Raw genomic sequence first — 72,089 nt, forward strand, 5'->3', positions numbered from 1 at the left:
CCTAGCAGAAGCATGTAAATGCAAGTAGAAAAATAGGGACCACCTTTGGTGGGAATGTAACAGTGTTCCATGTGCCTTTGACATTTAATCATGCCGGCCACATGACCACGGAGACGTCTTCAGACAGCGCTTGCTCTTCGGCTTTGAAACAGAGACTAGCACATATGTGCGACAGGAACCTTTACCTATATGTGGAAATGCTATTAGAAATAGGCTATAACGTAAGAAATATTTACAACATAAATATATAAAGTGTAATGTAAAATATAACAAAGCATATTAAAGTAATTCACCTGCTTTATGGCCTTTCAGGTGTGATATTTTATATTGCTTTTATTCTATTTTACAGTTTAAATCATTTTTCTTTTTCTAAAAAATACATTTGATTACACATTGTTCAGAGCTCTTTTTATTGGGTGGTCTAGCAGCAAATTCAATCAAGCACGCCAAGAAAGTCACTCCGAAATCTGAAATTCACACAGTGTGCTGGGTAAATAACAATAAATCCCTCAAATGACCAATGGCAACAACTGATAATTTATCACCTTTTATTTATGCAAGATGGATTGATTTCAATTTAATGCAAGCATTTCAAAGCAGGGAAAGGCCAACTATTTACTAGTTAGAACAGAACATCAAGATAAAAGCACAATGTTCTTTTCAAATCCTTTTCCTTACACTCTCTATGAATATTGCCAGCAAATAAGAAGCTGGTATTACACAAGCATCTAAAAGGAGTTGTGAAATACAAATGGTGCTTGGACTCCTGGGAAATGTTAACAGATTTCTTCCTAAATTATATTACAAATATTTTCTGGTTGTCTATCTTTACAAATCTAAACACACATGACTAACCCAGAGATTAGTGTTATCAGGTATGAGACATTGAGACATCAGCCAGAAAATTTATTGTTCTTATTTCCTAATGGCCATTCAGATTTTTTTTTAAAAAAAACTCAAATCTGATAGCTCCATGACTAGAGTTGAAAATGTTGAAAACACTGATAATGTTAAAGTCCAAGTCTTAAAATATTGTATGTCGGCTAACATATTTCTATTCAAATTCACTTTAAGTATTTCCTATAAGGGACACTTGCCAAAAAGCAGGTATCACAATAGTGGTGTATCAAATACAGTATTCCAAGCATTAAATAGCCATTTGTTCGACATTATGCTTTCTGCATTGATAGCAAATAACCAACTTTCTTCTTTTTATGAGTTGTTATGAGTTCCTCTGAGTTGGGGATGTCAAACTCAAGGCCCAGGGGCCAGATCTAGCCCATGGGGTGCTCAGATCTGGCCCATGGGGCTGCCCTGGAAATAGCAAAGGACTAGCCCATGAAGCTCCAGGGCTTCATTTTTGCCGGCAGAGGGCTGCAGGAGGATCCCCCAAGGCCACCTCAGGTGTCCCCTGACCCTAGTGACATCAAGCTGGCCATGCCCACCCTGGTCACGCCCATCCCACCATGCCCATCTGCCCACCCTCTGTGGTCAAACACAACCCTGATGTGGCCCTCAATGAAATCGAGATTGACACCCCTCATCTAAGTAATAATAAAGTTCAGAAAAGCCAAATATCTATAAGTAATATTGGAGAAGAGAAACTCTCCGGCATTATTCTGATGAGCACAGCAGAAATTTGGTCATAATTTTGGTCATAAGTTAGGGGAAGCTTGAGCATCCATTTTATGTTGAATTGTGCTGAAGGTCAATTTTACTCACTATTTTATTTCCAGTAATGGCTGAGTAGTTGGAAGAAATTTCTTAAGTGAAACAGAAACTCCTCAGATTCACTGGCTCATAAGGAAATTAAGATCATCTGAATTCAGAGGCAGGAAAGCAAATCTGCCCTACATCACATCCACCTTAGCTATGCTTGTAAAAAAAACCTCAGAGGGCACACATCAATGTGCATTCTAGGTTTTTCACAAGGATCTCCAGTAACATTCTCAGGGGTATGTTCCAAAAGGTGGGTTTATCATACCCAAGAATATTTGTTTTCCATATGAGATTCCAGGATTGTTTTCTTCATTCTCACTGTATTCAATCAGGAGAGTCCAAACAAAATTGTTCAAAATGGAGAGGGAAGATAATTCTTATTTGGTATAGCTTAATGCCACTTTCAAAATAAGGGATGAAATATTACTTCTCACACTTAGTCTGTTCCCAATTTAGAATTAAATAAAAGGCATGAAATAACAGTCCATCTCTTTCTGAATCAACTGGGTTCCTGTCTCTGAAGGAAGACAAGACAGTGCAGAGAACAAGGATAAGATTTGTTCAATTGTCATTCTCAACTGCTGGTCAAAATAAGCAACTATTTACAGCTGGGGTGTCAAACCCATGTCGTCACAGTGGCATCATGTGTCTATCGGGACTTTCCCCCCCCCCTTCTCTAAACTGGGTGTCTGCGTGGCCAGCATGTGATGCATTCGGACCACGGGCCAAGAGTTTGACAGCCCTGATCTAGAGATTCCTTAACTGAATTTTGCATGCCAGCTGGGGAATTCTGGGAGTTGAAGTCCACTTACCTTAAAATTGTCAAGGATGAGAAATAGTGGTTTTGACTACTAAGCCCTGCTGATTTATAGAAATAGGTCTCCAATAAAACATGCTATTACCTTCTTGCTTTAACAACAAAGCAAAACTCCCTTGCCAATGTATGTGGATTTCTTAATTTTCATTTCCATAAAAATAGATTCCTCCTATTAAAATTCCCACCATTTAATTATGAAATAATTTCCTGCTTGTAGTACTAATTATATTATATAGCCTGACCAAGCTTTAAAAAGGAACATTTATTTCTAATCCTTGACTAGTACTCGGAGAATAATTTACTTCTCAGGATATAAAACCTGATAATCAGTGGTCTAGCTGAAGTTTATTTTTTCCAGTCCTGCTATTATTTAATGCCATGGTGTAAATTGAGGGAACTGTGAACTGCAAACAATAAAATAAACATGGAGTTGTTAAAAAGCCTGTTTTTCCATATTAAGATCCATAGCCCTTAGCTATTCCATCTGTTGCTCTGTAATTTATGAGTTGTAAATTCTCATTAGTCTGTCCCTTGTATTTCAGATGAAGAGTTCCAAAACCTCCATGAATCTAACTAGGTTTTGTGGCTTGCTCTTTATTGCAGTATATGAGAATCTGTTCTTTTAAAGAATAAATCAAATTTCCCTCTGACAAGTATTGAATCATGTAAAATTATTTTGAGATGCTAATTCAACAAAATCATGCTGCAACAAAGTCAACTAAGATTTTGTACCCTAATTATTGTTAGCAACTGTACACATGTAATTTAAATATGAACCTCTATTATATAATAATGAAACTGCAGCAGTTGATTAAGTCCTAAACATCTAATGATCTTTCTCTATTGCTTTGTGGTTCCCATGGATTTGTTTGATATTGTTAACATATATTTTACACACTATGGAATTTGTGCGAAGTTGCTTTGAAACTATTTTTATTTCTCCAAATTATCGACTTCCAGATTTTTGAATCTTTCATTATATGTAGCACCTAAACATAAGAAGTTTGTATTGTTGTAGGCTTACAATATATGACTTTATATTGGAAGTACCCTAGAGCTATTTTCATGTAGAATGATTCATTTTATTTTGACACGTGAAATGCCTTGATTTAAATTACTCATATATTTAATTAGTTGATTGTTGGTTTGCAAAAGGGATCTGGAACACCTTTGATTTCTCAGCTTCCTGAGGATCATCAGAGAAGGCATTGAGGTCACTGGGAGGTCCAAATGAAGTGAAGCCATGTTTTTATCCTCCTGAAATGCTCTGTTGAGCTTTTTTTTTTGAAGTTTTGAGGAACAAACAAATCATTGTTGATGAAAATGTAGGAATAAATCTTCTCTTTGACACTTGTGAATGAAGATTTATAGGAACGTTGAATCTGAAAGGCAGGTCTATGTTAAGTTAAAAGTGCACTTTGGATCACAATTATACTGAATTAAAAATTTAAAAATCTATACTTTCAAGAATCTCTACTGTTCAACTTCTACTCTTTCTTTGCAAGGTCTTAATGCAAAAGCCAATTTAATATACACATTTATGCTGGTGGTTGGTTAGACTTCTTCACCCCAGCACAAACAGCTATATTGTTTACTGCTTTAAATATCTGATCATGTGTCAGTGATGACTCAGAGCAAAATGTTTAAACTGTGGAAATAGGGACTTTTGCAATGAGCTGTGATTGACATCCCCAGCCATCAAATTCTTTGTTCAGAATCCAGGAAGGATTACCTGGTGTCCTACTTTCCATCTGTATTCTGCTACTATTTTGCATAAAAAGGCTTAAGGCTTATATAACTAAAGGCTCCTCTTTGGTACTGTCCCTGCTCATGTTCCCACAGTTCTGTTTCTAGTGACTCAAGAAAATTTCCTGCCCTTTTGATAAAGATGTATAATGAATGTAAATTGTTCCTGTTGTTTATTTGCTGATGTTTAATAAATAAAAACTACATTTTTGTTAGCCATACTGAGTGCAGGCGTGTTTGCTCTGATCTTGATATAGGGATTGACTAGGAGCATGTAAATACAAATTAAAGTGAAAACCATCCACAGTAATTTCCCAATAGAGATTTCATCCAAAGGACAAAATATGTGTTGCAATATCATGATACAAGCTCTACTTCTGTATATGATGTTTCAGCACAAGATGGGGGGGGAGAGTTTGCAACATTCTGTGGCAGCTTCATCATTTGCTGCCCCTTCTTCTGGCATTCCCACCCCAATAGCAGCTTTGTTTACCTCCTCTTCCAGCTTCCTATGTTGATGCTGTTGTTTGATAACTATAGATATAAAAGAAACTTCAAAAAATGGGTCAGTTCTCCTAATGGAAGACAACCTGAAATCCAAAGTATCAAATGGGCGTCATACCCTTTTAGGGATTTGAACTGCAAAGTCTCCAACCATTGGAACCACCATCACCCTAGAAATATATAATGTAATATAGTTTGTAAAGTTTAGTTAGGCTTAGCTAAAAGGGCCGTGGTCGTGCAGTGGTTAGAACACAGTTTTGCAGGCTAATTTTGCCATCTGCCAGCAGTTCGATTCTCACTGTTTCAAAGTTGACTCAGCCTTCCATCCTTCCAAGGTTGGTGAAATGAGGACCCAGATTGTCAGGGGCCATATGCTGACTCTGTAAACTGTTTATGGCTGTAAAGCACTACGAAGTGGTATGTAAGTCCAAGTGCTATTAGCTGGAAAAAGAACAGACACTATGACTAACTAGTACGGTCTAGAAACATAATGCAACTGGCCATGAAGTAGATCTATAGGCAACCTTCAAATTATGAACATAAAAACCCTACGAAAGAATAGGATCATCTAAAATAGATTATATGATCCATGAGAAAAAATGGCCGTTCATATGAAATATATAACTACTATATCACTATATCACTTGTTCAGTCTCCAAACAATTCTCAAACTTTTTTTTAATCAGATGATGACCCTTACAAACTGAGATTTCAGTCAGACAACAGAAAGTAATACAAGGTCTTAATTCATTTGCAACCTGAGGAACTGCGGCTTGAAAGAACAAAGTCCATAGTCTCTCATAGGCCTAAGCAGGCATACTTTTTATATAATATAATATAATGTAATGTAATGTAATGTAATGTAATGTAATGTAATGTAATGTAATGTAATGTAATATAATATAATATAATATAATATAATATGACCAATTGTAAGTACTACATTAAAAAAAGTCCAAGGGTTAATTTGGGTTAGTAATGATTGAATAAATCTCATACATTTGGCTTTCCTTATCACAGTGAAATCCTTACCACTTGGATTCTAGAAGTATGACATGCCCCACTCAGAAGATAAAACTGAAGACCTCCCTTCTTTAATACCTATCAGTTGGTAAAACGTTATATAATCATTCCTAAGACTCTAGGTCCACTGAGCTACAGTCAGGGACAGAATCTTGAAAGAAAAATTGGGGGCAACAATGTTGTCCTGCCTAAATTATTCCCTGAGAGCATAAAATCTTCCAGAAAGTCACAAAGAACCACTGAAGAGCATCCAGGTATCTGTATATTTTTCTTGCCTTAGGTGAAATCAATGTTCACGAGTCCACCATCAGAAACGTACCAGGTAAAGGTGGAATTTATGAAGGAACAGCAAGATGGAAGCCATGGCTCAGTAAAAGCAATATTGGTGCTTATCTCAAAGTTATCTCAATGTACCCATATGACGATCTGGGTTTTTGGAAAGGTGAGTCAAAAATCTGAATGGGGTGGGATATACATGTCTTTATGTCTAGCAAAAAGTAGACACAGCATTGCACAAAGAACCTCATGACAGTTGTCAGTTTTGAGTGGCAGTGTTTCAGAGGTGGGTTCCTACCGGTTCGCACCAGTTCGGTAGAACCGGTTCATCAAATCTACCGAACCGGTTAGAAGAGGTTCCACCAGTGGACCCGGAAAGCAGGCCACACCTACAGAAGAGGTTCCAAAAAAATTTGAAACCCACCACTGCAGTGTTTGTGGGGGTTTTGCTGCTTGTAGACCTGGATCTAGAATTCACACTTCCATCAAGGAAGTGTGAATTCTGTTTTGCATCAGAAAATTCTACAGGAAAATATCCTTCTATTTGTCAGATGAAGCTAAAGCTTATGCAGGAATGTGTCATGCATAAAAATAATAATTGATAAATAATAAAACATGGAAACAAATCTGTAACAAAATGGATAAAGAAAAACAAATCCAATGTTCTGAAATATCCATCTCAAAAGCCAGGCTTAAACTCCTTAGAAATGCGGCGTGGTTTGAAATGGTAGAAAACTCTTAAATATTTCTTAGTTGAAGTAGCGTGCAAGGTACGGTGAGCAAAATTCCTATGCAGTGATTTGAGAGGTGGATTACCAGTTGGAGGAAACATTTAGTTGTTATTCCAGCCAAAGGTGATGCAACCCATTACTGATGTAAAACAGGTGATTACTTTTTGTCACTGCTGTGTTGCATATTAGGTAACTTGGTTTATGAGCAAATGAAACAAGCATCAAACTTTGGTAATTTTTCTTTTCTCAGGGCTCATCCTGCTTTGAGGTTCAAAATTTGCTTTCTCCCAACAGTTGATTTCTATTGTGGGAGCTTCATCACTTTTAAGAGACTTTTAAGAAGAGATTGGACTATCATTTGTCAGAAATGGTATAGGATCTCCTGCTTGGGTGTGGGGTTGGATTAGATGACCTACAAGGTCCCTTCCAACTCTGTTAATCTGTAAATATGCATTATTCCTCAATAATAAGACTGACAAGTGGAATTGTCAGTGGAAAAATCTTATAATTTTAATGTGGGACAAATAATAGGCAACTCTTGTTGGCTGCATTTTTTCTTCCACCATCATTACAATTTCTAACTAATTAGTAGGAAAAACAACTATAAATCAACTCTTAACATTGTAATAGATTGGGATTGGTTGACAGGAGCCTGTGAATCAGAAACTTGACACTATTTATTTAGCAGAGGCTATAGCCATGTTGACACTAACAATAATACTGAAATTAAAACAAGTGTTCAAGTTGCCAAAGGGACAGTCTATCATTTAGCGGGCTGTCACTTGGTGTAGCCCTAAACACCTGTCTGACATTTTTTGGGGAGAGCAATAAAGACATATTCTCTGGAAATATTATTTATAGATGAGGGACACAAAGCAATGGGGTGATATAAGAGGAAACATTGGGGGAAATGTTAGTTGACACGATCCCACTTCACTTCCAAAGATAAGTGCCATATTTTGACAGATTGCTATAAGGATCAACAGAAAAATCACAATGAAGAGTTCAATGTCTACTGATGTTCTGACTGCATACAGTGGCACAACAGATGAGATCCTTGTGAATTTGCTGACAATCTTCATAGCAATCTTGCACTGTTCCTCCTTCCTTCTGGTTTTGAAAGAGATTTCTCAAAAGAGAAGTCTAGTCACCTCTCCCAAAAGTACTGAACACAAGTTTTGAAAGAACTCTAACTTTGCTTTATAGACACAAACAAAGTCAGAGTTAGAAACACAGAAACAGACAGCACATGTGAATACTTACTTTGGTGTATATATGGTACTTTAAACTATTTCATTAAATATATACAGAATAACAGAGTTGGAAGGGACCTTGGAGGTCTTCTAGTTCATCCCCCTGCTTAGGCAGGAAACCCTATACTATTTCAGACAAATGGTTACCAAATCTCTTCTTTCAAACTTCCAGTATTAGAGCATTCACAACTTCTGGAGGCAAGTGGTTCCACTGATTAATTGTCAGGAACTGTCAGGAAATTTCCCCTTAGTTCTAAGTTGCTTCTCTCCTTGAGCAGTTTCCACCAATTGCTTCTTGTCCTCAGGTGCTTTGGAGAATCGCTTGACTCCTCCTTTTTGTGGCAGCCCAGAGATATTGGAACACTGCTAAATTAGAAGTCCATTCATTTTTTTCATGTACAGGAATGCAATTGCAGCCATTCTGAATTGTCATTTGTAATTGTATAGGAACAATGCTTAGTAGAAGCTCTGTATACAGCTGGACCCAGCTGATTTCACACTGGACATAATTTGAAACATGGCAGCTTAAGGGAATCCTGGGCATTTCATTTTATGTATGCATTGATCCAGCTCTAAACATTTATCTTAGTATTCATAACAATGCTAGATATGAAATGTATAACCTCACTGTCTTCTATTTCAAGTCCCTGAGTATTTAATCAAGGGGTTTATTGCTGCATTGCTTGAGAATCAATAACAAAGACACAGGTAGCAGTATGTTTGCAACAAAAGACTACAATAATACTGCAATGGGATCTTGTGTACATCAATTGCATTTCAAACCAAACTGTTTCCTCTTTCCTGAAAGAAGAACTCATTGCCCTGCATTTTCAGACTTGCATTGGATAATTACAAGTTATGCAATTTGTGCAGCCCAATGTTGCAATTCCAGGTTAAAATTTGCATTTCAGATACACCACGGATGATTCATTATGATTGCGTCAAACAAAATCTGACAGCAGGGACAAGATGAACAGCAGGGGAGGGTGGAAAGAGTAGAGTCACTGAGAAACGGAACATGCAGGGGCTAGAACAGAACTCCTCTAGATGCTGCTCAGCCAAAGAGCTGTGCTGGAGGATTCACTGGTCTCATATCTGTCCGTTTACGCTGTGTAGTACTAACCACCATTCAGTGAAAAGTTGAGAAGGAGTTGCTGTCAGTTAAAGGCAGAGATCTCTCCCTCTTCTGAACTCAAAAGTGATAACCATTTTCATAGATGTTTGGAACTGGCCCATTTCCAATCTGAATGACCCCATCCCAATCACAAAATGCCCTTTTTTCTTTTAAGCTTTAGTTAGACTCATTTTGTCCAGTTTGATACAACTTGTACTGAAATTATTTTCCCATTCCTTTATTCAAAAATTTAGGTACTGTTTTAAATGTTACATTAGTTTAAAATGAAAGGTTTTACATCAATAATTATATAAAGGGAAATGCCAATACAAGTAACTTATTTTAGTACCCCAAATGTAAAAGGTGCTGACTTATAATGGCTCAAGCGAACTGGCTGATCAGTTTGTTTTCTAATATACATATACATATTTTAGTTGTAAAGTGAAATGTGGTATGCTTCTTGTGAAAGTGGCATGTTAATAGCTTTATAATAATAAGGAATAAGCATGCAGCTGCCACTTAACTGAAGTATGTAATTAAAAAGATTATTATAATCTTTTTCAGTTTTCCAGGAAAATAGTAGTGTCAAGTTCTGGATTGCTGTGTGACCAAGACTTTGAATGCACAGCTGAATAGAAAAGAGAAAACTGTACCTGCTGGACTTCTGTTCACTCTCTGTCTCATTCTGTCCCATTCTGTCTCTATCTGTCTGTCTGTCTGTCTGTCCGTCCGTCCGTCCGTCCGTCCGTCCTTCCTTCCTTCCTTCCTTCCTTCCTTCCTTCCATCCTTCCTTCCTTCCTTCCTTCCTTCCTTCCTTCCTTCCATCCTTCCATCCTTCCTTCCTTCCTTCCTTCCTTCCTTCTTTCTTTCTTTCTTTCTTTCTTTCTTTCTTTCTTTCTTTCTTTCTTTCTTATATATTACCACTACCTTGTAAAACACAACTCTGGGCAGTCAACACCATCCTTTTATTTGTTCTAAGCCCCTTCAGCATTAGACTCCATAGCAGTATATACCAACTTTGGTAACCTTAAGATGTGTGGGCTTCAATTCCCAGAATTCTGTAGTTGAAGTCTACACAATGTGTAGGGAAAGAATTGTGGGCCCTGTGATAAAAGAAAGAACTTCTCATCTTCATTCACGATTAAAACTCAGATGCATAATCATAGATCCAACTCAATCTATGTCTACCATAGTGAGGATTGATTGAATGTACAAACAGACATGAACAGATCTTTTTTGAAACTTTCCCATTCAGGGTAGAAAACTCAAACTCAAGTGGGTCTTGTAACACAAAAGAGTGTGAAAGGAACAGCCTTCCCACTTATGTCCAGCCTCATCACTACTATCAAATTAAGTCCTAGCAAACATCTGAACACAGATTATTGAACACATTTTTGTATGAGTGTTAAGCCAACAAATTGTTTATTGTTAATCATTAGGACTATGATGCCTATCATCTTGTTAATCTTCTCTATATGTTTTTTTTAACGTGAAATTTAAATTGTAAAATAGCAGAGCACCAAATCTTGCATCCCTGTAATTTTGGCATACTTTGTTTAATACAGAGTTTGGCACACTGTAACATTAGGACAACATGCTGTTTCCAGAGGCCATTGTGTTCTGTGATTTTTGGAGACAGACTCATCCCACTTCTGCTGTGGATACCGTAATTAGTTATGTGCCTTCTGATTCTTTTGAAACAGGAATCGAAACCTATAAATTAAGTCTTAATAAAGCTTTTTTTATCAAATGAATCCTACCAAAACTTCCTGCTCCAAGAAAAAATATCTAACCTCCATCTACTGATATGGATAAAAGCTATCATCATCATCGTCATCATTATCATCAACCTACATTTAAATTCCAGATCCACTTTGATCAGCAGACACTTAATTCCTTGATCAATGGGTGTAAAGTGGCACTTGGAGCTTAATGTTCTTTCTTTGATGGGTGGTTGACCCAGTTGCCTGTTCTTTGGTTGATGGATGGAACCAGGCTGTTCTTTTTGATCTTCCCTTCTTATAGGAAAACAGGAGGGGTATCTACTCACTGGCCAAATGTTGCTTTCCTGGAACTCTGCAATCCTCTGGGGAGCTCAACTTACACTTGCTCTTTAGAAAAGCATGTTGGCAGTCTTTTGCTTGATTCAAAAAGGTTTAATCTTTCAAATACTCTATTTGATTTACAGGTAATCACATCATGGACAAAATATAGGGCAAAGGAAAATAAATTGTATCTTGTTGTCTTATATTTCTTTTATAATCAAGTCCAAACTGCGGCTCTAATTAACTGCATTAGCAAAGTAGAGCCTACCATTTCCCAGGAGACTCTGTTCTACTGTTGAACAAATCTGTTAGGAAACCATTCTTGATCCCCATATGAAAGTTACTTCCATCTTTTTCCTTCCTTCTGAAAGAATTCCAAATAATGCTAACCTGTCTTCTACATGTAATCGCTTCAGATATTTGAATGTATTTCCCTACAATCTTCTCTTCCTCAGACGAAACCTACCCAGCATCTCTAACAGTTCCAGCTTCTTCACTATTTTGATTGTTGTCCTGTGCATGTCTTCCAGTTGTCAGAGTCTTCTTAAATAAAGACCTTGTTGTTGTTGTTTTTATTGTTAGCATTTTTTAACAGTGAAACATAGTGAAAGATAGAAAAACCCTCCAATATGATCAAAATAAAATAATCAAAATAAAATAATAAAAAGGACTAGTTAACAAAATAAAAAGATAATAGTGTGATATAATATTTATAGGTGTCAAAATAAATTTAATAATTTAAATGTATCATTATATATAGATCGTATGGAAACATACTGTATGTTGTGTTCTATTAATAAAATACTCTTTTCATTGTTAAAACACAAAGACTTTTTGAAGATAATTAACATATTCTGAACCATTTTTTCTTTCCAGATCAGTTTCTTTCTGTTTAGATAAAATTAATCTTCTTTGCCACGTCTTGTGCTCTATAGAGCCAAGGCTATTCATGAGGTAACAAATTCCATGTTTTAGAATATAGTTCAACATCATGTTAAGGTTTTTAAATATAACAGTTCTTTCCATAGCTGTACTTACCTATAATAAGCCTAAAATAATATTTTGCTAAAAATATTGATTTATTTTTAAATCCTTGTCCTTCCTAATATTATACACCTAGGACTAGACACAATATTCTAGGTGCAGTCTGACCAATACAGAAGGAACAATGACTTTTCTTGATGCTGATATTATATTTCTTTGATGCAGTCAAAATTGCATTTACTTTTTAATTTTAAAACTGCATCATTCTGTTGGCTTACATTCAGATTGTGATCCACCAAGATTCTCAGTTCTTTTTTTTAATTCTGAATTCATTTGTTTGATCTTTCCCTTTAACTTGCTGGTTTGAGGTCAATGTTCCAGATTGTCAAGATCATCTAAAAATCACTCCTATCCTTTAATGTGTTTTTTATGAGGCCAACACCATCTTTGTGTCATCTCTAAATGTGGCAAAATTTTCTAAGTCTTTTTTAAATTTATTTCTAAATAACTTGAACACTAAATTAGGCCCCTGAAATAATGCATTCAACATTTGCCTCCAGCCTGATACAGAGCCACTAAAGTTCATCATAATATGTAATGTTCATCCAGCTAAATGTCTATCTAACGAAAGAGTTCCAATTTCTGTCGTTGCAGTATCGTAAACATTGAGATGTGTTAGTTACCTCCTCTCAGATTTCCCATAGCTTTTACCTCTTCAACCAGCTCTATCCTGTTATTTACAATCAAATCTAAGTGATACAATACTCTTGGTTGCTCTTCAATCTTCTAGAAAATTAAACCAGTTGGCAAGATTGCTAAGGAATTTTGGTTTGCTACCCATCTCTCACTGGCTTAAGTGGGAGATTCAAGTACAGTAAATGAACATTATGGTCCTGGGCTTTTTTAAAACAATATGAATATTCTTTCACCTCACTGACAAGATAGGGAAGTTATAATAATTCATTGCTACCTTCTAATTTTTATCATTAAAGTGTTGCTTGGCATACTTTAGTTGGAACTTTTCTGTAACAGCACTGACAGCTGTAAGCAAGAGAAAAGGGTAGATTGCTTCTCAAAGAGAATTGTCAGAGACCAGGTGATTAACCTTCATCCCATAGCTCCACAGAGACAGGAATCTACTGGCGATCTCTGTTGCTTTTCAGTCCTGAGATTACCTTTGCTTGTACAGGAGACCCAACTTCCTTCTCTGAGCCTATTTGTCAGCCAAGTGGACAATCAGCCACAGCAAACAGAGGAATGGGCTTGGTGAATTAACAGTCTTTAATAGAAGCTAAAATGACTCTCAGCACATGACTGAAAAAGCTTGGTTAGTACTTGAATGAAAAATAATCAAACTTAAACAGAGATTTTGAAAAAAAAAAAACCACACCATCCTGTGTGAAAGATAGAGCAAACCGTTTCTGTATAATTGTCAGAAAGACTACATTCATGGAGTCACTTAAGTTTGAGCTTGACTCAATAGCATATGTAGGAGCTATTCTGGCTTTATTGCACTTCCTTTCAGCAGCCTATGAAGAAAACATCCATCAGAGCTACCAGTCTTCTCTAGGGTGTTTGTCTGTCCACCTACCATCAACTTCATTTGTACATCTCTCCAGTTGAGTTAATGTGAAATAACGAAACCTATGGGAAAACACTAGAGCAGAAGATGAAGACAAACCATATCCTGATTGGGTAATTGATTAAGTGCTGAAAAAAACAATGAGGGAAACTGCTTAGCTCACTGATGGCAAATCTTTTAGGCACAGAGTGCCCAAACTGGAAGGCATGCATGTGCGGGCACACACGTGCCAAAGGGCTGGAAATTGAAGATCAGCTGGCTGGCAAGCATGTGCGCCTTGGAAACCTGATGACCAACTGGCTAAGCTGGGGCGATGGCACATGTGCCCACAGAAAGAGCTCTGCAAGCCACCTCTGGCACACGTGCCATGTGTTTGCCATCACGGGCTTAGCTGCTTGGCAGCCGCTTCTCTTACTTCAAGCGATGGGGGAGCAATTAAAATGGACAAATACATGGAAACTGGCAAAGAAAAAACTAAATTTAACATTTCTCAGGTTTTGGACAGCATGACCATGAGATAAAGTGGAGCTGCTGCATCTTAATGAAAGGATACCTCTCAGAATGTTATTAAAACTAACAATGTAAACCAATTTCCTCTCTTTCTACAAATAAAAGAGCACTGAGTTCTACCCTGCTTTCCCTGCCTTCTTGGAAGCATGAGGATAAGATGGTATTTTAAAAAAAGGGAAGAAGGAATTGCTAGGTATGAAAGGAGCTCAAGAAATGAGAAAATGCAAGCCATAAAATGGCTATTATATGCTTCCTTCACTACCCAAAAATGCCTCGGATTGTGCCCATCACTGACCACATGACCTTGTTTCTAAGAGATAATGGATGAAACATTTACAGATTGTAAACAGGAAACTTTACCAGGATAATATTAGATTAAGGGAGAAAGTAGTATTTCAAAACCGGCATCCCTAATTATGACTGAAGACCTATCACTCATCGGCTGGGTGAAATGAAGAGAGCATTAGCAGATTTGTTTGTTTGTGGAATTTATCTAACCATCTGAGAGCAAAAATCTAGGCAATTGGCAAGGAAAATTGATGTTGTCAGAATAAATGATTGTGCTGTGGTAAATGCAAAAGGGGTCTTAGTTTTGCTAAATGTAATGAATAGAGCCTTGATTTGACAAGAACTGAAAACTTGGATTACTTACTTTAAATTATGGGATCTATCATGAGATTTAGCTTTTTCTCCCTGGTGAATTTTTCCAAAAGTTAGCCTTTGCTATGCCAACAGAAAGAGCTTCTGACATAATGATAATTATCCTGCATCTTTTTATTGTTTTTGCATTGTACTGGTAGCTGGTGTTTTGCAACATGGAAAGGACAGAAAAGAGTTGCAGAAATAATTAGGAATAATGACATAAAATTTTAGGAATATGAACTGTGATTGGTAATTACAGAGGCGCAAAAATAATTTTGCAAATGCGGGCTCATAAAAGGGTACCTCTATGCCACCAATAGGACTATCAAATTTATTTTACTGGAGGGAACCAGTCCCTCCCCACCCAATTTCAAAATAATTTTAAAATCCTAAAAATGTCACCTTTGCCTTTCCTGTGACATCACTGCCATTCCCTCTATGCCCCTTGGAAGATATAAAAGAGTTAGTATAGTACAGCCTTTATTGTCATTGTAGATCGTGTATACAACAAAATTGGTTAGGGGTAAGTTCCTGCTCGGTTCCTGTCAGCCTCTGTTTCGCTAGGTGGCGCAGTGGTTAAATGCAGCACTGCAGGCTACTGCTAGATCAGCAGGTCAGCGGTTCAAATCTCACCGGCTCAGGGTTGACTCAGCCTTCCATCCTTCCGAGGTGGGTAAAATGAGGACCCAGATTGTTGGGGGCAATATGCTGACTCTCTGTAAACCGCTTAGAGAGGCCTGAAAGGCCTATGAAGCGGTATATAAGTCTACTGCTATTGCTATTTGCTTTCAGCTGCCATTGAAACAGGAAGGGGGGGCTGGTATTTGGGAGGGGAAGTTTTAAGTACAGGACAGATTGTAAAAAGGGAGCTTTGTTCTCACCATCTACTGCGCATGCTGGAGATTAGTGCTTGGTGTTGGTCAAGGCCAACCGTCCTGCATACTAACCTGATGATGCTCCTTGAAGATGGAACTCACATGACACCTAAGGGATTTGCAGATTGGACAGTGGGATGGGGTTACTAGGGGGAGGGGGTCACATGTTGATATGTATGATTTCACGCGCTTTTGCCTCAGATCTTGCTTTGCTTAGCTGCTATCTTTTCATAACCAGTAAAAGTATTCTTAATTCTATGAAATGGAGTTAAGTGGTTTCTTTCTTGGTTGCTGAGGGAGGCCGGCTTGACATTAAGCAAGATCTCACTTTCGCACTCATCCCGGAGCTAATATCTTCTGAGGGGAGTGTAAATAAAACCAAAACCTTCAAAGGAATGTCCTACCCAGGCAGCGACCAGGAGGACGACATGGGGGCACATGCATCCTCGTGTCCCTCAGATGGAGGATCTGAATTTGGAGGAACGATCCATCCACCCCAGGTGGTTGTTGGGAGTGGGACAGAAGTATGACTCTGAGGAAATTCCGGCTGGAATTACCACAAGGTGACATCGGCGTCCGGCAACTGCTTGGCAGGACGCCGATGAGGAGAATCTTATGATGTCCCAGGCTATGAAGATTTGCAGATTGGACAGTGGGATGAGGTTACCAGGGGGAGGGGGTTTGGTCACATATTGATATGTATGATTTTGCATGCTTTTGCCTCAGATCTTGCTTTGCTTAGCTCCTTTTTTTTCATAAACAGTAAAAGTACTCTTAATTCTGCGAAATGGAGTTAAGTGGTTTCTTTCTTGGTTGCTGATGGAGGCCGGCTTGACATTTCCACATACTTGATACAGGTAAGTTTAGCTCATAAGTTCTGTTGCTAAGTGAGACAGTTGTTAAGTTAGTTTTGTCCCACTTTATGACCTTTCTTGCCACAGTTGTTAAGTGAATCACTGCAGTTGTTAAGTTAGTAACCCTGTTATGAAGTGAATCTGGTTTCCCCATTGACTTTGCTTGTCAAAAGATCACAAAAGTAAATCACATGACCCCAGGACACTGCAACCGTCACACACACACACACACATATATATATATGGATCAGTTGCCAAGCATCTGAATTTTGATCATGTGACCAAGGGGGTACTGCAATGGTCATAAGTGTGAAAAACAGACACAAAATACTTTTTTCAGTGCTGCTGTAACTTCAAACAGTAATTAAATAGATTGTTGTAAGTTGAGGAGTACCGGTAATATAAAACATAATTTTGCAGGTGCTGATGAAGTTTTTTGGGGAATTTTACTTTTGCTCTGGTATCTAGAAGTTGTTATTAAGGAAAGCACAGGACAGGAGCTTAATCTTTTCCAGGCATGAAATACCGTCTTGCACATTGGTCTAGATTCCACCCTTTTGTAAATATATTTTTATTACAACTTTTAAACAAGAAGATAAAAGCTAACATAAAGTAATATAAAGTAAGAAAGAAAAAAGAAAAACTGAAATCAGGAAAAGAGAAGTACAAGAAAACAAAAATAGAAGAAAAATAGAAAGAAAAAAATAGAAAGAAGTGGCTTCCAATATTCTTCACAGCAGTTATAAGTACTAATATAATTTGTACTTTTCCTCTAAAGGTACATTATCTTACTCTTCGTATAATCTTTATCTAATCCACAAAATTGTATTTTTTACACAAAAAGTCCATAGGGAGCTTCCAGTCATCAATAATAGATAACGTCTTTTCTCTAAAGAAAAAAAAAAGTCAATTTATCTATTTTGACAAAATTTGTTAACTTCACCAACCATTCCTTCATAGTGGTTGGGCCAAATCTTTCTAGGGATGCCCACCATCTTCTTAAAGTAACCATTTTGTGCCATTTGATGATCTTTCAAGATTGTAGTCCCCTTTTAAATTTATTTTTGATATTTAATTTGGAAAATACACTACGCTTACAGATGTCATATTAAAATTTGTCTAATCCAGAATGGTATGTAAAACTGTATCTACAGTAACTCAGCAAAACTGCTCGTTCATACTACTTAGCCGAAATAATGTACCACTATACCAAACCCCGCACTGATGTGGCTTAAATCTCTGCCACAATGCCAGTTTAAAGAAAGACCCTTCACAATACAGAATCTCATTATTTTAAAATGGAATAAATAACGCAGGTCATTAGGTTGAATTGCATTCTCAACGTTTACTCGTAGTTACTCAGCGGGTTGGCCATAACTATCTTCCACACCACATCACCCTCCCCTGGCAATAATATCTACGGGACCATTTAGCTTTCAGTACTTGTTCAGCAACATCTGTGCATTCCATATGCTACATCAGAGAATGCAATTTTCAGAATACGACATAAAATCCTATATTTTATTCTACTTTGGGTGTATATGACATAGTTTAATGATCTCCTGGTCTTTTCCTTGTTTGATTTTGGTTGCTCATGTTTTGCTGAACTTTATAACATGCTAATTCTTTACCTGATGAGACCTACACTTTGCCCCTTCTCAGTCTCTGTTGGGTAGTCATATCCTTCCTCATCCATTAAGGCTATCTTGTATATTATACAAACTAAGATGTACTACAGGTCCATTGTGTGTTCCTCATGTGTTGTATTGATGATGTGAATGCACATCTGTGATTTTCCTTTCATCCATGCAAGGCTTTTTTCCCCACACCTCCGAATGCAAATGGACTCATTGATTTCCATCACCACCACTCCATTCATACTAGTGAGTCTACTCAAACTGCCAATGAGACTCATTAGTTAGCTGTTCTTTCTCTCATTAAACCAGTGGACCTTTTAATCACATAAACCCCTGCTTTCCTGCTCAATGCAGATTCATAGGCAGCTATTGGCAATATAGAATTCTTCCCATCTTCAGCAAGAACGTTGACCACATAATGTGTTATCCTATGGATCTGACACAAGTCACTTAGTGAAGAGGCAAGCCAAGAGGAGATGGATGCTTGTCACAGTTCATAACTATCACACTTTACAGGATAGGGCAGTGGTCTTCATCACATACCCCCTTTAAATATCTTTTGTGGCTATGGGACATGGGCACGGACCATCAAAACTTAACTCAAGATTTAAATCACAACATTTCTTCAAGCCTTTGCAGATCCCCTGTGATGACATTGTGCCCATCCAGGGGCCCACAGACTACAGGTTGAGAACCATTGAGATAGGGGTCTACCACAGCTGCAACTTTTGTGTAATCTTTGACTGTAACCAGAGAGGACAGAATACTGAAATTTCTATTCGCTTTGTAAACTGCATAAAAATTACCTGAACATGAGTTGAGCAACACCCTATGGGTGAACTACAGACACTCTACTTTAAGAGGATTTGAACCTCAAGAAAGCTGGCTATCTGTATTGAGCTAGTGCATTTATCCTCAAGGAAGAACTAAGATTCTGGAAATTTAAAAAAAATGTCGTTTTCAAAAGCAGCACATTTCAATCTTAAAATAAAAGATGGACTCGTTGACCATAATTCTTGATGGGTTATATGAGCTGAGCAAATATTATCCCTCTGAGACATTTTGGCTGCAATTCTTCAGTCACATATTTGGGAGTAGGCCCTGAACTCAACAGGATGTACTACTTAGGATGGTTTCACTATTCTATTATTTTGTTTAATAAAGCATTGACAAAATAACTGGTGATATTTTCTATTCTGTGCTCACATAATTGGATTTCCTGCTGCTTGTCAACTGTGGATATTTTTATAATAGGAAACTGGCTTTACTGTACCCAATAATTTTATTACTGAAACCATATGTTCACAGTGTGCTAAATTCTGAGATTCAGTATTAAAAATACTGGTTGATCACCTGGAAAACAGCATAAACAGGGTTTGGGCTACATAGACCCATAACCTTTGCTGATCTTTTAAATTTATTGCAGAAATAAATACACTTATGAGCACTGCCACAGATGGAACCAGTCTTGAAAACAACACAGAGTAAAGATGTAGTTTGTTGACCATTTAAGCTTTTCTCCAAGTTTCTTAGGTTTCTAAAATTTTAGCAGATCAAATTTTGCAACCTGGAGATCACATTAGTTGCATTTCTAATCTATTGGAGATTGCTTAAATGAACAGAATATGTACAATTTAGAGATGTGCCAGCACATTCTTTCTGACTTGCTCTCTTGCACATACCTGTGCACATATATATATCTACAGAACATTCAGACTGTAAGGAAGAGAGGTTTCAATTTTTCCTTCCAGCAACATTTTTGTAGGAAAGATCACCTGTTTCCCTTACCTTGGGAAAATGAGTCATGCAAGAACAACCATAATTGTGTTTCCTTAACATGGAATGCCTTATTTGAGAGAGGCAGGAAGATATTCAAGATATCAACAAGAACCTCTTAAAGCCCATGGGAAGCATCTGAGGATGGTAGAAGATGATCTCTTTTCCTATACTTGTTTTAACACCAGCCCATATATGGGAGCTTAGTTTTCCTCTAGGAGATTTAGAGGCGTTCTTAGAAAAAAAAGCAATGAAAATCTTCAAAGGACATCATGGTTTTTTGCACAAAAGAAAATGTAGACTATATTATCTTCTGGCTAATAGTTCCTACAGTTTTAAAACAATTATTTAATAGTAAAGCAGCTTTCTTGTTACACACTTGGAAAAATAATTACAATTTTTTTTTTTTGCAATGCCAATATTGTAAGATTCAAACTAGGAAGAGGGCCAAGTTTCCATATTGCTAGCTTGTATGTGGGCTATAATTATGCCAGAGTGACATTTTTTTGCCAGTTTCAAATAACTGCTGTTCAATCATCAGAGATTTCTATAAACTATATTTCCAGTATATTGTTCACTATGTACAGTTGTGCTTTTCTTCATGATTTTAATGAAAGTATTGTTTTTTTAAAATATAATCTTTACATTCAACACAATTCATTGTGATGTAGCAAACATATTTTAAAATAGGGTGATAGATAAAAATAAAATGAAACATTAAAATAAATTGGTGCAATCTCTCATACATCTAAAAGAGATAGCTATAAAGCTACAGATTTGTGGGAAACAAAAGCACAGTGGTCCCATCTCATTACATTAAGTTGTAACATTAATGAAGGACCAAGTTGGAGCTGTTTTTTTCTTGGAGAAAATCTACGGTCAATCAATCACCTTCAAAAGAAAGGCTTTCCAAAGTGATCAATGTCAACCCCCCAAGGCTTGATGAGATTATCCAAGGGATTGAGGAGCTGCTGCTGCTGCTTCTTCTTCTTCTTCTTCTTCTTCTTCTTCTTCTTCTTTCTTCTTCTTTCTTCTTTCTTCTTCTTCTTCTTCTTCTTCTTCTTCTTCTTCTTCTTCTCTCCTTCTTCTTCCTCCTCCTCCTCCCCTCCTCCTCCTCCTCTTCCTCTTCCTTCTCCCCCTCTTCTTCTTCTTCTTCTTCTTCTTCTTCTTCTTCTTCTTCTTCTGCTTCTTCTGCTTCTTCTTCTTCTTCTCCTTCTTCTTCCTCCTCCTCCCCTCCTCCTCCTCCTCCTCTTCCTCTTCCTCCTCCCCCTCTTCTTTCTTCTTTCTCTTCTTCTTCTTCTTCTTCTTCTTCTTCTTCTTCTTCTTCTTCTTCTTCTTCTCCCCCTCCTCCTCTTCCTCCTCCTCCTCTCCTCCTTCTCCTCCTCCTCCTTCTCCTTCTCCTCCTCCTCTTCCTTCTTCTCCTTCTTCTTCCTACTCCTCCCCCCTCCTCCCCCCTCCTCCCCCTCCTCCTCTTCTTCTTCTCCTTCTCCTCCTTCTCCTTCTTCTTCCTCCTCCTCCCCTCCTCCTCCTCTTCTTCTTCTCTTTCTCCTCCTCCTCCTTCTCCTTCTTCTTCCTCCTCCTCCTCCTCTCCTCCTCCTCCTCCTCCTCCTCCTCCTCCTCCTCCTCCTCCTCCTTCTTCTTCTCATAATACTATTAGTTCAAGAAGTATTTATGAAATTATTTTCATATAATAAATGTTTGAGGTCAATAAACGATCCATAATTGCATGAAGTGGTGGATAAGCTGAATAGTTTGGGGACCCTACTCAAGAGTAAGCCATTTCTGTTTATTTGCTGTATCTATTCTTTGCACTACCTCATTGCCTTTCAGGCTCTTTTTTCTCTGACGCATTTATTACATGGTGCAAATAGCTCTTATATCACTGCTACTAGAAGAAGTGGGTCAGAAAAAGTGACTTCTTCAGTATTGCTTAATGCTTGATTAAAACACTGTTCGTCAATGCCAAGATTATTGTAGAGATGCACTACTTTGAAAACTGTGTAACCCAGCTAGCTCTTTTCCCTAATCGTAGATAATCCAGATAGTTTGAACTATAAGTCTCATTATATTTAATGATTGCCTGTTCAAGTTTCCCATCTATAATGAACCTATTTATGGGCCCAATGGGTGTGTGTCATTTTTTCAGTAGAATCCTCTGTCCTACAAATGAGAATGAAATGTTTAATATAAAAGCAGTGTCTGTGTTATTCTTCCTATTATTATTGCAGTTGAAATAATAATGGTAATATGGCTCTCTGAAACTCTGAGCCCTACTACAAGCCTCCTTGTTCTAAACTTGAAAGCTTTGCTTATTGCCTAGTAGTATTTGGACAAGATTATTTCATGGCAAATTGATCACCTTAGCATTTTAGCTCATGGCCTAATTGAATAAACTTCCCCTCACAGTTTCAAGTGGATACCAGTTGTAAGTTATTCTCACAATTAATGTACAGGCTGACACAAACATTCAGTAAGAAACAGTATAATGATCTAATTGTATATTCAGACTTATTTTCATGAATTCTAAAGATATATTTAGTAAAGTTCCTAAGTAGTATCTAATGAACAGGAGAAGATCTTTTTAATTTTAGTTCTGAGGGACCTTCCTCAGTAGGCTTTAAGTTTCTATGACTTTTATTGCTTTGTGAGGTGTATAAGCTTTCCTCCATTTCTTCTCTGTCTCTTAATTGAATGAGATCTTCAGGACTAGGGATAAAGTAGCAGAAAGTAATGAAGGCAGATTGTGATGATATGACCCTCATAACCCTTTTGTTTCATTCTCTGGTCTCATTTGCCTTTTTCTCGGGCTAATGGATAACATGCAGATCTTGATTAACTTTCTTTGAAAGGAAATTAAATGAAATTCTTGCTGTCTGGTGATGGTTGATTTCAAAAGGCTCTACTTCAAGCATGGAAATGACCTTGTTATTATGTAGCTGTTAAAAAATAGGAGTATCACTCAGCGCATTCACAAGGTTGGGTGAGGGGGCTGGCGGGAGCGGGGAGAAGAGAATGTGATTCAGGGACGTGCAGTCAGGGGAGGCAGGGGAGGCAGAGCCTCACCACTGTCATCATGAAAACAAAAAACTGTAAAAGGAAAAAGGCAAGAGCTGAGGCCAGGCTGAGCTAGTTGCTGCCAGAGTCACCATGGATGACTCTGCTTATTGCTTAACTGTTTAAAAAAGCCTCTTAAAAAGTGCCCGCTACAGGAGGCAGCAGGAGAACGATGTGCCTCATCTAGTTTGACTTTTCATGATCACTCGAGCAGAGTTAAGCAAGGGTTAAAAGCTGAAAAATTCCTGACATAGATGAGGCACATTGTTCTCCTGCCTCCTCCTGTAAAGGGTGCTTTTTTAGAGGCTTTTTTAAACAGTTAAGCAGAGTCATCCACAGTGACTCTGGCAGCAACTAGCCCAGCCTGACCTCAGCTCTTGCCTTTTTCCTTTTACATTTTGTTTCTTTTCATGATGGCAGGCAAGAGCAGAGTTGAAATCCTCTCTGAAACAGCTGGAAAAGGTACGTGTGGGTGGGAGGGAGAGAAGGAATTCAAACTTCATCCTCCTGGTGCAACTGTGTGTGTGTGTGTGTGTGTGTGTTTGAGAGAGGGGGGATGGAGGGAGAGAGGGAGGAAGGAGTGGAAGGGAGAAGAAAAAGAAAAAGAAAAAGAAAGAAGGAAACTTATTTAGCAAAGGAGAAAAACAAATGCTGTCACTTTAAATCAGAACTGAGCATGCCTGGCTGTGGAATTCTGGGAGTTGAAGTCCACAAGTCTAAAAAAATTGCTGCCTCACCAGTCATAAACCTCACCGCATGTCACTGATGTGATTAAACATGTATCACAATAACATGACATAAACATGTATCACAATAACATGACATATGTACTGGCATTTGTCACTGCAATGCAAGAATGAAGAGTGGAGTTTGTGTTGTGTCATCACAATGCACATTCTGCCATTTTGATTTCATTGTGGTTTAGGAACAGATGCTTATGCTATCAGGAAAAAGGATGGGAAAAACTAATTCAGCAACCCATATATGGGTAAATACAAGTACCTCATACCCAGATTTTGAAGAGCAAAGTGGATGTATATATCGCTCAGGGTTTTTGGGTTTTTTTTGGGTTAACCTCAAATTCTGGCTTTCTAAGGAAGCAAACAAAAAAAAATTCCCCTTCATCACTATTCATAAATAGTATCAAGCCCAAGAAAGTTATTTTGAAACCCAATGCAAAAAGAATAATTTAAAAAAATCCCAGGAACACTTCCTCTCTTTCCTGAAAGTAAAACTATAATAATGAAAATAAAGAATCTACAATTTGCTGATTATTTAATTGCCAACAGCTTGCTGACAATAATAAATAAAATAAACAATGACTTGCATTGTTTCATTGCCCATGAAATGATGTTTTATGAGAAGAAACTCTGTTTAATGACAGAACTTACTCCAAGAGATCTCTCATTCTTTAATTTCATCTGGGGCAGAGACTCTACTCCAAGTAAATCAAATATCAGCAGGATATCTGCTTAATGAAATCATTCACATGATGTTCAGGAAGTATTGATGTTTCACTGCTCTCTTTTTCTAGATTTTGCTTTAAAATAATCAACTTATTCATTCCTTCTTATTCATCCCTCTCCACTCCACCATTGTTTTCATTCACTTCTCAATAACCCTTCAAAACAAGACAATCTGTGATCTTCACTTTAGCCAGCTCAGAAATGCTGAGCACCAGAAACAAAAATTAAATACAGCGATCACAGGTATGTTGATGAAGGTGCCAAGGAGACTAAGACCAGCAGGATACTTATTACAATACAGTGCAGGTGTCTTCCACATTTTAAGGTCAAGAAATGAATAGCAAGAAATCCTGGGTAAAGACTGCAGGAGGGAGAGGGAAAGGGGGTGGGAGGGGGGAGAAGAGGAGGGGGAAAGGGAGAGGGGGGAGAGGGGGAGAGAGGTGATGATAGATGAAAGATAGATAGATAGATAGATAGATAGATAGATAGATAGATAGATAGATAGATGATAGATAGATAGATAATTTCATTACTCCTAGGTGAAGCTCATAAATTACAAGCAATGAAGAGATCTTGGACATCTTCTGCTCATTGCCCCCATCCTGCAGCAACACAGTCACCTTTTATTCTAGAGCCGAGGTGGTGCAGTGGTTAGAGTGCTGTACTGCAGTCACTTCACCTGACTGTTATTCTCTGCCTCCCGAGTCCCAGCTGATTGGGAGGAAATGGGGATTTTGCAGTAACCTTCCCCTGGAGTGGGGAGGGAATGGAAATTTTACAGTATCCTTCCCCTGGAGTCAGGTGGGAATAGAGATTTTTACAGTATCCTTCCCCTGCCATTCCCACCAACCACACCATGCCCACCAAGCCACCCCCACAGAATCGGTAGTAAAAAAATTTGAATTTTACCACTGGTATGCATATGTCTGTCTCTGGATGCATCATTCAGCAAGAGGACCCATAGCAAATGCCCACCCATGGATTTGCAGTTCCTTAAAAAAGATTAACCAGTTTCACAGATAAATCAGAACAAGTTTGAAAAGGTGTGACTGTGAATCTCAGAATTGTACAGTTATTCCTGGAGGCCATATTAATTTTAAAAAAATCTCATCAAAAATGATTTATTTTTAAAGAATCATTAACATCTCATGCATCTTTTTGAAATATACTTAAGGGTGATTTATCTTTCAATTCTTCAGCAGCAAAAGTGGTAGTTCAGATTATGAAAACCTAGTCTGCAAAATATTGCATTCAGGATTTCTTCCTTCATATATTTATCTTATTATAATAAGTTAGTAACTGATGTCTGAATGCTTCACACTCATATACTAAAATGAAACAAACATGAAAACTAAATTCTAAATTAAAATGACAAGGAGCTTCAGGTGAATCCTGAGTTTACCTGGTGAATAAAAATTAGAAACAATAAGAGTTCTGATGTTAAATATAATACAGAAATTCATTAGTTCATCTTGCTACTCTTCTTTCCTTTCCTTGAAATATTTGAAAGCATTCAGAATACTCCTTGCTTGGAGTGTTTCCAAAATCAAGCTATTGAATGCAAGTAGTCTGAATAGTAAATATATCATCAGGAAGCAAAATATGAAATATGAATGCCCATAACTTTTTTCTAATTATAGTAACAATTTAGCAATCCATTCTTGATTAAGTGAAACTATTACTTTTTGACATTCTATTTTTCAGATTCATGGTGTTCCTGGGTTAATCGGTCCAATTATGGAGTTCAAGGAATTGGAACTGGGACATCTTGTACGTCAAACATTTGGATTTTAAATTTCCTGGTAGCGTAGTAGTTGCTCAAGTGTGACTGTAGTTTAGAAGAAGGTTGCTAATGTGTGTCATGTTCTTCAGTTGCAACAACAATAAAGAGAGTCCTGTGGAATGTTAATAACCAACAAATACATTATGTCATCATCAACTTGTGAAGATTGCCACTCATGACCCTGGAGACATAAAATATTACTGGGCCAAGGAAGATTCAACAAATAAAGGAAAGGGACAGGAGAAAGAGAAGGGAAGAAATATAAAATATAGAAGAAGCAACCAATAAATTATGTATAGATGAAGGCCATTAAAACCCATGGCACAGGTACTCTAGCACTACTGAGTGATGAAAATATTTACTGCTTACTTAGAAATAGTGGTAAAAATCATAATTAATTTAGCTCAATTGTTAAGCTTTGACATTGGTAATTGTATTTTCCTCTACTTAGGGATCTTTGTTTGAAGGTCAAGGATTTCTGACATATCCTCTATGGTTTTTGAAGAAAAAGAAATTGAAATTATAATTTATTGCAAAAATTAATGCTCAGAAAATTCTATTATTTAACAAGGAAAGCTTATAGACAGTGCTGGGATTCAAATAATTTAACAACCGGTTCTCTACCCTAATGACCAGCTGGGTAGGTGGGGTTCAGTGATCATTTGACTGGTGGGCATGGCCAACTCAATATCACTCACATTGATGGGCACTTCGCCTTAGCTGTTACAATGTAATAAGGGTTAACCGGAGAGGTAGTTACTGTAAGCAGGGCAATAAAGATTAGGCTAAAAACAACACCAAAATGTTTCCTTCCTGCCTTCCTGTCACAAAGATGCTTTTTCAAAAAGCAACTGGGCTTTTTTTTTCTTAAGACATTTCACTTCTCATCCAAGAAGCTTCTTCAGTTCAGAATTGAAAAAGCTTCTTGGATGAGAAGCAAAATGTCTTCAAGAAAAAAAACAAAGAAAGTCCAGGTGCCTTTTCAAAAAAGCATGTTTATAACATTTTCCCATCTCCTTCTCTTTCCACATTCCATGCATGGGGAGAATTACCTATATTGTCTACTTCTACATAGCAATTTCTGCACTCCGAATAAGTTCCTAAAATTAAAATATCACCAAATTGTTCTGAGAATCTCAGAACATTATAGAGCTGCAGTGCTCAATGTAATTCAATGTTACATTATAAGACTAGGAATCTGGGTAAGGGAAGAATCTTGTAGATTGGTGCTTCCTAAGTGTGGTTGTTTTCATGCAGAAGTTTCATTACCCAATTATGTAATATTGTCAGTGCTAGAAGGGAGTGGAATTTGGTCTCTCTTTATATATTAGTGTTCAAGCAGTGAACAATGGCCCAGTCAAGGAACTACCAGCTCAGACAATCAAACAATAAACAACAGCTTAACCAAGGTAGACAACCAGGCTTTAGAGAGCACCAAGTAATCCAGGTTCCACCCTGAGCTACAAATATTCTATTGAGATTGGATTGGCTTTGCACTTATAGGTCAGGGCTGCACAGCGATAGCAATAGCACTTAGACTTATATACCTCTTCATAGTGCTTTTATAGCCCTCTCTAAGCAGTTTACAGAGCCAGCATATTGCCCTCAACAATCTGGATCCTCATTTTACCGACTTCGAAAGGATGGAAGTCTGAGTCAACCTTGAGCCAGTGAGATTTGAACTGCTGAACTGCAGCTAGCAGACAGCTGAATTACAATAGCCTGCAGTACTGCACTCTAACTCACACTGCACTCATACCAAAGGACAGTGGGACCAGTGTGATTCTCCTTATTGGGATACTCTGGGTTGCTTCAAGTCCCTGGTTCTAATAGTCAGAAGAAGCTTCAGAACCTGAAGTGCCATAGTCAGCTGCTAGAACTGCCAGTTGAGTTGACTGGAACAGTATGAAGTGAACCAAAGGCCTCTTTAGTTCATTTTAGAGGGGAGAGCAGAGGGGAGGGAACACTGATCCACTCAAATCTATCTTAAAGTGAAGTCCCCTTACAAAGCTTGGCATTTGAATTTGGAAGTGTCCTTCAAGAAAAGGACTAGACAGAAAAGCACATACAGGCAGTACTACTATTACAGTCATGTTAGAAGTGTCAAAGCCAGTGGTGGGTTCCGGCCGATACTGCCACCAGTACGGGTGTACCGGTGGCAGCTGGGAGCAGCAGCCACTGTACCGGAATGGTGTTTTGGTGGGCTCCCTCATTTCTTACCTGCTTTTAAGCCAACCGGGCCATTTGCGCATGCACACGCAGCATATGGTGCCTGTGCGACCTCCTCCGAGCAGCTGGAGTGTCGCAGGGCAGTGGGTGTGCACGCATGCACAGCACGCATGCCCAAGGTGGATGCCTGGCCCCGTTGCAGCATACCGGTTGCAACGGGATCTGGAACCCACCACTGGTCAAAGCACTTCCAGGTTGAAAGGATTGAATGGTGTCATCACTATTGCCTGGGAGACATCCAGTTGGGAGTTCCTTTCATGTCCCTGCTGAGTTGCCCACCAAAGTGGTACCCATTTATATACTTGCAGTTGCCCACAGTCAGCAAGAACTGGACCATGTGACAGGAACTCACCCCAACTCATGTCAACAACTGCAAGCCTGCCAATCATCAGCCCAAGTCTCACCATCAGCACCACAACCATTTACAAGACCCATTGTTATGTTCCAACGTTCCAAATATCCCCACCAGATTAAAAGCATTGGAAATTCTCTCTAAAATGACTGAAGGACTGTGCTAAAGGTTACTGTGCTGCTCTTGCAGTCTAAATAAATGACTAGACAAACCGTCACAGACTAAATTGCTGAAGTGATTACTGTAGTTCAGATTATGAAACAGTATTATTACTTTGATTTAAATGAAGGTGTCGAAGCGCACACAGAAAGCAATAAGTAGATTTTTTTTCAAATCTGCAAGTAGCTTCACTGCTGATGTATACAGTAGTCTAAAAATACACCACTATTATCTTGCTACATTCAAATTAGAGTAGCCAGTAAATTGTTGGGATTATTAATATTTTTTTCATTTTATTAGCTGTTAAGCATCTTGAAATCTTTAACCAGGAGTGGGATTAAAATATTTTAATTACAGAAATAAACAGTAATTAGAGTCTGAAAAATGGAATGAGAAATACAGTTCCTTTATTCATTGTTTGTATTTCTCCAGTTGTTTGAATGCTTGCATGAAAAAAAACAGAATGCATATTAAATATCAAGAAAATAAGCGTCAATCATTCATAGCAATTCAATATCAAGATGACCATAAGGAATCTGAACAGGATTTAGACTGGATCCTTTATGTCAGTTAACTCATGTCTGAAGCACTTCCAGCTCAAGCCTTCCATCCTTTCAAGGTTGATATGAGGGCTCAGATTGTTGGGGGCAATAGGCTGACTCTGTAAACCACTTAGAGAGGGTTGTAAAGTGGTATATAAGTCTAAATGCTATTGCTAATGCTGATGATCTGGGCGGGGATTGTAAAATCGATGCCATGAAATCAGAGTGATTTCTTTAAATTGTTTTCTTTTCTATTCTTCTTTTACTCCCAACATTTCTGTGGCTGCCTCCCAGCTTGCTGTTGGCTTTTCCTGGCCAATCATGATTAGGAGCATCTGAAATAAAACCCTTGGCAAGCATTTGTTCAAGTGCCCTACATAAGACTTCCCTATCTCTGCTAAAAGCACTTTGTGAAGCCTCTTATGTAAAGCCCTTGCCAGACTCTGCAAAAAGCTTTTCATGAAATTTCAATCAGCTGTCTTCTTTAATAAGATTGTGGCTCTTTGTGCTCAGTGGGGCAAACATTTAGAAGGAGAACCTGTGCTTTAGAGTCAAAGAGATGAAAAGCACCCACCCCCAGACTTTACTAGGAATGATATAATTGCACTGACAGCTCCTGTTAGAGCCCACCTCTATAGATCAGGAGAAAGAGACACAGCCTTTGGACCTATAAATAGTACCACCTAGAAGATAATGAAAGGGATATTGGCAGAAGTTCTTAGCAGGAAGCAGGGTTTCCCACCTGAATCCAAAGTAGCATTAAAGCGTTCTGCTCCCTTTAACCTTCACTTCCAAATTTAATAACTGCAGAGGCAATTTTCTTTGAAACCAAAGTAGAGGAGGATAGAGAAGCTAAGTAACAGAGACAAATATGATGGTTATAAGTATGGAGCTTGTTCATGCCACTACAGGAAAGGAAGAATTGCCTAACAGGCAAGCGTGGGAGTCAAGAGAAAACAGCTATATTAATTAAAGTAGAGGAAAAGAGAAGAGATTCCCCAGTATGGATTAAAAAGAGAAATATCACACTGCCCTCACTGAGAAAGAACAATGGTGTTGTTTCAGTAAGGTAGTTTCAAGATGTTTGTTAAGTCTGGGGGAAGATGAAGAAAAGGGACCCTCTGAACTATTAAGAGGGTTGATTTAATAATGGAAAGAAGAGTTCAGAGGCAAATCTAAGTTGCTGAGAAATAAATGTATAATAAACATATAATAAAGAACTAAAAATTGATGAAATCATGCCACAAACAACCCAGGATTAACTAAAAACCATTAGGTACTTTAATCCATTGAAATGTGTCCCTTTCTCTATATCTTGTAATAAAATTACAAATAACAAAAGCTTCAATTCTGTCAATCATTAAGACATTGAGGTACAATTTTTTTTTTGTTGTGTGTACCCCTCCCTCCCTCCACCCCCCCACCCCCCCTCCTCCTTCCCCCCCCCCCCCGACTTCCCAGAACCCGTACCCGGTATGGATTTTTAACTAACACAGTCTAAAATCTATTGAGAAAAAAGAAATAAAGAAATTAATAACATTCTAGATTGACCTTAGCTTCTTCTTACTGAACTGACTTTTAACAGTTTAAATCATTTCTGATCTTAAGCATAGGCTAACTGGAATTTCTTAGTCCCGTATTTATTTTGTATATAGTCAATCCATTTTTTCCAGTCTCGTTTATATCTCTCATTTGAATGATCTTTGAGATATGCCGATATTTTAGCCATTTCAGCTAAGTTTGTTACTTTCAATGTCCATTCTTGGATTGTAGGCAAGTCTTCCTTCTTCCAATATTGCGCCACCAACAGTCTTGCTGCAGTTATCAGGTGCAGAGTCAAATTGGTCTCTACCACTGTAAAGTCAGTACATATACCTAGTAAAAATAACTGAGGACTAAACTTTATCCTTCTTTTAAAAACATTTTGCATGACCCACCATATTTTTATCCAAAATGCCTTAACCTTTTGGCAGGTCCACCATATATGATAATATGTAGCATCGAGAGAACCACACCTCCAACATTTAGGCTGTACATTCGGATACATAGAAGCCAACTTTTTAGGATCTAAATGCCATCTATAGAACATCTTGTAAAAATTTTCTCTCAGATTTTGAGCTTGTGTAAATTTCACATTTCTTACCCAGATTCTTTCCCATGTATCCAACATTATTGGTTCCTCAATATTTTGAGCCCATTTTATCATACAATCTTTAACTAATTCTGTTTCCGAATCCATCTGTATTAATACATTATATATCCTCTTTATATGCATTAAGCTTTGATCTCTTATTTGTTTAAACAGATTATCCTCAACTTGAATAAAACCAATTTTTTGATCTATTTTCCACCTAGCCTGTAATTGCCCATACTGGAACCATGTTTGAACTACCTTCTCCTCTTTTAATACCTCTAAAGATTTTAATTGTAATACCCCCCTTTCCGAGGTAAGAAGCTGTCTGTAGGTAATTCTGTCCTGTTTTTGTGCTGTATTCATATTTTCAATTGCGTGTCTAGGAATTGCCCACATGGGTAACTTGTCATTTAATTTATATTGGTATTTCTTCCAGACCCGCAATAAAGCATTTCTTAAAATATGACTTTTAAAGTTCTTATCTAATTTTTTGTTGAATAACAGGTAAGCATGCCACCCAAATACCAGATCGTGTCCCTCAATGTTCAATATTCTATCATTGGTTAAGTGAATCCAATCACTAATTACAGATAATGCCACTGCATCATAATATAGTTTTAAATTAGGTAGCTTCAATCCTCCTCTCTCACGTACATCTTGCATTATTTTCATCTTTACCCTCGGCTTCTTTCCTGCCCACACAAATTTATTGATACCCTTCTGCCATTCTAAAAGGTTCGCATCTTTTTTAAGTATAGGTAACATTTGGAAGAGAAATAAAAATTTTGGTAAAATGTTCATTTTCACTGCCGCTATCCTACCCAGCAAAGATAAGTGCAATTTCTCCCATTTTTCCATCTCTGTCTGTATGCTATGCCAAAGTGGTTCATAATTATGCTTATATAATTTCCCATTTGAAGTTAAAATGTTAACTCCAAGATATTTGACTTTTTTAACTACCTCACATCCTAGCATCAATCCTAATTCTTCCTTTTGTTTAATATTCATATTTATAGCTAATATTTTGGTTTTTCCTAAGTTTATTTTAAAGCCCGACACTTGACCATATTGATTAATCATATTCATTAAAACCATACTGGATTCCTGCGGTTGTTCCAATATTATGACCAAATCATCCGCAAAAGCGCGGACTCTATATTCTTGCTGCCTAATCTTGATCCCTTTTAAACCATCCAAGCCCCGTATTTTATTCAACAATACTTCCAAAGTTATAATAAACAATAATGGGGACAAAGGACAGCCCTGTCTTGTACCTTTTCCAATTTGAAAAGAGTCTGTTAAACTTCCATTGACTATGATTTGTGCTGTTTGCTGTTGGTATATTGCTTTAATTGACTGTAAAAATTATCTCCTATCTGCATTTTTTGCAATATCTTCAACAGAAATTGCCAGTTAACTCGATCAAAGGCCTTCTCAGCATCCAAAAATATAAACGCAGCAGGGATCTGGTTGTTCTTTCCCAAATATTCTAATGCATTAATAATTAATCTAACATTACTTTTCATCTGCCTCCCTTGTATAAAACCTGTTTGGTCCGTATGTATCAATTGTTGAGTGACCAACATTAACCTATTTGCTAATATTTTAGTAAAAATTTTATAATCTACATTCAGTAATGAAATAGGTCTATAATTTTTGGGTTGAGTAGTATCTTGATCTTCTTTGGGTATCAAAGATATAAACGCTGTCTTCCAAGATGGAGGGACTTTACCTTCCGTTTGAATCATATTAAATAATTCTCTAAGAGGTTCTACCATTTCTAACTGTAAGTTTTTATAGTAAACCGCTGTCAAGCCATCTGTACCTGGTGCTTTCCCTGACTTTAATTGCTTAATTACCTGCAGGATTTCCCCCGAGGTTATTGGTTGATTCAGTTTTTGCCTGTGTTCTTCTCTAACTGAAGGTATTTTCTCTTTGTCTAAATATTTGTCTATGTCTAAACCATTAATTTTATCCCCTTTATACAGTTCTGTAAAAAATTCCCCGAAAGCCTTTTGAATCTCTTCCTGTTGAAACACCTCCTTCCCTCTGTAAATCAGTTTAGATATATTTCGAGTTTTCCTTTTTTTTCCTAATCTGATAAGCTAACCATCTGCCAGGTTTGTTTGCATTACAAAAAGTATTGTGTTTTGCATATAATAGATTAGTAGCCACCTGGTCAGAGATCAACATGTCAAATTGAGATTTTAATATGTTAATAGCTTCCTTAACCTTTGTATCGTCTGGGTTCATTATTAACTCGAGCTCTTTTCTCTTAATTTCCTCTTCCAGTTCTGTTCGTTTTAACCCTTGCTTATTTCTATGTGTTTTATTTATATTCATCAAAACTCCTCTCATATACGCTTTGCTTGCGTCCCATACAAATTCCATAGATGTACCCTTATTCATATTCAAAACAAAATATTCAGATAGTAATTTTTTACAATCATTAATATACTTTTCATATCTAAATAAGTTTTCATTCAATCTCCAAGACCTTCTTGCCTGCACTACCCTTCCCAACTCCATCCAAACTGGGTTATGGTCCGAAAGGATCCTAGCTGCAATCTTTGTTTTCTTGACCCTAGAAAGCAAATCATTAGTGGTTAGAATAAAATCAATCCTTGAGAGGGATTGATGCCTGTCCGAGAAGAAAGTGAAGTCACATTCCTCTGCATTTCTTTCTCGCCAAATATCTCTCAATTCAAAATCATCCATAATGTCAAAGAAAGATTTGGGTAACTTTGCTCGCATCTTGGTATTTAGGCGGGAAATCTTCTTATCTCTCTTAGTGTCTATCACTCCATTCCAGTCACCCAATAGTATACAGGAACTATAGTCCCACTGTACTAATTTAGCATGAAGATTTCTATAGAATCTATCTTGCTGTTGATTGGGAGCATAAATTCCCAAAAGTAATGTCTTTTTCCCTTCTAAGATTAAGTTTAAAGCAATATATCTTCCGAAGGGATCTGCTTCTATTAATTCAGCTTTCATATCTTTTCTTAAGTATACAACTATACCATTCTTCTTTTCCATAGCAGAAGCTGCAAAATGTTGACCAAGTTTTGAGTTGATCAAATATTTTTGATCAGTTGACTTGATATGAGTTTCTTGCAAACAAATTACATCGTTCTTAAACTGTTTGAGATAATGAAATATTTTCTTCCTCTTCTGTGGAGAGTTCAGTCCGTTGACATTCCATGTTAAAATCTTAGTTGTCATCTTTGGTTGGTTGAAGCATTTTTAGAGCTTCCTGCACGGCCTGTTTAACCTTAGGTCTAGCTCCTCCCATTGCTTCCAGATTTGTTGTTGTAGATCCTTGATCGATGGCCGATGATTGTTGATGCTGTTGCTTTTTAGCTTGTTTCTCCATACGTCTAGTAGTCATGCGGCTTGGTCTTGGTTCCATAGCACCTTGCACTTCTAGAGAAGAGAGATGCTCCATCTTATCTGGTGGTTGTGTAGTTTGCTGTCTATCCTGTCCTTCTTGTGGTCTTTCTCTAGGTCCAGATGGTGCAGGGTGTCCGGCCTTCAATATATTATAATAAAAATCTTGGGCTTTCCATACAGAGTTGAGGCGGTACCTTTGCTTATCAAATGTAAATATGATGCCAAATGGTGCATCCCATCTATACTGTATCTGACGATTTCTGAGTTCTTCGACCAAAAAAGCGTAGTCTCTCCTGGCTCTTAACATTTGAGGTGGTATCTCTTTCAAAACAACCAGGTCTTGACCGCCAATTTGAAGCTTAGTGTTATAAGATGCTTGCAGTACCATATTTCTAAACTCTCTTGTAGTAAAGTATATAACGATGTCTCGAGGAAGCTGCTTCTGCTTTGCCAGCCAGGAGTTAACGCGGTAAGCTTTGTCAATTTGCCAGTCTTGATTGGTCCCTGGTCTTCCCATCAGGCGGTCAAAAGCTTCCGATAGGATCTGTTTCAGGTTCTCCTGTTTCTCCTCACGCAGCCCCCTTACTCTTAATGCGAACTCCATTTGTCGGTACTGTATCATAATAATTTCTTTTTCAGCATTTTCCACTTTTTGTTCCACCACCTCTGTTTTCACTGTTAAGTTAGCATTGGCATCATTAAGAACCTCTAGAGTATCTTCCACTCCAGAAATATGTTCTGTTAATACAGTTACAAGACTCAGCATGTCGTCTCTAATTTTATCAACCTTAGCATCAAATTTCTCATACAGCTCCTGTTTAAGTCCTTTTATTTCACTTTTAATTTCTTCTTTCATTTCTTTTATTTCCTCTTTTCTCTCCTGCTTTACCACCTCTCTATTATCTCTAAACTTATCTTCCATTTTAATTGTCTGTGCATTAAGAGCCTCGCTTAGATTACTCAGGAAAAATTATTTCGTTAACACATCCCCAGCAGGGGGTGTAGGAAGCGGAGGCTGCAGCTTTGTGCCAGGCACTGAAGATGTGCCCCTGGAAGTAGAGGGTGACGACTTCAAGTTAATATTTGGTTTTGAGGCCATTTCAAAATTTATCTGCCTGCAGTTAATGAAACTCTATTGCCTGAATATGCAGCTTTAAGTAAAGAGGCTTTTATTTTGAAGTTTAAGGCTTGGCAAAACTTTCAGTGAGTAAACATTGTAACAAGACCATTCAGCAGATTCATCACCATTTAACTTCCAAATAAGCAAGGTTAATGAAGGAGTAAAATTCTTCTATTGTGAAACCAAAACAAATGATAAGCAATCTCTTTTGTTTTGAATTCTTGTGAGGATTTAGCAAAAAGTGTTCGTTATTACCGGAGAAACCAGCCTGCTCGGCGCCATTTTAGAAGCCTCTGAGTAAATAATTTTTCGGAGGAGAAAAAGAAAAGAAGCTAAAATGTTGATAAGCAATTATTGTCCACAGTAAACGGATCCAGCTCGTGATAAGAATAAATCAAACAAAACTTTGAGCAGAGTCGGAGAGACCTACTTTGTCCTGCACAAGGCAGTTTGAAGTTCCCAGCACGGACAGCCGTTCTGCCTTGGGCTAGCCCCCCTTTCCTTGCAAGCACAAAAGCTGCAAAAATCAAAGAGCATTTGCCAGCAAAACAGTTTCTTCTTTCCTTCTTGCCTGAAGGATAAGAAAACCTGATAAGACGTCAGATGGAAGATCCTCTAAACAGGTACGTAGCCAGGAATTCGGAGGCAGCTGATTTTTTGCTGCCTCCACCAGCAAGCTCCTCCCAGGAAGCCAAAAGCTTCAATTCTGTACTATAATCTACCTTTTTACCAACATATTTAGATTAACTGTGAGCGAAGCTACTGAAGTGAAATTTATATCCTCAGAGAATAATATCTGTTCTGGGAAAACAAATACAAGAGTGCCTGCAGAAGGACTGGAGAACATCTCCTCCAGGGGTTAGTTTACAACAACCATCAAACCCATCCACAAAGGGAATGGCAGGGGATGCTGGGAATTATAATTTGGTGACATCAGCACAATGATAACATTCTGCTTTGGTCAATGGGATGCAAAATATGGAGGGGAGGGCACTGGGAAGCATTCAAAAGATTGCTGCTGAAATAGAAACCAATTCCATAGAATGTAGGAAGGAGAATCTCATGCTTCCTTTTTTTATTCTTTTCAACTTACCTAGCAAGGTAAGGAAACTATGTAAAGATTCTCTGTCAGTGCTTAACTCATTTAATTCTTTAGGCTAACTCGCTGAAAACAACAGAACAGAGCCAAATTTAGTACAGTGGAAGAAACTGGCAATTTTTTTAAAAAAAGACAATGGATATGTCTGGAGACTATGAAGGAAGCATATCTCTCCCGCCCAAACAACATATCGCCTATTGCCATGATGGCGAACCTATGGCACGCGTGCCACAGGTGGCACGCAGAGCTTTCTCTGCGGGCAGGCAAGCTGTTGGCTGAGCTCAGCTCCACTGTGTATGCGCATGTGGCTCCCGCTGCCCGGCTGGTTTTCAAGTCTCTACTGCACATGCAGGGGGGTGGGGGAGCATGGGGGGGTTACGTGCACATGAGTGGGGGAAGGCTGCATGCAGGGGCTCACATGCACATGCAGGGGATGGGGGACAAGCATGGGGTCATAGTCGCATATGCGGGAAGGTAGGGAAGTGCAGTGAGTTCCACATGCATGCACCAGGAGGGATGTCACACATGTCTTGCATTATGGGTATGCACTGCTTTTGGTACGCAGCAGAGGTGGGTTCCTACCAGTTCACACCTATTCGGTAGAACCGCTTCACCAAATCTACCGAACCGGTTAGAAGAGGTTCCACCAGTGGACCCGGAAAGCAGGCCACACCTACAGAAGAGGTTCCAAAATTTTCTGAAACCCACCACTGGTCCTTGGATATAATTATTCTACACTATCATGCTCATATTTATAAACTCAGTGCCTCTGTGAAAGGTAAGGATGACTACTGCATTTGTAGTGCAATCAGAACATTGCGTGTGTTGAAGTTGTTTTAATGCAAACCAAAGATGCCTTTTAAAAAACAAGTTTACATCATATTCTTATGCATGCCAATGCTGTGTGTGAGGTAATTTAAGGTGGTTCTGACAAGTGACGTTGGCATCTTCATATCCGGTCACATGGGCGGCAAGCCCCTCCCACAAAGGAGGCCACACCCACAGAGTAGGTTCGAACAATTTTTGAAACCCACCACTGGTACGCAGTGACAAAAAGGTTAGCCATCACTCCCCTATTGCATTAAGCTTTGTTTAGTTTTTATTTTTCACATTTCTGTACTATTCATCTCCTTCAAAGAGGTATTGTGGGCAGTGTACAATAAAATGTTAAAATATAAAATAATATATATAAAGTTTTTTTAAAAAAAATTAAGAGGAGACAAGCGATTCAAATTGATGATGTTCGTCCATCATTTTCGAAGAGGACCTTGACATCTAACATGTTGTGGGCTGTCCACGGTGTGTCCACAGGTGGCTGGTAAGGCCTATATGGGCGCAGAATGTTCTGCCACATATAAGGGTAGACATGTGTGGGCACCACAATTGCAGCATTTGCAGGTCTGGCTTTGCAGAGTGCTCGCTTCTCTTGTGCTATATGGTTGTCCTTCTGTCTTCAAATGTCTGGCAGCCTTGGTGGATCAGTGTGTGCCATGTCGATCAATATTTTGCCAGGGTTTCAAATTCAACTAATTCAAATTAGTTAAAAAGTGAAGGGATGACTTCAGGGGACTAACCAGCCTCAGGGCTGCATGCTCTCCTGGTGTCCCCATAGGAGACCTTTCAGAAGGCCAGGAGAGAAGCAACTGGTTAACAGCCTGGGAATGCTGCTAGCTACTCTTCTAAATTCCTCCCCTCCCCACTCCCTGAGTAACATGACCCAGAGTAGATAGAGTCTTTGCAGCCTGTCTTAACCTTCATGCACAGAAAGCAAGGGATACGCAAAGGAAAGCACTAATATCCACACCCAATCTTAGTTCATTGCACAAAAGAGAGCACTTGTTACCCCTTAAGGTCCTTGACAGTAAAGTGGTTGGAAAGAATTCCAGAAACCATTCTGTGCTCATTTTCCCAAATTCTTTTCTGCAGTTGTTAGAAACCTAGCAGATATTCTACCAGCGGTATATCTATTCCATGCCAACTTCCAAAACTAAGTATGCCTCATACTAGCATTGTCAGCCTAAGGTTGACGAAACGAGGAAACCAAAGTTATAAATGCTAATACTACTTTCATTATAAGGTTACATTAATAGAATCTTGCAAGTCTGGATGTGCTTCTCCTCCCCCCCCCCCCCGCTTCTCTCCTTTTACCTTCAAAAGAATTAGGAAGGATCAAGTCTGAAGATGCTTTCCCAAATTACATTTCTTCGTTGGACTCAAAGGTCTTTTATCCAACTATTGCCTTGATTGCAGCTCTTTTTCCTGTTGGTCAAGGTTATTCCTACTGGCAGTTATAGATCTATTTCACCTCTGATATTACTATTATGGATAATACCAAAAATGAGTACCTTTTGGGGATCAAGAGCAGCAATTATATGTGTGTGACTTTGGGGCTTGGGGCAAATTGTGGATTTCCTGTTCACATGATCAAAGCAAGAGGTAAAAAGGCCAAACCTGACTCAGAAAAATAAGATAGGATTGTATTTAGATGGGAAATCAGGATTAACAATGCATTGGGAAGTTTAAAATATTCTTAGAAAGAGGTAATGACACATCTGCATTGTTTCCAAGAAAAAAATAATGAGATGCCCGTGTAATCGCAGGAACTGAGCGTACTCAAAAGACCCTTGTTTTTTCTTCGGATTTTTTTCCACTGTGAAATGTCTGTTTTAGAACATGTGTTGTCATTATCCTTTGTGCTCTGGAAATCATGATTTTAGCATCCAGCAATCATAGTTAGGTGCTCCAAGGGCCACAGAAAAGCGAATTATATTATTAGTTTGCAACTCTAATCTTAAAAATATACTTCACACTAGTAGATGCTGCACAGTGCTTACAGTTGCAGATCAAAAAAAAACCTTTCTCTCTTTTTCTGTATATCTCAATCAGCTGTTGTTGGTTGTGTAACAGTTTGTTAGCCTATGTTAACCTCAAGTTGAAATAAGATTAATGTGGCTCACAGCTGGTCAGATGATATATTATGGCCCTGGAATCAGAGTCCTAGGATTTTTCTCGATCACTTGGAATATAAATATATTCCTCTATAAATCATTAAACATTGTGACTGATGGGGCTCCAGAAAAGCTCAGCCAAATGCCTCTTTTGGCCCCTCTTGTCACTGCTGATCTTTCTGATCTGTCCATCTGCCAGAGGGAGAAAACCTGGCCTTTCCATGAATTAAAAAAAAAGTCAGAGTAACCTCAACTAGTATGACTAATATGGAAAGAGGTTGTGAGGTGTTAATCAACAAACTTGGGAGGGTAAAAGGTGATGGTTGTTATGTCAAGGATCCCCAGTCTTTCTGGGCAATGAATGCAGTGGATATTTGGGGATCAGTTTATGGCTGTTTACGAGAAAACATCTACCAACAACAGGGAATTTTTAAATTCACAATTTCATTGTTAAAATGGTGATGGCCAGTAACAAAGGAACAATTTACTTTTTTGCTCCTGGCTTTCACCTTTCTATGAACAAGTGACAATCAATTCCTATCATCTAATCCAGGGGTATCAAGCTGACGGCCTGTGGGCTGGATGCGTCACGTGAAGGCTACACCCATCCTCGCTCCGCAAAGGCAAAAAAAAGAGCTCACGATACGTCGCATGACGTGATCAAGTTTGACACCGATGATCTAATTGGGAGAAGCTTGCATTGTATTGAATAGGCATCTATATACCAAAGTTTGCTACCCCTCCCCTTTTTTGGAATAAACTCAGCACTACCAATATTATAAGGGTTGTTATCAACTATGTTTTAATTTCTGTTGCTCAATTTCACAATGAATTACTTTTTTGTAGGATCGAATCTGAGTCAGTCACTGGGACCAGCGGTTTACTCTTCCAAGCTTTCGGATTCATGTTGGAGCCCATCCTTAGGGAACTACTCTCTCTCTCTCCAGAAAATCACTTTTGTGTTTTCATTCCTTCTCTTCTGCTGTAACCAGCCTAACAAGGCTTTATCATAAGTCATAACTTGCCCCACTCACAGGAACCTCTCCAAATTGTTGCCTGTATTATGTTCAAGATGATATTCAGCCTGCCTGCCTTCTCTAGTATTGGTCAAGCGCCATATTTGTAGAATTCAATTCAAAATGGAATAACTTCATGACTCTTCTGTTACATTTTTGATGATGTCATATCTTCAGAATTGTATTCACAATAATGTCAGGTATCTGTCAGAAGAGAAATCTTTATCTATATGGTGCCAGAGGACATTAAATTAACCATTCTCCATGAGCTGAGAAACACAATAACGCTAAAAAGGAGCGAAAGCACTCAAAAATGACTTCAGCTCAATTTGTGCTTGTGATGGTGACAAAGAGGCCACAAAGTACATTTTTTTGAAAACAGATTACTGCCAAAGACTTACTTTACTATATTATTTACAGTGAAAACCAGTTTACTATACTATATTATTTACAGTGCAAACCAGTTACAGTATGTCATAAGACCTCTCCATTTTCCCATAGGGAGAATTTCTGTTTCTTCTTGTAAATATAAAAACTTTTATTTTTAAGCAGCACCATGTGTGCCATCAGATACAGGTAATTCCTCAGGAACTAATATGCATAGCTAATCCAACTGGGCTATGTAGAAAAGGATTTGTAAAGTCTCTCCTGCTAATTATGAAGCCGGTGTTCTGTATTTACAAATAAAACTCAAATGTGCAAACTTTAATTGATTCTATTAATAATGCTTTGCCTCCTTACTTCATCACTTCCTATCCAATGTTTTAATTGCAAAAAAGTATTAAGGTGCTTTAGCAGCAATAGTTCATTTATAAAGGCTGTGTTCTGCATGAAGTACAGAAGTAGTATTCAGCCAGTTTGGACCAGTTCAGGTGAACCAGTAATGAAAATTTTGAGTAGTTTGGAGAACCGGAAAATACCACCTTGGGTGGGCCCCATCCTCCCACCCCCCCATCATTTCCTGTCCTATATTCCCTTGTGTTTTTAGCTCAGCTGATTCACGTGGCAGAACAGCTCAGCTCACCAGCGCTGACATTGACAGTGGTCTTTGAGTCCTGCAAGTGTGCACCATACACGTTCTCATAGAACCGGTAGGAAAAGTTTTAGAATCCCACCACTGATGAAGTATAATAATACTATGTGAGCCCAGGCTACAGAAAGATTTTCTAATTTATCTTTAAAACAAAAACATATCAAATGGTCCACTGGTTCAGTTAAACTAAAGAATAATTCTAAGTCATTGCATTTCAGGGATCTGGTTGGTTTCTGAAATGATCTGGACTAAAATATTGATTCAAGGAAAAGTTTAATATATTGCATGATGATAATTCCAAGCCATTCTGTGGCCTTAATTTTGCTTGTTTAAGATAACTGATGCATAAATAGGAGCATTGTACATACCCTCATTTATTTGGAAAGACTCTCTCAGAACTTGTGCAGGCAAGATGGACAAGAGTCAACAATCACCTTTACTAACATATATTTGGATGGCAGTATCAACTCATTCTTCTGCCATGTACTCACTTCATGAAAAGAAGGTCTTATTCTTATTTCACAGAAAACTGTAGGGGATGTGTTTCAAAGAACCAGGAAAAGTTTGGAATGCTTTAGCAAATAGAGCAGCTGGGATAAGGATACATTTCAACATACTGTACTGTACTGTACACAACGTACTGTAGTTGGCACAAATGGCTGTTTGTTACATTAAATGAGGTTGGATGATAAAAGGCACCCTTGGCAGGAAGAATGTGAGATCAGTAACAGAAGAAAATGTCAACTGATACAAACTAGGGCAGGAGGCCATAAATTGCTATGGCGATATGGTAGGCAGGGCAGGGATAAGAAGGATTTGAAAGTAAGTGCTGAACGCACTAAGACAAGGCAGAAAGAGATTGCACAGTGGAGCATAAGGAACGAGAGATAAAGAATTGGAAGAGACAAGAATCAGAAAAGGAAGACTACTCTGAAGCTGGCCAACAAGTAGCTATAGAAGTTTGCTCATTACTCTGACAAGGAGAGATAGTAGCAAGGAATTAAGACATTAAATTGTTTTGCCTCCAGGCATATATTGGAGATAGCTTGACTACTCTGAACCTTAAGGGACAAAATCTCCTATAGTAGAAAGAAGAAACTGCCAGTTACTTCATGCCATTATTTGGTATTGTAACCATCTGTTTGCTGTCGGCTTTCTTGATTAATATGGAGTCCTTCGTGGGTGGACTGCTACTAGCCATATCTGTAAACCCAAATTAAGTTCTCAACGGTGGATTGAAATCACAGCTTCTTTTACAGAGCTAAGACTCATTCCTTTTGGACATATATTGTCAGCTTGTTAGCTTAAATTCTGAGATGAAGAAACTACCTTAAAACTCTTCAGTCATGTTTCTATAAATAATGTATACTATGGTGTACAAAATCATTTCTAACCATGAGGTTTATGCTTTAATTTAGAAATTCAGACAGTATACATAATCAGAATCAAGTGTTAAAATTTGCACAGAGACAGGAAGCTTTGAATAGTTTGCTTTCTGGAAGTTATTCTCTCTCTTCTTACAACTTTATCATTTTTAATAGCTTCCAGTTCTCTTTAAAGCAATGCAAAGTGACTACACATGCACACACCTGCAGAGATGGTCTGAAGAAACTGTGTAACCCAACTGCTTTAATTATTAAATGCCTTGTATATGCTCCTGCATGTTTTGAAGCACTTATTTTGAATGGTTTCCTATAGCATGAAAATGGAGCATCGGAGTCTAATTTGCTTAGTGGCTGGTGTGTAAATCCATACATGCCCTATCCCATATTATTGGAGGTCTTTGATAAAACATCAGAGCCTGAAGATTCTATGAAAGATAAACTATTGAATAATACCTACATTCTAGAAAGGGAATTATGAAAACATCTTGATCTTCATGACCAATTTTCCCAAGAGCAATTTAATAGTATTTTATGTTATTAAAGATCTGTATCTTTCCATCTTACTGGCAGAGAAAAAATTTGAATAGAACATATCCTGGTGGTTGCACTAAGATCTTTCAGTACATGCTTAAATTGTATTTGACACTCCCAAATGTCTTCACCAACACAATATATATTCTGCCAGATTGAATGAGTATTGGGAAATTCATTTTTCAGTGTTCTCCTCTGTAGGAAAATAAGGATACCTTCTACAATAATTTAACTTGGCATTTCAGAATAAAGCTACATATAAAAATCAAAGACACTGAATTAAAGCTGAAATTAACTAATTACAAAGTTCTGCAAGATATTGGGATTTGTTTACATTGATATACTATTTTAATTTGTTTCTAAAACATTACAACATAGATAACTTGGCTTTCCTTTAAGAAGTTCACATTTAGAGTTTTTATTTATACAATATCAAGCGGCTAATAAACAATTGCTTGTCTTTTTAGGGCCAGTTATTGACTGAGATTCGTAATTAAGTATAGATTTGTATTCAAATGAATAGTTTACCCAGATATTTAACATACTGATTTCCTCCAATAATCTTGTTATGATACATATGGGCATCTATGGACTTCAGAGATTTGCTTAAAATGTAATTAAATCATTCTTTTCTCTGTCCATAAAACTCAATATTCTGCTCAATTAAACAACAATCATGTTTTATTTATATAAGTTCAGAGAAAATATCAAGTTCTTCTGTGCCAATGTGAAGTAGGAAGGATGGTCATAAATTATGCTGATTCTTAGAATCCAATATGTAAGATTAGAGGCTAAATACACATGCCTATAGATATACAATCATATTCTTTTTTTACACATCACATTTCTCAATCACTCCATTCCCTCTTACCCTCTTATTGACTTGGAACCTTACTGGTTTTCTGCTGCCATTCATGAAAAAACCAAAGACTGGGTTGCTAGTTTGGTGTTTGGTTAAGGTATGCTGGCCTAGAAACCAGGACACTGAGTTCTAGTCCTACCTTAGGTATGAAAGGCAGTTGGGTGACTTTGAGCCAGTTATTTTCTCTTAGTTCAATGTCAGTCAGAGTTTTGTTGTTGTTTGTTTTGTTGTTTCCAGAGGCATTATAAGAGCCTAGGGAGGGTGAAAACAGCCTCCTCCGCCCCCGGAGTCCCTCCAGAGGCTTCAGAAGCTTCCCTGAAGGCTCCGGAGAGGTGAAACTTTGCCCAAAGGGATGGTTTTTCACACTCTCGAGGCAAAACCTCCAGAGCACGAAAAATGGCCTCAAAAGAAGGCCGGTCAGTTGGCCAACGCGCACATGCACGCTGGCCAGCTGACAGGGCAACACTTCGCATGACCTGACAAATGGCTCCGCATATCAGAGTTTTTCTCTCACGGATCTATAATGTTACTACAGGTCTATTTTTCCCCCCAGGTGGTAGAGATATACCCACAACTTCCTTTTATTTAAGTGTAATGATTGCCAGCCATAGTTCATATTAAAATGTATTAAACATTTGCCTTGAATGGTGTTGTCGTGATTCAATAATCAGATCATGAAAACACGAATAAAGGAAATGTTCAGATCAATGCAAGTGTTTCCACAGTAATCAGTGACTTGAAAAATACTTCAATCCTTCCCCCCAGATCAATAAAATTGAGTTAATTGGTTCGAGTTAAAGTGCCAAGATCAGATTTTTAACAGACTCCTCATTGCATACTGAAATCCTACTAAACTCAGCAGTTTGCCCACATTCTTTGCCATGCTATTTTTCAAAGTCAAATGAACTAACTCTTGTTTAGGCTGTCTCTCCCTCCCTTTCTTTGTATCTCTGTCTCACAAAGTGTGTCATAAACAACAGCAAAACAAACCAAGGGATTCAGCCTTCCTGGGATTGAAAAGGATCATGTCACTGCTTGTTAGATGCAGGAGTCATTATAATGCGGAAGTGTTAACGGATCAGTGAGTCATTTATACCTCTAGAGCATCCCTCTGTCGATTCCATTCCTGTGTAGGGATGTTCTTTGATGTATGCATAAAGAGACATGTTATTGAACTCACTAATTCTTCTAACTCTTTTTTTCTATGAATTTCACAATGGAAGAGGACAATGCAAGAATAATTTATCCTTGAAACTGCAGCACAGTTATATCCTTTTGCATCTCAGGAAGAAAAGAAGAGCATTTTTGAAATAATTGCCGAATTTTTCGGAGTATAAGATGCACCGGAGTATAAGAAGCACGTAGATTTTGAAGAGGCAAATTTTAAAAAAAGTTTTTGCCCTCTGCAGATCTCCCAAAAACGGCCCATTTTTCACAAAAATGGGGCCATTTTTTTCAAAAAAAGGGGGCATGAATAGCCTTTAGGTGGCTTGCTAGAGTGCTCCTGGGGGTGGGATGAGCAAAAACTGGTCCATTTTTCACTCATTTCTTCCCTCCCTAGTCCCCAGGAGTAGTCTGCAAGGCTCCTAAAGGCTATGCACAGCTATTTTGGTGAAGGAGGCAGGGTTTCGGGAGGCAAAAAATGCTGCATTCAGTGTATAAGACGCACCCAGATTTTCAGCCTCTTTTTTGAGGGAAAAAGGTGCATCTTATACTCCAAAAAATACGGTTCTCCTTTATTGGTTTATTATGATTGCTTCTTTATATTTGGCACTAATTTTATTTATTTTATTTTATTTATTTCATCAAGCCTGTATTAGATAACAGATATAAGTATAAATGTGATTATGAATACATGAAATGGATATGAACAAAAGGGAACATTAGGACAGGGATGGTTTATGCACGCCCCTTAAAGACCTCTTAGGAATGGGATGAGGTTGACAGAAAACAAACTAAGATTAAAATTTTTGGGGTTTGGGGAAGAAACCACAGTGTCAGGTAGTGCATTTCAGGCATTGACCATTCTGTTGCTGAAGTCGTATTTTCTGCAATCGAGTTTGGAGTGTTACCTTAAGTTTGTATCTATTGTGAGCTCATGTATTAATACTTTAATAATAATTTAATACTAAGAGTATTAAATCCCTTGGCCTTTTATCTGCTTTGTTAAATCTGATAAACAAACAAACAAATTCCTCTTCTTCCTCACAAATATTTAGATCTACTAACACATTAACGTCAATACTAATTTTTAAAATTACAACATAAACGTTGAACAGAAAATGGAGAAGAGGGCCAAAGCATCTAAATATCATTTTTAATTCAAGACCCTTTCCCATACCAATCCATTTTATTCATCTCAAGAATAAAATATAACTTTATTCAGCTCAAATGAAAACAGTTTGAAAATAAAGCAAGTAATTATGCCATGCAATGGAAGCTGCTCTGTTGGCAAATGCTATCTCAGTGGCCTTCTATTGCAGTTCCAAGCTTGGCCCTCCCCCTCCCACCCCCGATTTCATAATACAGTGTGTTAATGCCAGCTTTGAACCTCAGCTGTTGCCATCGTTTTGCTTGTTGTGCAGAACTGTGACACACTCTTCATGCTACTCTTTGCAAAGGGGAAGTGCGTTCTCACAGTCGTTCTTTCTCTTGCTCCCTGTAAACTGGAAGACCTGCAATGCAAGCCTTTGTAATGTTGTTATGCTTTCCAAATTGCCCCAAATGCCCCAAATGAGCAGCTGGTGGGATATGAAAAGAAGAAGGAACTGCAATTCAGTTTGTCAAGTTTCTCTCACTTTGTTCCCCTTGCGAATAAACAGTGACTCGCTAATTGGTTTGCTCATTAAGCAGCAAAACAGCATGGTGGGAGGTCTTGCGGAAGGGGCCTGTGAGACTGACGCAGACTGCTCCCCCTCTGTGACCCTGCAGAGGCAAAGGCAGAGCTGCCACCCAGCACACTCCCTGATGGGCTAATCCATTGCTGGCAGCTGATCTGCCTCTTGTGCTGAAGCAGCACCACAAGGTGACTGGCAGCAGGCCAAGGAAGTGGGGGGGGGGAGAAGGTCCCTTACTTCACACCTGGGCTTGCTGCCAGCAAACAGCTCAAATACCTGTGAGAGGTTTGGTATGATAAGCCAATCGCAAAGGGTGAGCCATCAAAAATATGAAGGCTACATTTTCGGCCAAGGCACCTGTCCAATTGCACTTCTGGCTCTGACAACTGAAAAATTAGCTCATTCTCATTAGGCTCACTGCTTCTGTCTGGCAGCCAGAATGAGGCAACTGCCAAAGAGAAACCATAGTCTTCTCTCTGGTTTATGTACTTCAGTTGCCAGCAAAAATCTATCAGCTTTGGCTAGGGTCCGATTCTGATCTTATCTGGACAGAAATAGGATATTCCTTTCATCAAATGAGCTCTGGCTACGTACTGCAGGACTTATAAACATGGAGCTTCAGATTGGCAGGGCCCATCTGACCTGGCCAAAAGGCGTTATCAAAAGCATTATGGGAACACTCTTTTTTTAAAAAAAGAATTCAACAATTAAAAATGTCAAGCAGTAAAATGTTAGGATATTCTGACATTTTCCAGAGATTGCCAAAACTTTATCTGACCATGACAAAATTCTGTGAGAATTGGGGTTCTTGAATAAAATGGTTAAGTTTTAGGCCAGCTGATGCAATTTTAGCAGTTTCATTAGACAAGTTGGTGAAATGATAACTCTGGTCAGAAAAATATGTTGACTTCTAGCTTCTTGTATCTTTTGAAAATACCATAAATTGGAGAGAGGCAAAGAAGAATGAATTTTGTTTGAGGTGAGTTTTTGATTGCCTACTTCATAATCCAATGGAATGGATGAAAAGTATCATTCGATTTATTGAGGGTTTTTAAGACCACGTACACAAGCTTTTTTTTCAATTGTCAACTGAAAATAAGTTAGTAGACAATTCAGAACATAAACAACAGAAGCAATTTGTTTTTGGCACAAGTCACCATTTGCAGAGAGCCATTTGCTGAAACTGTCATTTTTGCATAATTCAAGGGTATGATTCCATGTAGACCTTACATGGAATGTAGCTTTGTTGGAGAGACACCAAGGAAAACCAATAACCAAGAGAAGTTCCAAGGGCATAGGCTACTTAATAAGAATTGATAAAATTCCAAGAATATATTTTGAAGAATGGACTTTTAGTTGTATAGGAACAGAGACAGAAATAATTGTTTCATAACATGAAACCACAGAATCTCACACATTGGGATTTGTTGAGGGATGCTCCTAGTGAAATGAAACGCATAAGCAAAAAAAGAAGTTCAAGTCTATTATTTTTGTTATTATTATCAGATTACATAGACATATTTTTCCTTCAGAAATAATTACTAAAACACTTTTCTGTATACAATTAATTCATAGTTATTTACAAACTATAGTAGTTGCTTTTTCAAAAAGTAACAGCTTTTAATAGTGGGTGCATTAGATAATTTCCTTAAAATATTTTCTAAGATCACTGATGTTTTTAAGCACACTTTTTAAATAAATAAATAAATAAATAAATAGATAGATAGATAGATAGATAGATAGATAGATAGATGATAGATAGATAGATAGATAGATAGATAGATAGATAGATAGATAGATAGATAGATAGATAGATAGATAAATGGAATCTTATTTTAGTCTATAGCACATTTTTTAGGAATAAAGGCCCTAACAGAGTTTGTTTCTAGTAAGGGATCATTTCTGCTATTTAAACCTATTTATTTCAAGTACAGCCAAATTTACTCTGTGTTGCATCTATTACTTAAATCACCAGTGGACACCAAACCACACAGCATATTTTAAACCATTTTCCTGCAATTCTGTGTCCTTTTATCCTGAAGTAAAATTGTTTACACACAATGGGACTTATGTCTGAGTACACCAGTGGTGAGTTGCCAGCGATACGCCCTGGTACGGGAGTACCGGTGCCTGCCGGGAGCACTGGGTACCATTCCGGTACAATGCTCCGGAAGGCCCACCTGCCTGCCCTCCTTACGTGTATTTGAGTTCTTAGGCACTTCTGCGCATGTGCATGGAGCATACGGTTCCTGTGCGATGCTCCGCCAAGCAGCTGGAGCATCGTGGAACATCACAGGAGGTAAGGATGCATGCACTTGCTAAGTGTATCTGTGTGTGCGCTGCGCACATTCATGTGGTGGACACCGGGGCCTGTGGCGCAGTGGTTAGAGTGCAGTACTGCAGCCACTTCAGCTGACTGCTAAGCTGCAGTTCGGCGGTTCAAATCTCACCAGCTCAAAGGTTGACTCAGCCTTCCATCCTTCCGAGGTGGGTAAAATGAGGACCCAGACTGTGGGGGCAATATGCTGACTCTGTAAACCGCTTAGAGAGGGCTGAAAGCCCTATGAAGTGGTATATAAGTCTAAATGCTATTGCTATTGCTATTGCACCATACTGGTTGCACCGGGATCCGGAGCTCACCACTGGAGTAGACATATATAGGATAGCCCAAGGAGGTGATTTTATATATTTATTTACTCTGTTTGCAAAGGCATTTGCACAGTACCATATAGGACTCTTTTCAAAGATTCTGATTGGATTCTACTATGTTAATGCTTTTCTCATATGGAGTCATCATCATCTTCTCCCTCTTAGTATGCCATTAAAAGGCTGGCAGATCACAGTTGCCTAGATCTGCCACCAGGGCTGCCTTGCTTGAGAAGATGGTGGGGAGATCCCAGCTCTAAATAGTAATGGAGGACCTAGTCAGATTGATTCTGTTAGTGAAGCAAGCCATCTATCTTTTGATACAACTGAAAATACCTTCTTAATCACTAAAACTGGAAAGATGGAGGGATAATTTTCAGATCAAAATTTATCGGTGCTGCTGTTGTTTAATGTAATAATCAGTAATCAGTACTGACTGAGTAAAAAAATGTAGTAAAAAGAGGGCAGAAGATTGTTGGAGAATGAAGCTAGTACTGTCAGGTTCTCTTTGCTCTCTAATCTCCAAAACATCACCTTATTGAATGCAGTGGATTATTGATTGATTGGCTGACTAATTCAAAACATGCATACTTTGCCTGCTTTTCAGTGGTGGGTTGCAGGTGGGTTGCCCTGATATGGGTGTACCAGTGCCTGCTGGGAGCACCAGGTACTGTTCCAGCATGGGGCTCCGGAGGGCCCACCCACCGGCCCGCTCTCTTTACCAGTATTTGAGCTGTTCGGGGCTTCCTCACATGTGTATGGAGCGTACGGCACCTGCGCGATGCTCCGCTGATCAGCTGGAGCGTCGCAGAGGCATTGTGGAGTATTGCGGGCGGTAAGTATGCATGCACGCGCTGCACACGTTTCTGCGCGTGCTACACATGTTCATGTGGGGGACGCTGGACCCTGTTGTACAGTACCAGTTGCAACGGGATCTGGAACCACCACTGCTGCCTTTCTAAGACTCAAGGTAACCAATAGCTACAGTGATCAGATTTGGATTTCAGAAATCCAGGGTACTGTTAGGTCCAGATCTTTGTAACTCAGATATAGCAGCCCTATAATAAATAAAATTTAAATATTTTAAACGGATTTGGTTTTCTTTTCTTTTTCTTTTTTACTTCCTCAATATCTTCTTTCATTAATGTCCATCTGTCCCCTATCCAGACTACGCTTTCTCCTGGCTTGACGAATAAACAATTATATTGTTGATTTTTTAGTATTTTTGTTTCAAAGTAAAGAAGCTAGGTGTTTATACCTGGAAGAAATGCATTTTGTGGGTATTTAAATTGAAATGAGAGGGATAGATTGATTTATTAGACTTTTAAAAAATTTTAACAAGGAAAAGAGTTTCCTTTTCAATCTTTTGTTCCAGGGAGCCAATATCATCCAGCACTGATACTGGCCTAAAGCACCATATCCATTCTGGTTGCTATTGATTTTGTTGCTTTGATATCTCTAATTTCTTGTGGAAAGGAAAAATATAACACGTCATAAACAACAATCCAAGATGTAAAAATCTGGTTATCCACTAGGAAGCAGTAAATGTGCAGTCACTGTAGTTAAAGTGTTGATGTTATGACTGGGGAAACTTGGCTTTCAATTGTTTCTCAAGCAGGTCTATCCTACCTCAGCTGCAAAACTCCAGTTGACCAGTAGGTGACAGCAAATAGAATTTTGGCATCTATTTGCCACCATCTTGTGATTTTTGCAACTGATAAATGATAGCCCAACTTTCAAGCCATGGTGGTCTGTAGTAACTTTAAACCAATCAAAGTAGGTTACATTTAAACTTAAAGATCCAAATAATTCACCATACTGCTTCCCCAAATGAGAAGAAATCCCAACCACCGCCATTTGTTTGACACAATGATATCACTTACTCTGCTTACCGCTTGGTCTACCACAAAAAAAATCTAGTCTTCATTATGTAAATGGGTATAGTTTTGGAAGATCAAAAGTTTATGACTGTAGCTTAGCACTGATGTGTTTTAAAAATTAACAATAAAATGCATGAAGTGTTCAGGAATCAAAGGCAATATTCCCTTCCCTTTTCCCCAGTGAATGAGCCAATTTATTCTACAATTTTTAGCTTTTTGATAATGTTGCATGCTTAGGCACATCATGAAATAGGTGCCAAAAGAACAAGCTGATTAAATCTAAGAATAACATTCCCTGTCAGCATTCTGTTCATGCTAACAGGTCAATGTTTCAGACCTGAAATGAATGTTTATGACAAAATGTTGGTAAGATATGAAACTGCCAGTCCCAAAGGCCACGATTCATATTGCTAGACTTGAATGTCTCCCATTACAAAGAATGTACTTATGACAATCTGCAGGAAATGAAGATATTAGATATGTATTGATGTTGTTAATATGCAAGATTGCAAGAGAATAAAAGTTCTACTCTGCAACATGTTTACACTAAAATGTTTTTCTTTTCTTTTTTTGAACATAATAGTTCTATGAATTTCAATCAAACCAATTTTGTGAAATCTGTGCTTACAGTGTTTTGATTATAGAATATATTGAAATGCCACCAACTATATACTTCAGAAATAATATGCTCGTCATATGAAAAATGTTGGCTATGTTGGTTTGCATATTGATATCTTCATCTACTTTGGCCACAGACACACACAAGCCATAATCAATGAGATTATTTATCATCAATATCCCATCATTCTATATAATATTCTCAATAAGATTTTTACAAAAATCATAAACATTATTAAATCCGTAAAAATGTAAATCAGATGAGGTACTTCCTTGCACATTCTTGGGTGTCGGTCAACCTGCCTATTACATCCAATTACTTAGAATAATGATATGAGATCGATCATTGTGGCTGACTTTTTCCTGTCCACTAGAACAGCAATCCCCAATCTTTGCAGTTTGGCAGCCCAGCGGGGGTGGGATAAGGGAACTGGCCCACGTGAGCAGCAGGCCAATATGCATGCGCATATGTGCATGTGCAGCTCGACTTTCACGAGCAGCGGGGCAATGCACACACACCTATGTGCACAGTTCAATGTGTGCAACTTGAATATTGCTTCCATTCTCTCTTGGTTTGTTCTATGCATTGCCTTCACTCTGCAAACATTATGCAATGCATAGTTAAGTGGATTTAAAAAACTGATGATGCAGAACACAGTGGGGAAAATTGGTCTAAAGAATTTTAGATATAAATTTTTAAATCTTGGAAATTGGTTTTTAACATCTAAGCAATATCTTTTAAACTTAAGCTTTGCAACATAAACATCTCACCTTTCTATACTTATATGTGATATCACAACAAAAATGCAAAAGTGTGATGCTTGCATCATGACATGACTTTTTTTTTCATCATCAAAGTTAGCAATGTGGCTATGTATATGGATTGCCAGATGAAACATTTAAAAGAGGTGGGATTGTATCAGAGGTGGGTTCCTGCCAGTTCTAACCTCTTCTATAGAAGAGGTTCCACAAATTTACTGTGCCGTTTAAAACCAATTCCAGCTCCCTCCCCCTGCCCGTCCGCACCACGCTTTCCCCGCCCGCCACTCACTGATTGGCTGGCTCACCAATCGCCCCACCCACCTCTAAGAGTCCTATCTAAACCTTAAAGTCTTAAAGCTGTCAAGTTTGAACATTCCTGGGGTTTTTTCCTAAAGGGTTAGGGGTCTTGTAACTTGACAGCTTTAAGACTTGCGTGCTTCAAATGCCAGAGTTTCTGAGCCAACATTGTGGTTGTTAAGCAAGAGCGTTGTTAAGTGAGTTTCATCACATTTTACAAGTTGGCCATGCCCACCCAGTCACATGACTGCCAAGCTACTCCCACCTGGTCACATGGCTGGCAAGCCACTCCCACCCGGTCACATGGCCAGTAAGCCACTCCCACAAAGCAGGCCACAACTACAGAAGAGGTTCTAAAAATTTGAAACCAACCCCTTGATTGTATCCCACATGCTAAATGCACTACAGCACAGAAAAACAACTATATAAAAAAAATAATTAACTCTGAAAGTCACTCTAGTTAAGGGTATACCCGTCTAAATGAACTGGCCTTGTTTGGGGGCTCTACTTTAATGTGAAAAATTGCATGATACATGAGTTCCGTAGTATGCAGGTTTACAGTAAATTTTTGAAAGGAACAAACCTGGGCAGAAGGAAGGAATCACCTCATTAACTTTTTAAAAATTATGGAAAATGTATCTTCCTATTCCAGAATTCTGCTAATGGGTAGATTCCACCATGAGTAAAATTGAAGCAGCCAGATAGGCATCTTCCATTCTCCACTGGGCTGATTTAGAATTCTACATAGCATAAATATATTTATTTCATCAAAAGAGAAGCTGATTACTGTTGATAGAGATCAGCATGGCCCTGCACGGATTAGCATGAACAGATGCAGAAACTCTATATTGCTCAACCTGACAGGGTCTAGAGCAGGGGTCCTCAAACCTTTTAAACAGGGGGCTAATGCACAGTCCCTCAGATTGTTGGGGGGGTTGCTGGGCATGCCTAGGTGATCAGCTGAGCGGGTGGGCGTGGCCAATTTAGCAGCCCATTAAAAAATACACACAAATTAAACTTTAATTTGTTTTGCTCCTGGGGTTATTTTATTTGCTTTTTATTGCCTTTCCACTATTTGAGACTCTCTGGAGAAATTAAGATTTTAAGTACAACTAAAGTTTAGCTCTCAGGTATGTTGAAAATTTTTTACCTGTTATATCACAAGAAAGGAAGGAAGGAAGGAAGGAAAGAAAGAAGGAAAGAAAGAAAAAAAGATCCTCAACACTAATGAGACCAAGGAGCTTACAGCTTACTGTAGAAGGAATAGCTCAGACATTCAGCCCTTGCTTATCAATGTTGCAAGTGGCCAGTTTTAAGTTTCTGGGTGTTATCATAAAAGAGGACTTGACCTGGGGCACTCACATTGCAGCACTGGTCAAAAGGACCCAGCAGAGATTATACTATCTGAGACTCAGTGTGGGTTCCAGCAGGCACTACTGCCGATTCACTCGTGTGTGTGCTGCGCATGCACATACACATGTGCAGTACAATAAAAAATGTTCTGCGCATGCGCATAACCCCCCAAAAGATGGTGCCACCTATAGCACCACCCAGAGAACCAGTTCAGGGGCATAGCAGGCCTGGGTCACCGCCAGTTCCAGTGACACAGGCCACCAAATCACTACTGGTTGGGCTGAACTGGTCTGAACCAGTAGGTATTCACCACTGCTGAGACTTCTCAGGAAACAACAACTGAATGAAAAACTGCTGAAGATCTTGTACCGCTGCACCATACAGAGTATTTTAACTCTATTTAATTTTGCCTCCCCAGCCCCCAGAAGCACTTTGCCAGGCAAAACTGGGACTCGCAGAGGTGCACACACAGCAAACTTGTATCAAGAGGTATAGGAAACTACCCCTGCCAAGGACCAACCATTTAATTATCTGTATAATAATTTTCAATCCACACCTATGAAATTCCACAATTGTGAAGAATTGCATATGCATTTTTAAAAATCCATCTACAACTAAGAATGGAACAGCAATGGTTTAGAGGAGGAGGAGGGGTGGAAGGGGAGGGGAGAAGATTAGTTAAAGGTTATTGTGGACAGCTTCCCATTTTTTCACACAGCTTCCCCTAACTTTGTTCCTTACTCAATGTAATAAAAAATTAAAGAATGATTGCTTCCTTCACACCATTGTTCCTTTGAAGAAATCAGAATTTGAGATACTTTACAAAGTTTACCAACATCCTCCTTTCCATATTTTATTTTCCTGCAAGGGGAAAAATACCAGAAAGTGACAACAGGATGTGGACTATTATTTAAGAATCAGCCATGAACTGAATAGTTCAACCTGCTTCAAAACCATAGCAAAGTAGAACAAGGTCCTGGAAAGTTCTAAAACTCTAAAAGGCACCCGGATGAGTGATTGAAAAGAAGAGTAAGACTGTAGTAAGCACAGCCAAATCTGTGACATGAAACACAGGCCAGCTGAACAGACTGCAGTTATGGGGTTAATATCCACTTCGACACTTAACCAAAAGCAAATGTGTGCTAGCAGGCATGCGTTAAAGAGGACAAAAAAGATCGAAATAAATCTGCAACACTCATGTCACAAGCTGTTCTCTCTACATTCTAATTTGAAGTAGAAATATTCTTCATGCACCACACTAGTTACTTCCCAGAGCCAGTGTAAGGATTTATGAGATAAGAAAAACTCGTGGTTCAGCCTTATTAGTCCATCTGATGCGGTGGTTCAGTGGCTAAGACGGTGAGCTTGTCGATCAGGAAGGCCGGCAGTTCAGCAGTTCGAATCCCTAGCACCGGATAACAAAGTGAGCTCCTGTTACTTGTCCCAGCTTCTGCCAACCTAGCAGTTCGAAAGCACTTTAAAAATGCAAATAGAAAAATAGGAACCATCTTGATGGGAAAGTAACAGTGTTCCGTGTGCATTCGCCGTTTAGTCATGCCAGCCACATGACCACAGACATATCTTCAGACAGCGTTGGCTCTTCAGCTTTGAAACAGAGATGAGTTCCACCCCTTAGAGTCGGCAACAACTAGCACATATGTGCGAGGGGAACCTTTACATTTACCTTTAATGCAGTGGTGGGTTCCGGATCCCGTTGCAACCCGGTGTCCACCATATGAACATGCGCAGTGTGCACATGTGTCCTTACCTCTTGTGACACCTCTGCGAGCCTCCGCGGTACTCCAGCTGCTCGGAGGAGCATCACGCAGGCACCATGTGCTCTGTGTGTGGAAGCGCTGAAATGCTCAAATACAGGTAAGGAGCTCAGGCAGGCGGATGGGCCCTCTGGAGCACCATACCAGAATGGTACCCAGTGCTCCGGGCAGGCACCAGTAAGCTCATACCGGGGCGTACTGCCTGCAACCCACCACTGCTTTAATGCCTTAAACAGCAACTTGAGGCAGAACAACATTTTCAAGATGAAGATAACATCATTTTCTCCTCTTGTTAACTGCCTTTGCTGAAGAGGCAAATTGAAAAATATAGTCCAATCATTAATTGACCTTTATGTTATATGAAATAAAGCCCATTAGCTCTATTTGATTATAACATTCAGCAGTAAGTTTGTTCTCCCTTGGTAGAAGTTTTCAAACAGTAGCAGACAGAAGGCAAGCCTGGAGATATAGTTATCAGAGGGCTCCAGGAGCTTGCTCCAGGAGATTATCTTCCTGATTTGATGATTTGGGCAATCCTTGGAAAGTTGAGAAGATGCCCTGTGTTATGGCTGGAGTCTCCATTCTTACTGTCTTTGAAGGTTAAAGGGATTCTAGGATCCATTACTCACTTTTTTAGTTATGTCTCTAGTGGGGAGATAAAAATTACCCTCATCTGTTTTTCTGCCTTGTTAAGATTGATGGCTTCCATAACATTGCTAAGACTCATCTAGATTCTTTTCTTGTCCTTGGATGGTGTTTTGAGGTCGTTGGGTTAAGCCAGAACTGGAAAAGCCAGGAGTTTACTTCAAAAGTTGATAGGGTGTTTCCATCTTGGATCCTCCACCCCATCTAATCCCTCAAAGAGTATCATGTTAGCCATCTTTTGAGGCTGATATTGGACTTCCCCCTTTAAAAAGTAAATTGAACTAGCTGGTCTCCAAGTCAGAACTGCCTGATCTAGGTTGCCACAGAACACAAATTTGCATCTGGGCTTTTCATTTTTTGCTGTCATTTCACTCTCATCCAGATATTTGCAGTCCAAATCTGCTATGCTACTAAAAGCCCTTTTAAAAATTTCTTTCTGTCATCTATAACTACTGTGACTGCTTTGTTTTTTTCCTAGTTTCATCAGTAAGCATACATAATAAAAGTGTATGGAGGGGGGATTGTATTCAGGGTTGGGATTCAGCCGGTTCAGATTGGTTTGGGTGAATCGGTAGCTCCTATGAACAGCTGAGAGTGAACCAGTTTGCTCCAAGGATCAGGTGGGCCCGCCAGGGGTGGGTTCCAATTGCTGCTACTGCTGGTTTGCTGAAAGGTTTGCTATGCGCACATGTGCAGTACTAAAAAATGCTTCTGCACATGCACAGAAGCAAAAAAACAAGATGGCACCACCTATGGCGTCACCGAGAGAACCAGTTTGGAGGTATTGCAGGCCGAGTTACTACCTACTTGGCCAAACCGGTCCAAACTGGTAGGACCCCACCTCTGCGGCCCACCCACCTGCCTCTGAGCTATACTGACATATATTTTTTGTTTGAAGCCCAGCTGATGGGCGCAGCAGAGCAGATTGCCAAACCTCAGCTGTTTTATTCACCGGGGCTGCAGTCAAAGGTAAGTTTTTAAGCTGTTTTCAAGCCCACTGTGCACACGCAGAGTGCACGTCTGGTGCGTACATAAAGCAGCCTCTCAGTGAACCAGTTGTTATACTGGTTGAATCCCATCACTGATTATATTATTGACTGGTCTAAAGGAATAAAAACAGATGCTTTTCACTCATACATTGTTAAAATAATTTGCATATTCATAAACAAAGACATAATGATTCTATGATCTCAGAAAACAGAACTTTGCAAAGGACCAAAACAATGTTTTTTTTAAAAAAGGAAAAGAGAGGAACCTTTAAATGGTTAGGGCTAAATCAGCTTTAAATTTGTATATTTCCATAATTTATATATGCATGCAAATTATCTTGCCACAGATGTTTATAACAACCGTATTTATTTTCTTAACTGGAGAACATGTGGGAAAGATGACCACACGATTGCAAATAAACTCAGTCTAACTTAGTGCATGATTGATATATCCAAATATTTATTATATCAAGTTTATTTTTAGTGGTACTGCTGAGGAAAGGATATTCACAACAGAGTTTAGTATCCTCATCTCAACTCTATGCCATATTTGTGGCAACAACCTATGATATTTAAGTATGGTATGTTACCTAAAAACAAAGACATTTGGCATTTACAGTTGCAGGCTTAGTTTTAATTTTAAACATTTTAATAAAATGTCTCAATAATAGGTATTGAGACATGAATTCTTTGTGCTAAAAATCACACCTAAACAATGACAAAATCTGGGAAAATGCTGGATTATTTAAGTGTTAAATAGGAATGTCCTTAGAGTATGTTCAAAAAAGTCAAGATGGTGACCACAATGGTATGATTGAAATTCTGCCTGTTTTTTCTTTGTGATACCTGTACAAACAAGCAGAGCTTCAGTTGTGCTGTTGTGATTGCAATCTGGCTTTGGACCACACCCTGCAGCAAACATAACATATTATTTGTTATTGTTATTCGTTTTAGTGGCAAATGTAATTTATGAGAACCAAGCTGGTGACAGAAAAGGAATTATTTTCCTTGTGATACATGCTTTCACACCAACATGCTGATGTGGAAAAAAAAAGTCAGCAACATTTTCTGGTTTGACTATTTTTATTGTTTTGAAATGTGTTTTTTTCCCCAATTTTAATTGTAATATATATTTTTGAACTGTAAGCGGCCCAGACTCATTGACGGCGACGTGTAGTCATAAAAATCGAACAAATAAATAAATAAAAGTGCAGTAAATTACTAGAAAAGATCAAGGAGATGAACCAGGCAAATAACTTAAGTTTAAATGGGTGAAAGGAATGTAGCTAATTTAAAAACCTGTTTGGTTGTTTCTAATAAATGTTCGTTTATAGGGAAGGTCCACCATTGCAGGAATCCAGTCGTAGCTTCAAGAATGCCAAAATGATTTATTTATATATTTATTCCTTACATTTATATAGACATCCATCTCACAAATATGACTCTTAGTGGCCTGCAATAAAAACTGTGTTCTGAAATCACAATTCAAACTCAGTCCCTCTGTGTGTGTGTGTGTGTGTGTGAGAGAGAGAGAGAGAGAGAGAGAGAGAGAGAGAGAGACAGAGAGAGAGACAGAGAGAGAGAGAGAGGGAGGGAGGGAGAGAGAGAGAGAGAGAGAGAGAGAGAGAGAGAGAGAGAGAGAGAGAGAGAGAGAGAGAATTTGTACTTAACATATATGCTATTTTGGGTGAACATATACATGTTAAAACATCAATCTTACAGTATTAATATTTGAGATAACTACATTTTCCAGTAAATGAAGCATAGAAATGAAGCCTCACAAAAGTTACAGGCAAATAATTCCTCTTATGTCACCAGCCTGGTTCTTATAAATTACATTTGTAATTTAAAATGAACTAGTTAAAAATCAAATGTTGTGCAAATGGCAGTGCACAACATTTGTGCACTGCCATTATTTTAAATATCATATACTGATATTTATATGATAAATATAAATGATATTTGATATTTAAAATAATGTTGATATGATATTTAAAATAATGTTGTGTGATCTTCCATTTTATGTGTCTTAGAAAAGGTCACATTATATGACACTATGCACAGTTAACTGGAATTTAGTTGGGAGCAGATCAGCATAGGTGTCTACTTCTCATTTTCCTGTTTGTTTGTTTGTTTGTTTGTTTGTTTTACAGTCTTTCCTCTTCCCATTCCTCTCCCCCCCCCTTTTAATGGAAAATGTATGAGGTTTTCCCATGTGTATACATTTACCTTTTAATAGAAGGACAGACAAATTGAAATAATTATGCTGCTTTTCTTTCTATAAAAATGACATTTCCTTCCTTCCTTCTTTCCTTCCTTCCTACCTTCCCTTCTTCTTTCCTCTCTCATTTCTCATGAAATCCTAGAACCCATAGAACCCAACGTGAAAAAACTCCACTGGAAAATATTGCATGAAATAAATTGTTAAACAATTCATGGATTCATGTTAAACATGAAACCATTTACAGTTCAACTTGCATGAATTGATAAATTTGGATGGGGCAGATCCACATTTTTACAAATCAATAATCTATACTGTATAAAGAAAACTGTCCTGTCCTGTCTCAGTTCAGGGCCTGCTTTCCTCAAACATTCCCACTTATTCTTGGACGTTATAGCTCTTCTTCTTGCACATTTGGCTTAAGCAGAATTGGGAATTTCTTATACACACCAGTTATCCTGCAGAGCAGTGATCTTCCTTATATCACAAACAGAAACACATGCAATTAGTGAACTGCAAAGGACAAACCACGTCAGCCAACATTATCTTTACAGTTTCCCAAGATCAGGACAGAGATCAATCTGGTTGCAGTTAAATGATTAATGAAATACAGCCAATGTAATGATTTCTAAGGCTGCCTTTTAATCACAGAGAGAAATTATAACTACTTGTAATGACATATGAGAGTATTCTTGGGGGGGGTGGGGGGAGAATCAGCCAATTATCTTTAAATGGACTAACATATTGAGCAAAATCCTACTTCTGATTTTCCCCAGGAGAGTGACTTCTCTCCTTTACTATCCATGCAAAAGGTTTATTGTGTAAGTAATTTTCGCTGCTGGATCTTATTGAGTGAATATAGATCACTTTTCCCTAAGCTTGCAGGTGGGCAGAGTAACCATTGCAGTATCCCTCTACCTTCCATTTAATCCAATACTTTCAGCGTACTAAACACTGTCTTCAGTTCTCTTGTCCCAAATATCTTACAATATATTTAAAACTCAGAAGTGCCATATTCTCTAAGGCCATACAACTTCCACACAATACAAGCCAACTGCATATGGGTCAATAATTAGCCTTAGTTTTAGTTACAAAAAGTCATTTGATTGATCTTATATGAAGTTAAAATAATACCAAGACAAGTCTGAGCTATAAGCAGATTTGGGGCAGGCTCAAATTTTGTGGAAGAATAGAAACTCTGTAAGGAAAACATGTGCATAGATATAAATAGGGGGAAACATGAAGGCAGTTGAACATATTTAATCCCACAAGGTTGTTGAGAGTTATCTGGAATCGGGGCCTGGAGTTAGAATGGAATAAATTGAAATATTCAATTTTAATGTGGTGGTCTGGAACCACCACAAATCTGCAGTATTTCTAAGGTATAACTGTACATGACTTCCTATGGTATCAATCCAAATTTCCTAAACTTTGGACTATTTTGTTGCTAATTACACCTGTGATAAAAAGCAATATTTGGCCAATTATTATTTAGATGGTGGTCCTGGCTATAAACCTCTAGCTCCTTCTCAATTTTGCTGAATAGATCACCACATTTGTAGTGCAATTTGTCTGGAAGAGTGCTAGGTTTTCAGCCATGCTCTCAAAGCCAATATGTGCCTTCAGTGTATGCACAGGAGGGATGAAGATGTCTATGATGTGCTCATATATCAGTTAAATAATCAAAGGTACATACAGTACACATTTAACTATTCACAAGCCTTTCTGAGAACCATTGTTTTCTGATTACACATTTAGCTTAGCTGAGTAAATTTAACATTAGGTTGAAGTGTCAACATTCTGCAAGACTTAAAGTGCTTTTAAATCTGTTCTTCATAATGTGGCAGCTGCATGCTCTAATTTAGAAAGGTTATATTATTGTAATAGATGTCGTTCCTTATTTAAATCTTTTATAACCACAGATCCAACAACTTCATGCTGATCTGATCTTCAAATCAATCCTGTAAGGTTAAGCAGAGGCTGACAGCTATGTCATTCCCTTCCTTGAAAGAGCACAGAACAGGATTATAATCTCAAGGGTCAAAAATCACTAGGTCAACCCAGAAATTATGATAAGATTATAAATTTCATTTTCTTCTTTAAATTATATGCTTTCTTGTTTGTTTGTTTGTTGCTGTGAATTACACAATTAGCTGGAAGAATCTTCAAACATTGACTTAATGCTGGCATTTGAGGGAATCTGTTAAGAGTTTTGGTAAACTGCAAAAGCATATGAGGAAAAATGAATGTATGGTGATCAGTAGAAATTCTGTAGGAAAAGAAGAATGGTATCCAATATAACTGAGTGTAGATGACTGCACACACTGAGATTTAGTTTTCTTTGTTTTCTGTTTTCCTACCTCTTCAAGTTTAATGCACTGATTGATTTCAGCTCACACTAGTAATTATTACGGTATGCTGTTTGATAAATAAAAAGTGAACATTTTAAAACTGTTTTGAAGTATTGGAAACTCTGATGTGGAAAACATTAGTTCATTATCATAGTCTTTCTTCAAAAGATTATTGTTAATTAAATAATTTTCAATTAGACAACAAATATTAAATCTCGTCATGAAAGGGTGGTCATTTTCTGTAGTAATTTGTTAAAGAATATGGATGAAAGAGATGTGTTTATAGAAGTAAAGAGCTGTGAAAAACTTCAAAGGGGTGCTTGCTTGAGTTTGAATGAGGCCGCCCTCAAAACTGCTTTGCAAAGCAACATGGCCTCTTTCTTTCTTGTAGTCAAGGAGAGCCAGTTGCTTGCTTCACCCTGATCTGCTTCAGAGGTTCTCTCAGCCTCATTCAACAGAGCTTTCATTCTTGCAAAATACTAGTAGGGATTTTTTTTTCAACGGAAAAAAGCTAAGAGGACTTTTCTCCTGGACTTCTAGCTAAAGTCCTGCCAGTCTAGACAGCTTCATCAAAAGTGCTGAAAGTTATGCCATATTCTATTAGCCTTGTAGCCCCTCAATCTATGTGGAATGATTTCAAAGCTGGGAAGTTTCTCTGACAATGGTGGTGCAAAATGATTTGGGGCCAACTTGCTTGCTTTCCTGAGGTAATGTGCTTTGTCTCTTTGCTTCAGTGAAACAAATTGCATCGCCTCCACCATATAAATCTCTTCATTAAAGCCAATCTAAGTTCCTTTTCGCAGTAAAAAGGCAATTATTCCATCAAATCAAACTGGTTCATGATAATTTCATGGGCACATCTCTGTAATTTTCATGGCAAAATTACAGAAGCATCTTGTCATTGCCTTATTCTGGAATTTTCTTTTTAAAAACTTCTTGGTCTTGCCTACAGCTCTGATATTTTCTGGTACTTTCTCATGCGAGTGCTAAACAGATCTGGCCCTGCTTAGACTTTTTTGGAGTAATTTAAGGTCAGCTAGGCACTGTTGGCTGCTGTTGCCATTTTCAGGAGACATGTTCTAAAAAGATTATGCCATATTAGCCCATCTTGTTGAGGCCTACTACCTCCTAGCCTTCACATTTCTTTCTTCCTTTGATTTCCACAACAAATTGAATGTGTTAGGAAGACTGGCTTGGAAATAGCAATTTGAAAAAAGAACTTGGAACAGTAATGGGTTACAAATGTATAATTATTAATTTAAAGTCATTAGCCACCCAATTCCAAGAGACTATGAGCCAATAGTATGACAGGAACACACAATATTTTTTAGATTATATCAAATTAAAACACATTTCAAATCATGGGAAGAAATTATTCCATTGTAATGGTCAGCCCCATTTATATACAATTTTGGATATTACACTGAAGAAGAAATTGAAATGATTCAGAAATAACAATGAGGATAAGCAGGGTTATAGAAACCAAGTCCTAAGATGAGAGTCTGAAAGAGCTGGATGTATTTAGAGTGGAGAAATACTGAGCATTATTTTGTTCTATGGAAGATAGCAATAGCAATAGCACTCATATACTGCTTCAAAGTACTTTTATAGCCCTCTCTAAGCGGTTCACAGAGTCAGCATATTGCCCCCGACAATCTGGGTCCTCATTTTACCCACATTGGAAGGATGGAAGGCTGAGTCACCCTCACCCTGGAGAGATTTGAACTGCCAAACTGCAGCTAGCAGTCAGCTGAAGTAGCCTGCAGTACTGCACTCTAACCACTGAGCCACCTCAGCTCTTGATCATCCTTGTGTGCAAATCTGGTAACAATCAATGTAAGTTATAAGACAAGATTCCTTTACTGAATGTACTCGACTGGACGGCTTTGTGGAAAAAAGAAACATCAGGAAAAACACCTTTTATTGTACCAGCGCAGATGTCAATGAAACATGGCCTTCCATTCAATTGCCTTTGGACTCAGTGAATCTTGGAACCATACATGAATATTTTTAAGCTATTGCTGAAGACATACATAATATAAATTTTCTTCACCTATGAAAAATCAAAGGTAAAGCCAAGGACAGATGTGGCTAGTTAAATATCTTTGTTCCTATCTACAGTTGACCCATGGCATATTTCCTTTTAGACTTTTACATAGGGGAGCGTGTCAACAAATCTTCACATTACAATGTGTCAGTACTTTTACAGAGATACCTTATCAAACACTAATAATGCATTTTTATAGTCAGATAAAGGAAATATTATCAGGAAATGCTAGGTAGCTAAGTCTCAATTCTCATATCTATAAAATACGAATAATAAATACAGCAATAAGGTAGTTGACGTACTTTGTGCAAAGTATCTTGTAGGCCAAAGAAAAATTCATTTTTTCCTGTTTTCAATAGCTTTGAATTGGCAAAATGATAATAACAACCAGGAAACTTGGTAATATCTGTATAGCCTGTTTATGGACATTATCCTGCTGAAAAACCTGTGCAACTCATCCATAATCATGACACTAGCCTATGAGGAGAGTTGCAAGGATAGTTAAACTTACACTTTGTACTGTAAGATTTCTAATTATGATAAAGAAGTAATGACATGTAAGAATACATTGACAATAGGTGGAAGCAATCTTGGTAAACAAAGGTGAATGTAATGTACAGTGTGCATGTATGAATGAATGAAAAATTGGGGAACGGGTAAGCCTTGGTTGTCAGCTCAGAGATTCCACAGTTCAACAATATGAAAATAAAATAGAATCCCTTATATCTATCACTTACATATTTTCCATACAAGATAGAAGGCCCCTGAAATTCTTATTATTATACAATTGTATCACAGCGGCCAGTTGTTTCGCCGGATTTGGCATTGGTTATTAGTCGGGCCCCACCCAGGGGCCTAGGACGTCTTAACGTATTTTCGTAATATGCATGCAGATCCAAGCAGTGTGGCTTTTTGCATTTGACTGATGGTGATTTTGTCAATTTTTAACTGTTTTAAATGTAATTCCAGTGCTTTTGGAATAGCACCCAATGTGCCAATTACCACTGGAATTACCACTGCTGGTTTGTGCCATAGTCGTTGAATTTCAATTTTTAAGTCCTGGTATTTTGCGATTTTTTCATGTTCCTTCTCGGCGACCCTGCTATCACCTGGTATTGCGATGTCTATGATTGTGATCTTATTTTTCTCAACCAATGTGATGTCTGGTGTATTATGTGCCAGTATTTTGTCTGTTTGTATGCGAAAATCCCACAAGATCTTGACCATCTGATTTTCGGTGACTTTTTCAGGCTGATGTTCCCACCAGTTTGTTGCTGTTTTAATATTATAATTTTTGCACAAATTCCAATGGATCATTTGTGCTACTGAATTGTGCCGCAATTTATAATCAGTCTGCGCGATTTTTTTACAGCAGCTGAGTATGTGATCAACAGTTTCATCAGCTTCTTTGCAAAGTCTGCATTTGGCATCATCAGAGGATTTTTCGATTTTGGCCTTGATGGCATTTGTGCGGATAGCTTGTTCTTGCGCAGCCAGGATTAGTGACTCTGTTTCTTTCTTTAATGTACCTGTTGTTAACCATAACCAAGTTTGTTCACTGTCCACTTTATCTTTTATTTTTTCCAGAAATTGGCCATGCAGTGCTCTGCCAACTCTCCATTCTTGATTTTATCACATCTTTTCTGTATTCTTGTTTCGTCTGTTGGGCCTTCAGTAGTTTTTTGTTCTTTACTTCGATTAATAGATGTTCTTGACTTTCTTTTAAATAATCAGTCAGTGCATGTTTTTCTTCTTCAACTGTTTGCTTCACTTGTAATAATCCTCTGCCACCTGATTTTCGGGGCAGGTAAAGTCTATCAGTATCACCAGGTGGATGTAAACTGTAGTGCATTGTCATTAGTTTCCTGGTGTTTTGGTCCAAAATGTCCAAATCAGCTTGTGTCCAGTTAACTATACCAGCTGTGTATCTTATAACTGCTATTGCCCAGGTATTTATGGCCTTGATTGTATTTCCACCATTCAATTTAGTTTTCAAAATTTTCCAAACTCTGTTGGTGTACTCTCGCCTGACAATAGCTTTTACTTCTCCATGCTTGATGTTATCCAACTGCAGAATGCCTAAGTATTTGTAGGCTTCATTTTCGTTGCATTTAATTAGTTGGCCATTGGGCATTTCAATTCCCTCACATGCAGTGATTTTGTCCCTTTTTATGCATACAGTGGCGCATTTTTCCATGCCAAACTGCATTGAATTATTATTATTATTATACAATTGTATCACAGCGGCCAGTTGTTTCGCGGGATTTGGCATTGGTTACTAGTCAGGCCTCACCCAGGGGCCTAGGACGTCGTAACGTATTTTCGTAATATGCGTGCAGATCCAAGCAGTTCTTTTTGCATTTGACTGATGGTGATTTTGTCAATTTTTAACTGTTTTAAATGTAATTCCAGTGCTTTTGGTATAGCACCCAGTGTACCAATTACCACTGGAATTATCACTGCTGGTTTGTGCCATAGTCATTGAATTTCGATTTTTAAGTCCTGGTATCTTGCGATTTTTTCATGTTCCTTTTCGGCGACCCTGCAGTGTGATGTCTGGTGTGATTTTTGGTGTATTATGCGCCAGTATTTTGTCTGTTTGTATGTGAAAATCCCACAAGATCTTGACCATCTGATTTTCGGTGATTTTTTCAGGCTGATGTTCCCACCAGTTTGTTGCTGTTTTAATATTATAATTTTTGCACAAATTCCAATGGATCATTTGTGCTACTGAATTGTGCCGCAATTTATAATCAGTCTGCGTGATTTTTTTACAGCAGCTGAGTATGTGATCAACAGTTTCATCAGCTTCTTTTCAAAGTCTGCATTTGGCATCATCAGAGGATTTTTCGATTTTGGCCTTGATGGCATTTGTGCGGATAGCTTGTTCTTGCGCAGCCAGGGTTAGTGACTCTGCTTCTTTCTTTAATGTACCTGCTGTTAACCATAACCAAGTTTTTTCACTGTCCACTTTATCTTTTATTTTTTCCAGAAATTGGCCATGCAATGCTTTGTTCTGCCAACTCTCCAGAGTTGGAGATGCCAACCTAACCCCAACCCTCCTCCTTTCTCATCCGGGCTTGGGACCGGCAACGGCGGAGATTATTATTATTATTATTATTATTATTATTATTATTATTATTATTATTATTATTATTATTATTATTATTATTTATATGCCACCCAATTCTGAAGGACTCCGGGCGGCTTACAAAAAAAAGAGAGAGAACAAAAAAAACCGGTTTAAAATCACAACACTACATACATTCTTCAGGAAGAAAAAATGAATTCTAAGGTATTTGTATTGAATAACATTCCTTTTTGGATGCACTAGATAGATGACATAAAATAAAATCAGTAGCAGTGGCCAGATTTGTCAAGGCACCATTCAAATCATATCTGGACAATGTTTTTACTGGAATCAGTAAAACTAACATAATTATGTACATATTACATAATTGAGTGCTTCAACACTGAAGGTTTTTAAGAAGAGATCAGATGCCATTTATCTGAATTGACATAGGGTTTCCTGCCTGAGCAGAGGGTTGTCCTAGAAGACTTCCAAGGTCCCTTCCAACTCTGTTATTCTGTTATTTTGTTATTCCTGGTCCCATTGCATGCTTTATGGAGGACATCCAGTATTAACATAAATAAAGAGAGCCAAAGATTATGAAGCACCAATTGCACTAATTTTAGTGGAAATTCTGTTACTGAATTTTGGGTTTCCTAATTATGATTATGATTCAGAAATCATAATTATACTATAGGTTTTCTGAGTTCAAGAAACATAGCTAGACTATGAACCTGACATACTGTAGTTCTGGAAAACTCCCAGAACTCAGCACATTTCTAACATTCAAATGTCTTTGAATGTGATTGGGATTACATGTTGGAATGTAGCAACTGGAATCATATTGCTATTTGTGTTGATAGGGAGCTGCCAACTTGAGCAAAACAGTGCATGTAAAGGTTAAAACAGCTTCTTGGGCTGTGTTAAGCTTTTCTATATCAGCAGTTGTCTGGTACAGACTATGCATGGTCCTATTTAGTACAACTACAAATCACCGCCTACCTTCTGCTTAATATGGGAGAAAGAGAAATAGTTGGACATTAGGGATCAGCTCCAAGTCATGGTAAAACACCTTTGATGTTCTGTTCCTTAGAAAGAATGTGTTGTTAGCATGATTCCTGTCCCTCTACACGTGACATTTCCTGGTGGAATCTAGAACTTGCAAACTTTCTATAAGCCTCCATACATTCTTTCATTGGGCAGCCACATTGTTACACAGACTAACTGCAGAAGAAAAAGCAAGGGTTCAATGCAATGAGTCTATGATTCAACTCAGCCAGTCTATCAATCACCCATGGTCTCTGGAGGATTGCTCAAAAATGCTGAAGAGCTGCGAATGGACAGGTAGGCAGGTTTCATTCCAAGTTGGTTAAAATATGTTATTTAAATAATATTTTGGCTTCCATGGAAAATGAATAGGATTGCCAGTTTCCATCTGGTCTTATGAATACAAGATGTGAACACAAGATGCTGAAACTGGCAGTACTGTAGTTCCCAGGCTGGTGAATCTATTATGGAAGCTCCAGAGTAATCAGGACACTGTACAATAAACCAAACAGTTTTCAAATGCTCTTCAAAGTTGGACACATCTTGAATTGTTTGTATGGCTACAAGTACAGATGTGTGTGTGAGAGAGAGGGGGGAGGGGAAGAGAGAGAGAGAGACCCATTCAAGTATACTGAATGCAGAATGTTATCCTTTCTAATTCTCCATTCCTCTTTGGATAAGGCTGTTTTTAATCAATAGCAGGCAGGGAGATGAGACTTAGAGACTATTTAAAGATAATTAGAAAAAGAAGTTAGCCTTTATTTTTTCAAAGCATTTCATTAGATTGCTGCTGAGATCATGCTGAAATGAAAAAAAACAAACAAACCTCAGTGGCGTGACTCATCTGCTGTATGAAATTACTTGTCTGAGCCAACATTTTCTCTTCTCTTTGCTCTGTGGGAAACGATGGGATTTTTGCATGGTCTCATGGCAGCAGTGTTTTTCCTGACCAGGCAGAAAATCTGAACTCTAGATCTTCCTCCATGAATTAAAAAACAAAAACAAAACCTTAATTCCCACTTCTAATTGGGGTTACTGAAGGTGAAACTCAAAAGCAGCACATAGCCAAGATACAATTAAAGAAAAGGAAAGATTTATGCCATGACCCAGATTTCATACACAGATGGAAAATTCCCAGATCACAAAAGAAAGAAAAAGATAGGTGTTATTCTCTAGATTACTAGAAGCTTGAATGTACTGATAGTCCTCGACTTATTATCATAATTGAACCCAACATTTCTATTATTAAGTGAAACATTTGTTAAATGAGTTTTGCCCCATTTTATGATGTTTCTTGCCACAATTGTTAAGTGAATCCCTGAAATTGTTAAGTTAGTAATTGTTAAGTTAAATGAATCTGGCTTCCCCATTGACTTGTCAGGAGGTCATAGAAGGTGATCACGCGACCCCAGAATACTGCGACCGTCATAAATATGAACCAGTTTCCAAGCATCTGAAATTTGATCACATGACCACTGGGATGCTGCAACAGTTATAAGTGGGAAAAACTATCATAAATCAATTTTTTTAATCCCGTTGTAACTTTCAATGTTCACTAAATGAACTGTTGTAAATCAAGGACTATCTGTACTGTCAATGTTTTGGCTTACAGTATCATTAAGTACATTCATCTAACTAAAAGGCACATGAGAGGCAAGGAAAGGCTGTCAGAGCTTCAGATAAATATGATGATATCCTCGTTATTCAATTTCATGCCCCACCCACCTTTGTAGTGTCTTCTCTCTGAACTGCGTAGTCGCATATCCCTGAAGATTCATCACCTCTCTAATAGTCATTGAGTACAACATAAATAGCTGTACTAAGTGCTTTTAATGTATTAACCAAGAATGACAAGTGATTTGGCTTTTGATCAGAACATATTTCTGTGGCTCGATATTTATCTTCATTCATATTAAGAAAAATTGGCTCGTTAATTATGATAGTTCGTCCTTGCTAGCTTTTCAGAAATTCTGTAAATTTGAGTGGTTGATTGGCTAGTTCAGTAATACCCCAGAGATGTGATCAGCTGGGTGAGTGCGATCTTGCAATACGTAGATGCTTTGAGCACTTTGAGCCCATGAAGTACAGGGGTTTTTTTTCTTCTTCCAGAAAATACTAAAAGAAATGCAAATAGCTTTTAATAATTTAATCCAGTTTAGTTTTCAGAGCAAATCAACATGGAACAGAAACAAAATTAGTCTGAATTATATTTCAATGTGAAGGTTTCTTTACTGCTGATGAAGCTTTCACAGTTGTCCTGGCTGTGACATAAGAATTAGTCTGCAAAAGGACCTCCTGAATTTCCACCCTCAGCCTGGGTCACACAGGGTGCAACAAACTTCCTTCACCCCTTTTTC

Source organism: Thamnophis elegans, chromosome 4, assembly GCF_009769535.1.
Source record: "Thamnophis elegans isolate rThaEle1 chromosome 4, rThaEle1.pri, whole genome shotgun sequence".
Classification (NCBI taxonomy): Eukaryota; Metazoa; Chordata; class Lepidosauria; order Squamata; family Colubridae; genus Thamnophis; species Thamnophis elegans.